The sequence below is a fragment of the Vigna radiata genome, chromosome 2 (genome assembly GCF_000741045.1).
Source record: "Vigna radiata var. radiata cultivar VC1973A chromosome 2, Vradiata_ver6, whole genome shotgun sequence".
NCBI lineage: Eukaryota > Viridiplantae > Streptophyta > Magnoliopsida > Fabales > Fabaceae > Vigna > Vigna radiata.
Window position 1 is genome coordinate 6,105,824 of NC_028352.1, and position 64,145 is coordinate 6,169,968.

Sequence of the window (64,145 nt, forward strand, 5' to 3'; positions counted from 1 at the left end):
AATCTTAAGCACAGTTATTGAAGGGAATGCACTCAGTAATGAAACAGTACGACCAAGTTCCCCTCCACACCTGTGACGAACTCGTAGTTCCAGGTTTTTCACATTACTTAACACAGGAAGATCTTCAAGAATTCCCTGAAAGTGGATCATGTCATGAAACATAAAAGAAAACGACTCATCAAAGGAAAGAAAGTAAAAATGCTATAATCACTGACCCCATAGAGTATAAACAGTTCCAATTTCAGAACATGAACCTGCGAAAGTACTGCATAAAGTTCAGCATCTTGCATGTTCGATAGCAGGTAATTACAATATTTTCCTCCAAAGGAGACTTCCACAAGGTTTGGAACAGTTTCAAAGTTAAAATTTCCATAATCTCCGGTGTAAGTAAATGTCATGAGATTTTCAGCACAGATATGAAGATGCAAAATATGACATTCAACCAACTCCAAATGCTTTAACCTCAGTCCTTGACCCTGAATTTTCAAGCTCACAACGCTTTTTGATCCTCTGACGGATAATGTTTCAAGCACTGGAGAAGATGCTAGAAAACTCTCAATGATCCCAGCACTCACGTCCACAGAAGCCAAACGAAGGACTCTCAGTACCCTCATTTCAAAACTCTTTGACAACACATTTCGAATATTCTCACTTATTTCAAAGAATGGTTCCATGAAATTGTATGAAAAATCCAGGTCCAAAGTTTCAACATTCTTTTCTGCAGCAAACTTCACCCACTCAGTCACCTTCCAAGGGTTGCCCAAATCCATGCAGATTCTGAGTCCATGCATGGAGTGACATTTCAACGATTTCATCACATGTTGCAAAAGGCTCATGAACATCTCCCACTCACGAACAAAAACTTTGCACTTGGTCAAAAGTCCAACATTCTCATGACGCAAGAGAAGAGTCCTGAGAGAATTATCAAAGTTCAAGTCCCCAGAGAAATAGGTCCATTGATATCTCCATGTAGTTGACAACACGCTAGTTCTAGCAGCTTCTTTCAATGTCAACCGAGACAGAACATTTGCAACGATCTCATTTGGCATGGTGCTTATGATGTCCCTCTTCTCAATTCTGTTCCATGTCACCATTTTCTTTGATATTTCTTGTGCAATTATCTTCCCCTGAGCCATTTTCTCCCTGACAAAAGCCAAACTATAAAGAAACTTGCCTAAAACAAGTAGTACGAGAATTCTATGATGAAACTATAGTACGAGAATTCTATAATGAAACTATAGTGATTGTTAATCGTTCAGGACAAACATGTAATTAGTTTTGAAATACAAGAGTGATTTATTTTAAAACATATGTTTATTTTATATATACTTATTAAATACTTATTTTTGTTTTGACTTAATACCATTGTTTGTCTCAATTTTTATCAACTTTGTTTGAAATGGTCCTCAGTTTTTTAGAATGTTCAATGTAGTATTTTATTTCGTAATTTATGTTCAATTTAGTCTTGTTGGCAAACGACGACAGCTAAATGTCCAACTCAACAATCAATCAATGACATGTCATTTATTGGCTCACTAGACACTTTAAGACATAGTGAGATAGATTTATGTTTTTTGAAAGTATTTTTTTGATATTTGATGACTCTCCTTAATATTAGGGTTTTAATTAAATTGACGGTCACCGTGACATCCATAGCCACCTTCATCTGCGCCTCCCTTGCCACCATTCCGCAGGAAAAATAAACCAATAATCAGATATTAACAATAACTCTAAATCCTAGAGACAACCCTAAAACGTAACCATCAACCTCAATCGCAAACGCTAAATGATTAAGAACATAAAATCTTCCAACCAAAAAACCCTAAATCCCCATTTCCAATTTTACAAACAAGATCAGTAAAACCCCAAAAAGAAAACCAAAATTCCTTTGCGCGAAGGAGAACCCTCTACAGATAGGGTTAATGCGCGAGCCTGAAGCAGAGAAGAGAAGAATGGTTCCCCTGCCTTTCACGCGAACTTGAATAAGAAGAAAGAAAACCAGAAGAAAACCCTCCTTAGGCGAGAACTTTGCACGAGAGAAAAATGACACCCAAGACCAATTCATCCGCGAAGGGAAAGAAGCTTGAAGCTTCTAGGAAGAAAAGAAGAGATTATGGAAGAATCTCTCTTGCGTGGCCCTAAGGCTGGACTCCTAGATTCTAAAAGAATAAAGTTTTGACCTTTAGTTTGGTTCCTTAATGCAAGAAGAAGATGATGAACTAGAAGGATGAAGATGACGAGAGGTAGCCATGTAAGATAAAATAGGTTACATCATTTAGTCAAGTAAGATCAAATAAGTTACATCATTTAGTGATTGTTGACTTTAACAATGTTTCATTAACGATTTAAATGTAGTTTGTCAAAAGACTAAATTGAACATATTAAATTAAACATAAATTACAATATAAAGGACTATGTTCACCATTCTAAAAAAAAATAGGACCATTTTGATAAAAATTGAGGTCAACAATGATATTAAACATTTTTGTTTTATATATCTTTTCTATATTCTATAAATCTATAGTTTTTGTTCTCTTTTCTAATCTATTTGACAATATTTAGAAGTGGACTGGATTGATGAACAAAACAAATAAAAAAGAAAATGTTAAAAGAAGATAAATGAACAAATAGATTTTATAGGCATTGTGATGTGATAGGAAAAAAAAAGATAAAAGTTAATTATAATACTAATCCTAATATTATTAGTGAACATTTTTTATCAGAAAAAATAAATGAGTTATATAAATATAAAAGCATTTGGTGTTTTCTAATCCATATATCACATAAAATAAAATAAAAACAAATAATTAAAAGAAAAGAACTATAAGAAATTTACCCTCGATCTTGTTAAAATCACATTGAAAACATAATAAACTTAGAAGGTAATTTCATAAATAAATAAAAATAAATAAATAATAACGTAAATATAATGTTTTAAGGTTATTTTTTGTACATGTAAAATATCTATTAGTTTTACTAATGATTAATCTCTATCACAAAATCTAGTTTAACAACAGTTGTAATAGGGTTTCCTTTTTCATCTAATTCATAAAATTCAAATTCAAGATTTTGTTGGATTTTTCTTGAATTACCGTAGAATAAAATCTCAAGCAATATTTTTAATGTGCTAAATTACTTCACTCAGCCAGATAAATAATTAAACCCTGTTCTTCCAAATTGAAGAAAAAAAAAGATATTTTTAGTAATCTTTGTCCACATGTTTCTTTAGCTGAAAAATGTGGAAAAAAAAAACAGAAAAGAAATAATATTTATGAAAAATGTCAATTCATCTTACAGTAAAAAAACCAGTAAAAGATATTAAGATGGAAGTGAAATCCTAAGAAGTTACAGGTAACTGTTGATATTAGTTTTTACAAAGTGATATATAGGTAGAATATGAATTACAACCTAAGAAAATTGCTTGTTAGAACAAGGTTATTAATTTCAATCAATTGTTTTTCTATAGATTAAAGGAAAAATCTATAATGATGCTTATAAAAGCAAAGAAAAGAGTAAGGAATGCATAAAAGAGGAAACATACCTGTGAAGAGTTCCAAGTACAGAAGAGAAATTGATTATTGACTGAAGTTCTTTGTCTCTCAACAAAAAATTTGGAGAAATTAAAATGAGCAAGATCAAAGAAGCTCTGTCTTTTTTTATTACAGAACAGGTTGATAACAAGACACACACTCAACTATTTATATTTGATCTGTTCTATTAATTATTTTTGCACAATTATTTAATTTAAAAGTTAATTGTTGTTGTGTTGCAAATTTGTAAATTTATCGCTGAAAGGAAATAATTCAATGAATTGAAAACTATAATTAACTGTGAATTTGAAAAAAAAAAAAACTAGCGTTATTTTGTATACAGACCTTCCAAATTTATGTTGAATTTAATGTTTTTGAATATAATATATATACATTTTTTCTGTTTTTTTTCTCAAGTGTTTGTTCTTCAAAGACATTCTTGTTTTAAACACAGTCAAATACTGAATGTGAATTTCTCTTTTAATGAGAAGTTGAACCTTAGTTTTCAACCTTTATTGATGTATTATATAAAATGTTGAAAATTGGAAGGTTAATAGTTTATTTAATTCAACCATTGAAAATGTTAGGATATATTTCTATTTGTAAATTTATTTTTTTAAACTTGACTATTTTTATTATAGCATAATTCTAGATGTTATTATTGAAACATTTAAAAAGAGTTAAATAAATCAAATAATCATGATTGATATGGATAATATATTAAAACAATAATGATATATAAAGAAAGAAATAGAGAAAGAGGACACATAAAGAAAGAGGTTATCCCTTCAAGGTTTAAAATAATATTTATATATAAATTTTTTATGTGTTTTAAACATTAAAGAAAATATTTAATTTTCTTTGGATGTGGGTTAAAGTCAACGGTTCATTTTCCGAGATGTGTTGTCCAACGTTCAAATTTTGTTTGGTAAGAGTTTTTGGTATGTTCAAAAGTGTTTGAATGGTCTGGATGCTAAAGTTAGTAAATGATTGATCAATATATTATTAATGCAGTGATACGTGTGTGTTGCGTGTTTAATGTTTGTGTCTAAAAGTCAACTTTTATAGTAGTTATTATGGACTTTTATCTTTTTTTTTTCAACCTAATCACGATTCGATCATACTTTAATCAACACTAACAAGTTGATTCATGATTACCATTATGTTAAGTTGATCATTTTGTAACCGGTCGATCATGCCATTCAAGTCAGGGTGGTCGATCACGAGTGATATGTCCAAGAGATCGGCCAAAGGATGAACGGCCAAAGGTGGCAGGCTAGAGTGGTCGGCCAAGGGAGGTTGTCCTAGAGAGGTTTGTCTAGAGAGGTTGATCTAGAGTAGTCGGTCAAATGTGATCGGTAAAGAATAGTCGGTCAAAGGAGGTCGGCTTAGAGAGGTCGACTTAAAGTAGTCTGCCAAATGTGGTCGGCCTAAAGTAGTTGTCCCAGGGTGTGATCGGTCTTACAGTTAGACTGTTTGGTTGATGGTTGGTTGTCAGGGCTTGATTGGACGACATATAGTACACAGGCCTCCCAAGCCTGAACATTAAATAATTTGCAAAGGGGTTTGGATTTGACCGTTTGGTAATTGACGCTTACATATGCCAAAAGTTGTAGCCCGATCGACACATGTTTTTTAGTTGGAACTCGTCCTTAACCATTAATCGTGCGCTTTATTGTATGTAGATTAGATGGGCTTCAACCATTTTTAAGGTGAGCGGTTCGACAAGAGTTCTTTTCAAGATTATTCCTTAATCTATTGCTTGTGAGACGACAAAGATTCTTTTCAGAACTCTCCCTTGACTGTTTCGATGTTTGACACAAAAATGATCAATATTAGAAACTTGTTTGTTTGTTTTTTGTGCTTGCTTTTGGATTACGTTTGGATTATAAGGTACTTTTTCATTTTGATTTGTCTTTGAAGTTTAACATCATTTTAGAGTGAAATTTATTTACATTTGAATTACAAAAAGATTGTAATTTTTTTTGGATTTGAAAAAAAAAAACTTATAATTAAGTGAGCCAACCCGTCTAACCCATCAACCTGTAGTGAGCTGAGTCGGGTTCGAATTTTTGGGCTCGCTAATAAGTGAGCCGAGTTAGGTTGGCTCATTAAATGACCAACCCGTGGTGGACCTCACCGGGTTACCTATTTTGATAACACTCGGAAAATATATCACATTTAGCTATAATAAAATAAAGCCAAATCATGTGACTATGCTTATAAAAAAATATCCATTATTCCCTAACGATTGTTGTTCAAATGGTCTACATGCACTCAGATACACAACATGCATCACACCTTTAGCTATAATGTGCATATGTGAATTAAATTCATTCCTAGGTTGTTTACCCAACAAGCATTCCTCACACATCTTGTATGGTACATGAATATCTGGCAACCTGATTACCATATTATTAGCATCCAACTTTCTCAAGCTATGGAAGTTTAAATGGCTAAACCTCCCATGCCACAACCAGTTTAAATGGCTAAACCTCCCATGCCACAACCAGCTCATCTTATATGTGATTATTGTAGTAAAACATTGATTTTCAACATAATACAATCTTGATTGAGAAGTCCTATTCTTTGACAATAGTGACTTCATCACATGATTTTTCCTTGAATCATACACCTTCAACATATCTTCTTTCATTGCAACTGGAAATCCCTTTTCTACTAGTTGTCCAACACTTAGTAGGTTGCACTTCATTCCAAGCACATATAACACACTTTCAATAACTGTAATTTCTTTCCCATCCTTCTTGATTATAATATCTCTAATTCCTACAACCTCAATCACATTATAATCTACAAATCTAGCTTTACTGGTTTCACTTGTATCAAAATTTGACATCCAATCTCTAAGCCAGTCATGTGATTAGAGCATCTTGTGTCAAGAAACCAATTCCTAATTCATCTTCACTAATTGTAATCATCAACACTATAGGCTCTTCTTTTGAATCATCTTAAGCAATATTGGCTTCAACTTCAACATATTCTTTTCTCTGCTTGCCTTTGTCATGCCAAAAATCAGCAACATATTGTCCCTACTTCTTACAATTACAACATTGAATCTTTCTACGATCATGATTCTTCTTTCCTCCTCTACCTCGGCCATAATTGCTTTTGGCTGATCTTTTTTTATGTTCTGTGTGCTCACCAAAACCTTATTCTTGATTCAAAGAACTTCAATGTTTTCTCTGGTGGCCTTTGTCATGCCAACAAACAGTAACATATTGTCCCCACTTCTCACTGTAATATTAAATATTTCTACAATCTTTATTCTTCTTTCCTCATCCACCTCTTCTAAAATTTCTCTTGGTTGATATTGTATATTCTATATGCTCAACAAAACATTATTCTTGGTTCAAAGATTTGCAATCTTTGTTAAATCACCCATCTATCTTGTTCTTGTTTCATTTGTCTCGAGAAACACCTTATTTCCTTATAGCTTGAGCCTTCAAAGCTTGTTCTTCACTGACTTTCTTGGCATTGCGTGACAGAAGCTTCAACTCATGCATTTCTAACGAGCTTTGCAACTTCTCTACTAACATCTTTTCTATATCTTTTGATTCTTCAATGGTTACCACAATGTAGTCAAACATTGGTTAGAGTGTGCATAATATCTTTTCAACCATACTTTGGTTTGTCACAAATTCCCTACATGCTCTTATTGAATTAACCAGTAGCTGCAACTGATTAAAATAATTTGTCATATTCTCTTATTTCAATATAAACAATAGCTCATATTGTCACCTTAGGGATTGTAATTTCTCCTTCTTGATTTTCTTTGCTCCTTCATGCACCTTTTGTAGTTTATTCCATGCTTCCCTTATTGATTTTGCCTTTGAAATTTTCTCAAAATTCACTATGTCCACATTGATGCAAGAGACAACGAGTTTTGCAATCTTTCTTCCTATTTACAGCTTCATCCTTTTCACGGGCATTCTTCATCAAATCTCTAACAATTTTTAGTAGTCAAAAATGACCTACATCTTTATAACTTGGTGGTTATAATTCTTTCCATCAATAATTGGTTGGTTTGTGAAGAAATTTCTACTTTCATTAACCGTCATGATAGATAGCACTATATATTCTTTTTATAACCTCAACATTGTTGTTGATACCACATGTTGATAAAGAGATAATCACACAAAGATATACACCCAATTTATACAATAAAATGCTTCTACATTATTGATTTGGTAACAACATCAATACAAGAGATAAATAACTCTTATACATATCTAAACAACATACAACTATATAACAAAAACAATTGTCATGCTTGAATTATAAAATTACAACAAAAATCACAAAAGTAAGAATGATATTGTGTTTTTGATAAAAAGAAATTCAATTTCTTATGCAAATTCTATCTCCTTCCTTTTTATTTTGTTGAAGTTCTTTTTTCTTTCATCTTTAGTAATTTATCTTCTTACATTTTTCTTTCACAATTACACTTTCGTTAATTTGGCATATATGATGGGACTTTTCGTTTTGAATTGTTTTGAAACTTACGTAAAATTAATCTCGAACGTACCGGACAAGTAGTGTAATATCATTACTCAAATTTACTAGATCTGTGATTGCTGTTGAAAGTTGATGGGCCCAAGGATTTGGGCCAATCTACGAACCGGCTCAATAGATACTCGTTACGAAAACGCAGGTAGTTGCTATCGGAGACAAGCAGTTATCGCAGCGAAGACAGTGTAGTGTGTTAGTGGGCAATGGCGGAACCTGTCGCTAACACCCAACTCTCTCCCTCGAAAACCCTAGACTCAACCAACGGTCATGATTCTACTTTGGAACCGAATCAAATGCTTCCACAAGACGCTCAAATCAATCAAGAAAACGACGGCGTCGTTTCGACGAGGAAACGGAGTAGGGAAGACGACGACGGCGAGGAGCGATCGCTTCATCCCCTGTGGAAGACCAGCCTCTGCTCCTACTACAGGAGCCACAACAACTCATGCAACCACGGCGACACGTGCCGCTACGCGCACGGCGAGGAGGAACTCCGCCCTCGCCCCGATAACACATGGGACCCGACCTCCGAGCGCGCGAAGAAGGCATTAAAGACAGAGACGGGCGAAAAGTGCTCCGTCTCGGAGGACGTGATGATGACGGAAGCTGTTGTCGACGGCGACGATTACGATTCCAATCACGCGCTTAGCAAATGTTTGGTGCATTTGCCGCGTAAGTGGAGTTCCGAGAATTTGAGGAATTTTCTCAGCGAACAGGCAAGCCTGTTTGGTTATTTGGTTTTGTTTTGGAGTTTTTGATTTCCAGTTCACTTAAGTTGACATTCAATTCACTTAAGTTGACATTTTCAATTTAATACTTATTTTTCTCCTTTTTTGCAGGGTATAGCTTTTAAGCATGCTAAGAAAAAGAAAGGTATGATGATCGGTTTTGTTACCTTTGAAGATGAAGAACAATTGAAGAGTTCATCAAAGGTGTTTTCTAATGACTAATGATCCATTTATTTCGTGTTTTCACTGGAAATTGGCAATTGATGGTTTATAATTTCCAATTTAAAAGGATTTAGAAGGAAAAACAATTGGCAACAAAACGGTAAAGGTTGCTGATGTCATTCCTCGGTCATTTCAAAAGAAAAGTAACTCCGGTGTTGCTTCCAATCAAGAATTGGATGAAGGGGACGATCCTTCGAGTGGAGCTTTAGATGCTGAAACAAATAACGACAAGTTGTCTGTTGATGGTTCTGTGTCTAAGACAAGAAATTTGCGTGATGTAGTGACTCCTCTGGCTCACATCACCTACGATGATCAGTTGGAGCAGAAAAAAGCCTCTCTCATGCAGATTCTCAAAAAGCTTGTTAGTCATGATTGTTTCCAATTTATCTTTGTACTTTCGTCTATTTACACGTTCCTTACTTAAATAAAGAAAATTGATTTCTTTTTTCCTGGCAGACAAGAAATGCTCGCAAAGCTTGTCCAAATGGGGTTTCTCTTCCTGAGTGGATTCTCAAGTCGAGGGAAATAGGTAGTGTGTTGTTATATCTGCAAACTCTTTCAAATCTCCAAGAATGGTTTTATTTGTAGTTCTTAGTTTTAGCACTGGATGTTGTCTTGGAAATAACTTATACAGTTCTCTTCATGATTTAGTGCACCCTCGTATGTTCTCTTATCGAGATCTGGAGAGCTGTTTTACGTGGAAACATATAAGATTTTTAATGGCGTATGAAGTTCTTTTACCACTTCTTTCTCACACTTCTGCAGGTGGTCTTCCGTGCAAACTAGAAGGTATTATTGCATCTCCAATTGTAAATGGATACCGGAACAAGTGTGAATTCTCTGTTGGATATTCTCTGGAAGGCAATGTGACTGTAGGTTTCATGCTGGGAAACTTCAGGTAGTCTGCATCTTATCTGTTTGTAGAATGCATTGCTTGTAAGTTTTAGTTGTATACTAAAAATATTATTGCAGGGAAGGTGTAACAGCAGTCGAGGAAGCAACCGAGTGCCCAAATGTTTCAACGATTGCTTGCAAATATGCTACAATGTTTCAGGAATTTCTGCAGCACAGTGATTTACCGGTTTGGAACAGATTTAAAAATACTGGATTTTGGCGTCAATTGACGGTAATTTTGCTGGACTTGGTGTTGAAAATTTAGGGACACATTTCAGTGTTACCTGATTATATTCATTTTATTATATACGACTGACCCTTTTTGAAGCAATTCTTATGTCATATTTCTTTTGTAGGTCCGAGAAGGCAGAACAAACGGGAATACTGATCATGCTGAAACTTTTGGTAGCATTGCAGAGGTCATGCTTATTGTGCAGGTATTTTTTTTTTATAATTTTCATGGCAAATGTACAGCTTAAAAAATGGTGTTGGTAACATCCTTTGGGGTAGTTAGAGGATTTGGTGCTTTCTTTGTCTGTAATCTTTGTGAACACTTAGACTGAATTCACTGACAAGCCAAACTTTCTTAGCACATGTACAGCTTAAAAAATGGTGTTGGTAACATCCTTTGGGGGTAGGTGAAGGATTTGATGGTATTTTTGTCTGTAATCTTTGTGAACACTTAGATTGAATTGACTGACAAGCCAAATTAATCTGTACTGGTATTATCATACAAACATTGTAAACTTGTATGATTTATACAGGGAGAAGGTTCCAGATTACTTGAAGCATATGATTTGTATGTATAACTCCTTTGTTTTTAAATGATGTTCATAAATCCTTGCCTTTGGTCTTGATTATAGGTTTCTACTGCAAACTTTGATGATGCATTAGTAGCTTCTGAATTTAAGAGGCTTGCTCACGCATTTGTTGCTGGAGCTACTTCGCATTGTCCAACATTACCGCTCACAGCTCTGTTTGTTCAGGTATCAGTAGCCCTTATACTTGAGCATATCTTTGTAAATGTAGATTGGAAGGATAATGATGTTTCTGTTCCATTGTTTTCTACCTAGTAGCTATGTTATTATCCATCTCCCTCTCCCAGCATCAGTAGGTTAGGTTCCTTAAAAGAATCTGTAACATTGCCACGTATAGAAAAAGAACTTCATTTTGCTTAACATAACAAGCTATCAAATTTAATAGAGAAATATGATTTCATTAATTTTCTAAAAACAATTTTTGATATGGTAGTTGATTTTACATTCAGGATCACCAAGGAATATCCAATGTGGCACCTGCTGATGCACCACTGCGTTTGCTACCACTTCCTAAAGCAGGTGGGGATCCTGAGATCAATGAAAACAATAATGCCATGGATGTAAGAATCCATGATTATATCAACAATCTCAGGTTCTCTATATCTCCAACCGCATTTTTTCAGGTTCATAATAATTTTTTGGTCTATTTCCAAGGGCGTTCTTTCCCCTTTTATATTTGAGTTTTGAATCTACTTCTGCTGTAGGTTAACACTCTTGCTGCTGAGAAGTTGTACTCACTTGCTGGAGATTGGGCATGCTTAGGTCCTGATACACTACTATTTGATATATGCTGCGGGACAGGAACAATTGGCCTGACATTAGCACATCGAGTTGGTATGGTAATAATCATCATTTATGTTCCTTCTTTTTCTGGTTTTCAATTTTTGTATCTTGGGTGTTGACTCTTTAATGTGTCCGTTTGGGAAATAATAATATATGGTGTCATGATTACTTTTTGCGGAGGTTAACTGAACTTTTAAGACTGTTCTTTATTTCCTCTATGAATGAAGTGTTTCTTTTTTTAAATTCCTGAGTTTTTTAGGAAGTTGGTTCAGCCATGTTTGTTTTGTTTTCTTCAGGTGATTGGAATTGAAATGAATGCTTCTGCAGTGTCTGATGCCCATAGGAACGCTGAGATTAATGGCATAAAAAACATTAGATTTATATGTTCAAAGGTAACGTAATTTTATATTCTGGTTGAATTATTTAATGGCTGCTGACCAGAAAGACTGGATTACCGGAATTTTGGTTGATGTCATATGTTTGTAACTGAATTTTATGTCGTGGAAATATTTTCCTTTCAATTTAGTTGTTGACTTGTAACATTACATTTTTTAATTCTCTTATGTGAGGTAACAGGCAGAGGACGTGATGGGATCTCTGTTAAGGGAATACCTCAATATGACTAAGAAGCAAGATGATTCTAATACCCCTAAAAATGGCAATGACATTCCTGAGGATAGTGCCTGCCCAGAGGCTGAAAAGGGAGAAATGACATCTCATTGTCCAGAAAATAACAATGCAGAAGTTGGAAGTGAAGTTCAGAACGGTGGCACCTCTGAACAAGTTGACGGGATATCTGAACAGACAGAGAACTTGACAGGTTCTCAGTTAAGGGATGATGGAAATGTGCCTAAGGAACATAGCGACGATCCAAATGTCTGTGGAGGTGGCAATGACATTCCTGGGGATAGTACCTGCTCAAGGCCTGAAACCAGTGATATGACATCTCCTTCAGAAGATAACAAGGCAGAAGTTGGAAGTGAAGATCAGAAGGTTAATTCTTCTGAAAATGGGAACACTTCCATGCAACAGTTCAAAAATGTTGTTGCCATTGTTGATCCTCCACGTGCTGGACTTCATCCAACTGTAAGAACTGAGAACCATGTCCTTTGTGCAAGTGTTCCAACTGTAACTAATATGATTTAGGGTCCAAAACATGGCATTAATTCCCAGGAAATTTTCGTTTTGTTCTCTTGTTTAGCTATATATGCCATTTTGAAAAAGTATGTTGAGAAAATGTCATTTGTCTTTGATTGAAGTACTTTCTATGGTGTTGGAGTGATAGAAGATTCCAAGATCAGGTCCCGTTTAAATAGGTTTCTCCATAAGAATTTGTAGAAGAAGAAAATAAAAAACGAAAAGTGAATTAACTTATTTCATAAACAAAATTAGTTTATGCATAAGTTAAGATTAGTTATTAGAGAACCTAAAATTTTATTTTTCTTACTTTTTTTCTAAGTGTTCATAAATAAATTTATCCACATAGGCCAAGTTCAATTTGAGCACAGCTGAAATTAGGGTTATGTGAATGTCCGCGTCATACACATTCCCATTCCACCGATTTGGTGCTAAAAGACCTTCCTCATCAGGACCAAAAAAAAAATAAATAAATCAGGTTCGCGATTCCTTTACACTTGACCATGTATTATTGTGATTCCACCCGTCATTCACTATCTGGTTTTGTGGTCCTGTTCCACAGTTCTGTAGATGATCATTGTATAGGAACTTTCTTTGCATACCACTGGTCCAACATGGCTTTTTATTGCAATATTTTTCTTATTCCATGTGATTGCAAAATACAGTAGAATAACTGTTGTTCTTCTTGCTCTTAAATTTAAATTTCTGATTTATGAATTATGAAATCACAGGTAATCAAAGCTTTGAGAACTCATCCACGCTTGCGGAGGCTTGTGTTAGTTGTTCAGAACTATTATAACTCTTTAAATTTTATTTTCTATGCACTGTATCTAATTTTGCGCGGTTAAATGCAGTTACATATCCTGCAATCCTGAAAGTCTGGTGGCAAATGCTATTGAGCTTTGTACGCCATCCCCCGCAAAAATTGAGAAAGGTAATAAAGACAACAGAGGATGGAGAAACATGAGCAGTGCTGGTCTAGCAAGGCACAGGGCCAAGTCTATGCCCATCTCAGAGGCCTTCCATCCCGTAAAGGCTATGGCTGTTGATCTTTTTCCACATACTCCACACTGTGAGTTGGTTATGCTTCTTGAGAGGTAGACCATATGTGTGGACCAGACACCAAACTCTCGTTTAATTTTTACTTTATATGCTATCCTAACAAATTTCTTTTTCATACTTTTTTTTGGCGGTGGAATTAGTGCTTATTCTGACTTGCAAACAGAATTATGTTCAGGCACGACCTTTGATATTCAGCTGTTACGTTATTTCCTTTTCTTATCATGAAGCATTATGTGTGTCTTGTCTTTTGCTTATGGTCATTCTTTTAATTTTATTGTGGCACACCTGGTGACAAGAAATTATCTGAACGGTGACTCTCCAATTCTCTGGCTTGAGTATTATAGGAAGCAGTTCTTTTCATAAAATGAAAAACGCTGAAAAACTTTGTTTTGTAGCTCTGAAAAGTGTGTTTTGAGCTTTAGAAAATTTATTTTGAAATTCCTGTTTTGAGAACTTTATTCTTGAAATTATGCCCCGAAAATGTTTTGAAAAATTTGTTTTACAATATTTTTATAATAAGTAATTCAAAAAATCACTTTTACAAAGAAATTTTGGGGGATTGAAATCGTTGTTTTGAAAATTAAGGGACTGCGAGAGGAAAAAGCCCTTTGGAATATGCCTTAACTACATCTGACTATCTTTGGTGGCACTTGTTAAGCATGATTTATGATAATTAAAACTGCGTAGACTTGTTGTCTATAATGAAATTGACGCGACCGACAAAACTTTATTATAAAATTTAGGTATTTTGACGTATTATAAAATATATTAGCCTACACGTGACCTAGCTAAGAATAGTTTAATTATTCCATAAAGTTTGTGTGTTGGGCATGGGTAGTTAACCAGAGGAAAGAGTTAGGAATAAACTGATACATAATTACGTGTTCTGATTTAGTTAGAATTGCATTTACTTCACCCTATCATTTTATATTTTCTTCCTACCAGTTATGAGAAACAGGAAGACACGAAACATAAATACATATAAATAATAATTGAGAAAAACATGAATATATATGAATAATAATTGAGAAAAAAATATTGACTTTTAAAAAATATTTTGACATAGAATTCGTGTGTTCTTTTTACTGATTTATAATTTATTAATTATTATATTGATATATTCTAAGCTCAATAAAAATGACATATATATAGTATTAAAATATTATTAAAAAATCTGTATTAATGTATCTTTATCCATAATAATTCGTTTATCCGTAATAATTTCTTAAAAACGAGTGAAAAAAGTGTTAAAATGAATCAAATTTATAAAATAAATGAATTTAATATGTTTTTTTTAACCTGATGACCCATTATAAATTCATAAGTTAGAGAAATAAACTTACTTGAAATATATTTTATTCTCTCAAATTTTATATATTTATAATAATATATATAAAGTAGATTATTATATAAAATCTCATAAAATAATATTTTAGAAGGAGTGGTAATCTAACAATAATGAGACTCGATTATTTTAATATTAGATAGTTTTATTATAAACGAGTTTCATGATTTTAAAACTAATTATCTCTCTAGAAACCACTTTTCTATAATTCTCTATCTTTTCTCTATATTATCTTATTTCTTGATCATCTGTTTGACGATTAGGAAGTTTCTATAAGATAATAGTTGAGTAATCTCTATTTCTAACCAATCAGTTCTTCGTTTAGAGCAAATAAGATTTCATTTTTTTTCCTCTTTGTGATCATGTTTAAGAAACTCCGACGCATGTATCATTGGTGTTCATTTTTTTGGTTATCTATCAATTTGTGGTCCTAAAGACTCTTTCCTATTACAATTTGGTGATTTGTAGGTATTTCTAGAATTCCTTGTGCGGGAAACAAATGGTGTTCATTCTTAGAGCTTTGTAACTTCGGTATAAGGTAAGAGATGTTATAACTTGTTTAGATTATGTTTGTCGTGTTAAAATAGTATATATGGAAATAATATGATGAATTGAATGCATTTGTGATAACAGTATAGTACTCTTTATGTTAAATAATGATATTTGGTATTATGATGTGTGTATAATTGGAATGGTGTGAAATTAATGTTCTATGTTGTCATGATTGTGAGTGATGAAGTGGTATTGTTGTTTAAAATTGAATTCAAAGTGGTTAGGGGTGGAGAGAAACAAAATCGTTGGGTTTTAAGGTCAAAAAGAGAGGTTTTGATAGGTGAGTTGGAGAGATATGTGTCATAGTGAGAAAGTAATTGGTCTAGTACTGTTATGTTGTCATTTTAGACTTGTGAGAAGTGTTCTTTGAGTGAAATCAGATATGGAACAAAGAGGTGATATATTGTTGAAGTTTTGAAGTGTTTTAATGTAAAAATGGGAGTTTTAAGTAGTGAGAATTGGATGTAAGGGGTCGGGACTATTTTGAACAGTTAAGAGGTTGTTATAAGACCTATTATGACTTGGTGTAGAACTGTTACTGTCATCTTAAGGGGAATTCTTAGATACTTTTGGTTCAATTTTGAGGTTTTACATAGTGAGAACTTGAAACATAAGGGTTGTGAGTAAATTGAGGTGTTAAGCGGTGTTATTTAGTGTATTTAGGCTTGGTAGAGTAATATGCAGTTGGTGGACTAATTGAGGTGTTGTATTATTTTCTCTTTTGCAATGATCACCTTAATGGTGTGAACTTAGGGAGATAATCTTTTCAGTTGTTCTAGCGAGAGGTGAAAGTGAAACATATGGGTAAATTAGATGATTCTACAAAGGTTGATCTCTTATCTTTTATAGGTTTGTTTTCATCTGATACTTCTATTATCATATATGTAAAGAGATGTTACATATTCAATTGTATATTTGTAATATTTACTTATTTCAACAAATGTTATTATAAAATAAGTATGTAAAAATTAAAATATTAACTATATAATTAGACAAATAAATTAATTAAATATTTAAATAATTTAAATATTATTAAATAACATTCCAATTTAAAAAAATAAATTATTAACATATATAATTAAAAATAATAAATAATTATAAAAAAACAATAAAAGATCGATGATGATAAATAAATTATGGATCAACTCATCTAAAGTTCACTCGAAGTTAATTAAGTTATATATTATATAAGTTAAACCCATTTTGACCTATATTAAAAAAAAAAGAATATTTTACAGTCCAATCTCAATCAATCTGGTGATGAGACAAGTTAATTGATAAGTTTAAACCCATTTTAACGCGTAGCAGTGAGTCTAAGTGGAATTAGTGGGAAACATTAATTTTATGTAAAGATGGTAAACAAATGCAAAATTAACTATTTCTGGCTCTATCTATTTAGTGCTGTCACTGTCATAAAATCATACCTAATCACTCATTACTTTTACACCACTCCTTTCTAAATAATTTTAACTTTTACTGCCTATTTAGTATTTATAATTATCATAAAAATATTAATGTAAGTTTCTCTATATTTTTTTATTTTCTTTTATTTTATACTATCAAATTAATTTAATTATGATAAAATATTTATTTAAGTTTGGCTATGTCATACCCCATTAAATACCCCACTTTAGTGGAGGACACTTGTCACATCCTTCCAAATTCCCCATACTGGTGGGAGACTGAATCTGTCAACCATTTAATTCTCGCTCTCAATGTACGTGTGGCAGCAGAGGGAATGAGAGTTGATAACGGTAATTTTTACCATTATCTATGGTCCAATTTTATTGCCAAATCAACATTCCTGAAGCTTGAAACACGCTTAATCCTCTTTTTAATCTAACTTTGTGAATAAATTCAACTTAGGTTATACACACTAGTTTTTATCACTAATTCCTCAAATTTTGTAGGAACTTTGTTTGCTTTGGAAGGGCATTTAAGCTATCGAAAGTGGAGAACCAAGGAAAAACTTAGAAGATGAAGTTTTGAAGATGTTTCCCTGCACAAGTGGCGCTCAGGCGCCCCTAAAGGGCGTCTAGCGCCCTTCAGTTCGCTGTTTTCACCAATTGCCCACGCCCAGGAGCCCTTTGTCTCGCTATTTTTGGCAATTCTTCACGCCTGGGCGCCCCCCAGAGGGTGCTGGGCGCCCCTGGATTTGCTGTTGGAGCTTAATTTGTGGCGCCTGGGCACTCCAGAAAAGGGCGTTGGACGCGACTTTTTGCTGAGTTGGCACCCTAGACCTATAAAAGGCACACAGTTTTCGAGGGTTGCAACTTCCTTGGCAGCTGAAGCTCTGAAGCATCATTTTGGACCTCTTGGAGCAAGTTTTGGGCTGTGGGAACTCACCCTTCTTGTTCCTTGGGTCTCCTTCTACCCCCATTTTCTTCCATTGTAAGCTCAAGCTCTCCATGACTATGGAGAGCTAAGTTCTTTTATGTTGGGGAATGATGTAAACTATATAAACCATTTGTAAATGCACTTGTTCTAAATGAAAATATGCTTCTCTNATTACTTGTNANTGTTTATTTCTATGCTTAAAGCTTGTTATGACTTGATCAACCATGGCATGATGTTAGGGTTTGCTTAGTATTGGGAAATATTTTGTGAACCTTGAAATGAACATAAACACCTAAAGGAAATAGTGTCTAGGGATAGAGCTAGGACCTTTGGTTGTCTTAAACTTCTTTTCTTAATGCGGGTGAACTTGTTGGGTTGCCAAGGGATTGGGATTTTACAAGTGAACCTAGGCTTTCTCACCAAGGGATTGGGTTTAAGTAACTTAGCTAGTTGACAAGAACAAGTTAATGAAGAAGAGTGGTTGAGTGCATTTGCATAGGATTGAATAAGTTGAAATCATTCTCCAACATATTCATTCCACATATTCATCAATCATCTCATTTTCACGTGTTTTGGCCCCAAGTAGTTCAAACCTTTACTTGTGCATGACTTTTACTTTCATTGCACAATTTCACACTAAAATGGAATCATTCTCTAGCTTAAATTAGTTAGCAATTATACGATTGTAAAGTAGTGACCGAGTCTCTTGAAAACGATATTCGGTCTTATCGATTTTACTACTTGAGCGATTTGGTGCACTTGCCAAAGTCTCAACAAGTTTTTTTTTTAACAAGTCTTAAATTAGTTTTTTTTTTAACAAGTCTCAGCCATTTTTTTTTTTTTTTTATTTTATACTGTCAAATTAATTTAATTATGATAAAATATTTATTTAAGTTTGACTATATCACACCCCATTAAATACCCCACTTTAGTGGAGGACACTTGTCACACCCTTCCAAATTCCCCATACTAGTGGGAGACAGAATCTGTCAGCCATTTAATTCCCGCCCTCAGTGTACGTGTGACAGCAGAGGGAATGAGAGTTTCCAGATAGTGGAAGCCATGTGGCATGCAGGGAGTGGACCGAGCGTCCTTTTTGGTGGTCATATTTAAAGTGGGATTTTAAATTGACACCACTTTCTGCATTGCAACCTTTCTTCTTCCTTAAACTCATTTTCCAGAATCCACCATTTTCTCCTCCTTCTCTCTAAACCCTCCCAACTTCTCTCTAGAATTCTATCCCTTTCTCCTTCTCCAATCATCAACTTCATTTCAGATTAATTACTCGCGGTGTCAAGCTCTTCAATTTGCACCGATCAAATTTCCGTTCTAAGCTGGTAAGTAATTCTGCTTTTTGAATTTCCTTGACCCTCTTGCATGCAAGAATCGTGTCATGCTTGCATGTGTCTAATAATGCATTCTTTTGAATCCATTTTGTGTATTTAATGCAATGGTGGATGCCTTTCTCCGATTAGAGCTTGGACCTTGAAAATCCTAGAAGTAGTTGTTGTTCAAAGAACCTTAGAAGTCTAGCTGGAAATAGATGTTGGAAGTCCCACATCGACTAGAGATAAGGCCAATTTATAATATATAAGTGGGGTGCAGACCTCACCTTACAAGCCGGTTTTGTGGGGTTGAGTTAGGCCTAAAACCCACTTCTAGCATGGTATCAAAGCTATGGTTAGAGCCTATCCTAGCGATATTTGTTGGGCATATTGTTCCACCTGGTATTGGATCGTTATCGGACCACCCATTAATATCTAGTCTCACGCTCGAGATGTATATACTTCGACATGAGGGGGGTGTGTTGGAAGTCCCACATCGACTAGAGATAAGACCAATTTATAATATATATATATATATATATATATATATATATATATATATATATATAAGTGGGGTGCAGACCTCACCTTACAAGCCGGTTTTGTGGGGTTGAGTTAGGCCTAAAACTCACTTCTAACAATAGAGGTAAGGGGAGCTTACAAGATTTAATTATAAATTCTTTGTATGATTGGATGCATGATTTAATGTATGTTTGATGATTGAATTGGTATGTTAAAATATTGCATGTTGTTACATGAATTGTTTGATATTGATTAGGAACTTAGAGTAAATGAAATTAAACTTAGAGAAATTCTGGAATTTGTGATTGAAGGTCATTAGGACCGTTCGGTCTTGACGGATCGGTCTGATGTGCATGTTATTGTTATCTATTTTACCTAATCTAGTCCTTTTAATAAGTCAAGGGAGTCTTTCCCTTTCGGTCTTAGGGTATGTAGTGTGTTTAAGAACGTTCGGTCATAAACTAAGCGTTCGGTCATACAAGTACTCGGTCTTAGACTGACACTTAACTTATGAAGCATTTGATTTCATATTATTATTATTAATCCAAAGAAAACGTTCGGTCATGTGAAGCACTCGGTCATAAATCTAGTGCTCGGTCTTATGAAATGCTTAGTCATAAACTAGTATTGCTATAAGTTAAAGTACTCGGTCTTACACCAAGTACTCGGTCTTGAAGTGCTCGGTCATAGACTAGCCTTCGGTTATTTTAGTGCTCGGTCTTATACCAGCACCTGATCTATAAAGTACTCGGTTTGTAAAGTTATTTATTTGGAAAAGTGCTCGGTCTTATACTGACACTTGTTTCCCCAAAGAGTGTTCGGTCTTGTACTGACACTCAGTCTATTGAAGAAAACTCTTTTACTCCAAAAACGTTCGGTCTAATTGTATAGTACTCGGTTTCCCAAAAGTTTAAATCAGCTATTGTGCGTTCGGTCATGTTCATAAATCATCTATATTCTATCAGTTTTACTTGGCTTGGTATAGTACTCGTTCCTTCTCAGTATTAGACCATTCAGTCAATTACTAAAGTTTTCCTTGATACTCCATTTTCCCTTCTCAGTGTTAGACCGTTCGGTCATTTCCCTTAGCTTTGTTCTATAATTATGAATGTGATGGTGTGTACTTGGATTGAATTTGGTTAAGTAAGAGAATTTCAGTGGAGGAATGTCTCATGATTGATGATGGTTGGTAAAGTATGAACATGGTTAGACTCTGCTGTCGTTTTGATCCTGATATTTCGTGATGAAGCTTTCTCATGTAGAGAAAGGTTATTCATGCGTAGGAATGGCAGGAGGTCCGCGGTCATAAGACCAGATGATCGTTGTAGGACTAACCTCGGGTGACAGCTGATGAGTTATGCCAGCTACTACACTACACCGGGTGCTAGAAACGTCGAGTTACATGGTTCATACAGTCCGGACAGTGTCTAAGTGGTCGGTTATGATAGTTAAACGTTCGGTTTATATAGTTATGCATGTATGAGGATTATATGAATGTAATGTTGATTGTACTGTTTGGTTTCCATGTATATATGTATGCTGGAAATGATTAATTAAATTTACATAAGCTTACCCTTATCTGTTCTGTCTTTATTTATGTTACCGTTCGGTATTTGGTCGTTCGGTTTCAGTTCTCTTCACTGCGATGATCATCCTTTGGGTGTGAGTAGAAGGCGTGATTGAAGATACGTTGGAGGACGTCCTGCAGACCGATCAGCCTATAGATATTGTACCTGAGAGTAGTGCAGGACCGTCCGGTCCTTAGATTAGATTTTAAATTTTCATCTTGTGGATATAGCCGTTGGCTTAGTGTTTTTTTGTAAAATCGTTCGGCTTAGCCTTTTGTAAAACGTTCGGTCTTAGTGAACTCTTAACCGTTCAGTTTAAGTTTGTACATTCTACTCTTGTAAAGTTTTAATTCTATATGATATTTCATATGTTCTTATCCACCTTAGTGCTTACTCACCACTGTTCTCTATTATTATTTATGTTAAATCCTAAAATAAATTATAACTTTTGTTATATATTTATTGGGATGTTAGAGACTATATATTTGGCAAACTATTGATTTGAAATTGATTTAACTGTGATTAGTTTCTTGGAAATCAATTTCACAAAATCTATTTCTTTCGAAAATTAATTTATATCTGTGAGTATATAACATTTTCTAAAAGCGAAAAAGAGATTCTATACATAAACTCTTGTTCTCTTTAATTCTTTTTTTCTATTAATTTCTCATTCGAGTCAAGGTTAATAATAATTTAAATATTTGAATTACAAAATGAACAATACATCAAATATTAAGAAGAGAACAAATATCGAACTAAAATTATCGAAAACCAATTTTACTACTTAGATATAACACATCTATATGTAAAATATAACTTAAACAGTTTATTTGATAGATTGAATCAATGCATACAAAATAATAATATATAAAAAAAAAAAACCTTATAATTTATGAAAGCTGGAGAAATTGTCTAACACATAACGAGAAAGTTCCAAAAAAGATTTATATTATCATCATTATTTTGTAATCATTTTTTCTTTTAAATTTAGAAATAAAATTAATTAAAATGTTATAAATAGCTTAAACACAACATTTACAATTGTATGGTATAGTGTCTAATCCGATCAGTAAACTAGGTAAAAAGTTAGTGCCGACGACAAACATGATATATTAATCGAACGTATGTGTTCATGGCTGTTCGGTGTATTTCTTAAATTAATAGTTAAGCAGACAAAATGGGTATGTGAATGTTAGACTGTAATTGAACTAGTGCGAACATTAGTGTTATTGGGCCAACATCAATTTAAGGTCTACTAAATATCTATAAATATAAGGGTAAGCTATTGAGGTAAGGTTAGATTAAGTGAATTTTGATATTAAATTGTGAATTAAATGAGTAAAATCTAAGTTGAGAGTCAGAGTGTCTTTAATAAATACTCACCGTTCAGTTTAGACTTGAATAAATTGGAACAAACGATTCATAAACAAGAAAGAAGACTAGACAAGATGATAACATAAATGTGTGTTTCTTGACCTAATTCACTTATATACGAAAACATTTTAACGTCCATGAAACCTACGACCACAAGGTTAAGATATTAGAAATACAATTCTTTGATATAATATTTTATAATTAAACTTAAATTATTTAAAATATTTATTTACATAAAAAAGTTATTATATACATGGGTTTGATACTATAGCATCCTATCTACATTCATTCTCATTAAAATATATTAAGTTGCTGTGATTTAATTATTTTCCTATTTTACTATAAATATTTTGTCTTTAGTGTTTGTTTTTAACTGGTCTGAATTGGAAAGCAATCTGTTAATGGAGATAATGTCTCCTTCCTCCACTATAATTGTTGACTTTACTTCAACTAATTGTTTGAATAGTCTATAATTTATATTTTATAGCAGTGCCCTAAAAGTATTAGTAAATAATGTAATAAAATTTAATTTTATTAAAACCACTCTAATAAAGCAAAGGAAATCATAGCAAGAGTATTACTATTATATATCACTTTCCAATAATTTTTTTTTTACTATTCTGTTTCCATTAATGACTTCATGATTTACTGATAGTTGGTGCCATCATGTCTATCAAAGGATTTACTAATTTTTGTCTGATGTTGAAATTTAAATATCGCAAAAAAGGCTTTGTAAAATGTTAGGTGAAATCATACTTAATTAGGTGTTTGTCACGTAGTTTGGTTTATTTATGAATAAAATTGTAATCAGATTTAGTTTATAGAGGTAAATATGTTTTTAAGTTTATGTAAAATTAGAATTTATTTTTGTTTCAAATTTTTATTTATTTTAATTTATTAAATTTTAAAAATTAATGTATATATTTTTTCTAATTTAATTGTATTAAAAAAATTAATCAATTAGGATGTTTTAGTTGTTTGCAATATTTGAACATATTTCAATTTAAATATCAGGTTTAAACATTATTTAATAAATCCAAAAAAATTAATATCATTAGATTAAAATATTATAAATCTTCATTTTTAAAATTTATAGATTAAAATGTATCAATAAGACAAAAACAAATCTTAAATTTTCATGTAAATTTAAATTCTAAAAAAAATACTTAATCCTGATTTAAATATCATATTAAGAATAAAATTATGATTTAGGTGATGTTTTTTATTAACACAAATTAAAATTTAATAATAATTTTCACTACAAAAGAAACATAAATTTAGCTATAAATATTAGTACGGTGAAATTACGATCTTATTTATGTTCACATATTCTAACATCACATAAAAATTAATTTAAAAAAAAATTAAGTTATTTATTAAATAAATATTTGTATTAAGGTTTTGTTCAATACTTACTAAAATAAATAACTAGTGACAAATCTTCAAAAATATTTTTTGAGGGTATCAAAATTTTATTTATAAGTACATATAAATTTAAGGATAAAGATACTTAGACAACATTTTTTGACAACATTTAAACATCATCACACATGTCATTGTGTGATTGGTCCATAGTGGTGTCATTGTGTCATTTGAACCAATCACACAATAATACATATGATGATGTTCAAATGTTGTCAAAAAATGTTGTCTATGTATTATTACCCTAAATTTAAAGTAGACAAATATGTTAAAACTGATATTCTTATTTATATATTATCTTTTATATATATTAAAAAAAACTGGGGGAGTCAAAGTTTCCTATGCTCCCAATAAACTATGCCACTGCAAATAAGTTAGGCGAGTTTAGGAAAAGCTAATTCTATTTATTTTTTATATTTATATGTATTTAAGTTTTGATTAAACAAACATTAATTATAAAAATAAAACTAAAATAAACATTATTAAGATTGACTCTTAGATGTTAATCTTATTTAGTTATAATATTTTATTTATTTATAAGTTAACGTTAACTAAACAAATGCTAATTAAAAAATTAAAATAAATAAGATAAATAAGAGTTCAATGAACATTAATTTAATTTATTTTAATATATATATGTGTGAGTTCTTCATGTTGAATATGTATTTTGCATTACTTTTAATCTATGGTTTTAATATCAGTGTAAAAAATAATTTTTATAACGACTATTTATACTTATTGTACTGTAAGGAGGGGGACGGACGGTCATAGAGATAGTTCGAACGACCGGCATGTCACAACCCGAGGAAATACAATGGTGAAGCCCGGTATTGGCGGCCGGAAGTAACCTCTGTTTATCAGAAAAACTTTGAAGAATACACATGAAGTCATGTCAGCACAAGATATAGCACCGCATTCTCCATGCTCAGTGTTCTTTGAAATGCTGAGAGACGAAACGTCTGGTATGACCAAGGCGTTGAGACTTCGAGTCGCCGAACGGAAGGACCGGTAACCAAGCAGACCTTGTCAGCATTTGGGGACGCCGCGCACGGTACGACGCTGTCGTGTCCGCATGATTGTCAATAATTATAACTGGTCACAAACTCGTCCATAAGAAAAACCTTGAAGAATTCATCACAGCAAGACGACCGAACATTCTCCATGCCCTGACGATCTGACGACATCCGGAACAGCTGCCTCGCCAAGCCGGACGGCCATTGCGTCTCCGTCATTACGTCAAAAATATGCCGATCAGAACTCGGGGGGCCAACATACTTTAGGATCGGGAGAAGGTCACGACCGGTGTCAAATCTTTCCTTGTTCTATACAATAGGGACGACCGACAGGGGTCGCATATTAAGGTATGGTAAACATTCAAGATTAAGGTAAGACCAAATTAACCGTGGTGGGCCTATGATTGGGCCGTAATTAAAAATCTACTAATCACTGGCCCACGAAGAAAACTATAAATATGAGTCAAAGGTAAGGGGTAGGAACACATTGAATGCACATTTATTTCTCTTTCTCTCTCTATCTCTACCTTTTATATTAAAAAAGACTGACCACTGACTTGAGCGTCGGAGTGTCATTGGCAGGTACCCGACTGGCCTCGACGATAGAGAGTAATTGGATTGGAGTTAGATCAGCGGAAGACCGGACGGTTCGAAGCGAGAAATTGTACAGGAGCTTGGAGAAAATCCCAACCGGAACACTTATTATAATTTATCATATATAAAAGTGGCACAGTAAGATAATTCGATACTATTTTTTATACTCGTTGTAATTATAGCATGTATAAGAAATGAGCACATGGTAATACTTTTATAATAAAGATTAATTTTTTTTTATTATTATTCTAATTATAACTAATATAGAAAGTAGATATTTTTGTAATAAATAAGAAGAATTTTTATACTAATTTTAATTATAATTGGTATAGAAAATAGATGTCATAACATACTTTTAATAAATAAAAAAAAATTATACTAGTTTTAATTATAATCTGTATAGAACCTGTGCTGAACCGAGTTAATTTGTACCGTGATTATTTTGATAACTCTACTGAATCAGACTTAAAAAGATGTCATTTTTTTATTCTTAATTCATTTCCTTACTTTGACGATTTAAAGATAGTTTGATTCGATTTAGAAGACGTTGAATGACTTGATAAGACAATGCCCTTTGAAACTAAACAAATAATCGGTGATGGAAGACTTTGGTCAAAGCAAGTAAAATATGCACAAAACATTAATCAAAATGAATTTGTAGTTTTTGTTGTTTTGTTATTATGTTTTCAAAATAGATTAATGTATAATGATTTTAATATTTAATATATATACGAAAATTCATGACATGCATGATGCACACCCTAATATTGGCATATATGTCAATTTCAAGCAACTAATTTCGTGGTCTTATCTCATTTAGCCGTCAGTCTTTATCCAGTTTCTATTTCACACTCAATCATTTTTCCATGTGTTCTTTTTTCTACTTTAATGATTTTCTCTCTTTTTTCTCCAAATTTGACTACAACCAATCTCAAGAGGACACCAAACAAAGTTAAAAACAGTAAAATCAAAAATAATAAACAAAACATATCTTACTATAATTTTACGAATTTTGTTCTCTTAAAAGAATCATCATCAAAACATATTAAAAAGCCTCCAAGTTTTGTAATAGGAAAATGATATTTTAACACCAATTTTTTGACATCATTTTGACAGTGTATACGTGTCAAAAATGTGGTTGGACGATTTCAAATTAAAAAAAACTTTAGTTTTTTTCTTCTAAATAGGTCTTTGCCTCAGTTTTTTAATTTAAAATTGTCTAACCATATTTTAACACATGTACAATATTAAAATGGTGTCAAAGGTTAAAATATCATTTTTCGTTGTGATAAATGACTAACAACTCGCGTCCCTTTTACGTCACGCAGAAGAATCAACACATGAACAAAAATAATGGTAATAAAAAAAGAGCATTAATGGAGCTATGATATGTCAACAATTATGGCTTTCCATTTCACTGTCATGAAGATGAATTGATTGGGTGGCTAATCTTCTGGCCCATCTTTCATGCCATCCATAAGTTTAACCGACACGTCACATTCCAAGGAAGCTAAAACCAGCTACGCTAATTATTATATATACTAAACAAGAACAAACAAAGTGAATATTATTAGCATCTCAGGTTTTTGAAAGTGGCTGGAGTTATTCGTGAACCTCAAATGTAGCACATAAAATGTTATTCGTGTGTCTCTAAAATAATGATTATGTTTGCTATAATTTTGAAAAGGTCTCTTGACTTCACGTTTGAATTCTTTAAGCATCATAAAGCAAAATTGGAAGGTTTTGATCATTAAACTTAAATAAGCTTTTTACATTTCTGCTCAAATGCTTCTGTCAAACCACTTTGTTTCATACTTTAATTCAAACTATCTGGAAGCAAGGAAAGGAGAGAAAGGTGAAAAGGGCAATGCATCTTTATAGTAATGCATGGAGATAACAATAAAGAACAAATCCATCTCATTTTTACCCTACAGTACACACATATTTATGCAGAAACACAGATTAGTTATAATATATATATAAGGTTAAAATAATTTAGGCTTCCTTATTTTCGTAAAGTATTTCCAATTTGGTCCTCTTCTTTTAAATATATCCAATTGAGTCTTTATAAGTGTTAATTTGAAACAAATTAGCCACTGCCGTTAAAAATTGTTAACGGTGTTAAAAATGTGCAGAGGTGAGTAGATGACGTGGTTAAAATTCTCTTTTTAAAATGTTAAAATTGTGCGAGGTGTTAAAATTTTAATCACGTTATCTATCCACCTCTGCACAATTTTAACACCCTTAACGATTTTTAACGACAGAGGCTAATTTGTTTGAAATTAACACTTATAAAGACTCAATTGGGAAAGTTTAAAAGAAGGGGACCAAATTAGGAATACGTTACGAAAATAGGGACACCTAAATGGTTTTAACCTATATATTAGTATCAGAAATCTAGTTCAAGTTGATGCAATGATTTGTTTAGAATTAAAAGGTAAATGGGTGCAAAGGACAAGAACCTATTGATCTGTACTGGATAAGTATGCTAGAGTTAAAGCATGCTTAATGATACAGTTCTGATAAAAATATGTTAACATAATTTGAAAAAAATAAGTGGTGGGGTTCAACACAGGACACTGCTTTTACTTTCTTTTGCTAAAGATCTCAACTTGATTTTGTTTTCTTTTTTCTCCTGCTTCTTCGTATGACACAGTGCTGTTAACTTGATTCTTTTGATACGCAAGCCAAACAAGGACAAACTCAAAGCAAAAACGCGCCTTCTCTTGAATGAATGACTCAATAATGAAGAAGCTTATTGATATGATATCAACATGCAAATGCCCTGCCTTAACCTTTATATACACATTCTTTCGTCATCATAATCATATGTCCCATGAAAGTAGCTGTACACAAATTTCTTTCTTCCGAGATCAATGATATTATAATACACTTTTATATTTATTTAACACGTAGTATAAAGATAAAATAGTCATAAAAATATAAAATTTTGTATTTTTTCAAGAAAAAAACGATAAAATATAAAGAAAGATAATCACAGAAATAATTTCACAATGACTAATGGTACGTGTGCGAAGCTTCATAGAGGGAATTCATTGTGCATCCAGGAAAGAAAGAAAACAGCAAGAAGGAGAAGAAAAGAATTCTGATATATATAAAAGTATTGTTCTTTATACAGTGAATGTGTTATAAAGCAGAGAAGGTTATATATATATATATATATATATATATATATATATATATATATATATATATATATATATATATATATATATATATATTATTTATGACATAATATTAAATAAATGTAAAAAAAGTTAGTGTGTGAAATTATATTTTTCTTCTTCCTAACATTATGATATTTTCCAAAACATTCTTATATCTACCGTATAATAATATGATGTTGTGAACTCATTGTAGTTTAACTTGGTTCTTTGATATTAAAGTCTATTTTCTTTTTAGCATTTTAAACATAAATTTAATTTTTATATTGAAAAATTTATATCATACAAAGAATTTTAAGATGCAAATCTCATCTTAAGATTTTCTAAAATTAAATTAAACTTAGAATTTACTTTTTAACCTAATATCAAATTTATAAATTAGATTTTAAAAAAAGTTTGATATTTGTTGAATCTACTATTTTAATTAAATTTAAAGTTTTTTTTTACTCTTCAATGTTTTTTAAGGATTATAGTAAAAAAAAAACTTAAATCTTAATTAAGGATTTCCGTATTTTTAGAAGCTTTTTATTGGTATTTATTTTAATTGTTGGTTCAGTTTTGGAATATTAAAAAGAAAATCTAAACACTTTATAAGTAAATTTTGTTAAATTACAATTTCGCATCTTAAAACCGTTTTGACTTATTCAAACACGTTAGTTTTTTTTTTTATTAGTACTATATTAATTTTAAAATAAGAAAAAATTTATTATGAAACAAAAACACAATATTTTCATTACCTAGTAATGAGAAGAAACTAAATCTCACAATATATGCGTGAATAGAGAGTGAATTGGTTAATGATCCTGAAAACAGGAATAAATATTATAGCGTCAGTTAGCTGCAATCCCATCCATAAAAGTTCCTCTTTTAAAAGTAAGTGTATCTTTTATAAAGGGTACGGAGGAGATATAGTTAATTGCTATAAATATCTTTATTTTCACTAATCCTAAATTAGCACGTTTAATTCAAATAAAATAAAATATTTATTACTACGCTATTTCGTAATGGAAAATGACGTGTTAATTTGTAATTAATGTATAATTTAAGTACTAATACAATCTTAAAAAAACAGTAATTTTTTATGAACAGTTAAATATAAGATATCTAACTACTAATAAACAGGTTATAGAAAACATATACTCTATGCCAAACTTAAACAAAAATTTCAAACAACTAAAAATATATTTATTTCAAGAAATGGGTTTATTTGAATTATTTTGAATCTTCATATATTTAAAATTTATTTTTTTACCAATAAAAAAATGTTTATTAAAAATTTGACAAATTGTAAAAATATCTCTCAAATTAAATTGATACTTCATCTATTCTTAATATTTGCTACTTCTATAACCCATGGTTATATATTTAAGCAAATATAAAATACTGATGAAAAATCTTGGAAATGATAAAATATTAATAATTTTGGAACAAAAATGAGAACCTAAGTAATAAATGCATCCTTTATTTTTTTGTTTTGAAGTTAAAGACATTGAATGTCATTGATCATGGAAGTTGGGAATGAGAGCAAGGTGTAGTGAATGTGATTGGGTGTATTTGTTTTCTTCTCCTAACTTTTTCACCAATCCTTTATTATTTAAAGTTCCTATCTTGTGGGGGAACTGAGATTAGTTTTTGCAATTAAGTGGACTTATAATATATTAAACTTCTTTGATTATGTAAATTAATCTCATCTTAGTATGTAATTTTGTTTTTGTTAATATAAACATTCTGTATATTTTAACAGTGAAGTGTTAGTGGCAGTAGATCATAGGGAAGGGTACCCCACTAAGTGTCATAAATGTCAAGCTTGGTCTATGTGCTTAATCACACTCATTTCCTTTTATTTTTGTAACCCATAAATCTTAGTTGTCTCTGTCATACTCATCTCTTCCATGTACCCAGCAATAAGTGCTATGGGAATAATTGGTGTCTCCAAGAACTGAATTTTATCTGCAATTTGGGTTGGTCTTCTATTTCCAATTTCTGGGTTTGAATTCTTTTGCTACAGAAAAATGAGTACAGAGGAAAAGCCTGTGAATGAGGAAAATGAAGCAGGTTCTTGCAGACGAACAGTTTCTCTTCCAGTTCAAAAGGTACCACTTTCGGTTATTCGTTTTGCATCTTCTTTAGCTTCAATCTGGGGCATAGGGTCTGGTTTATTTCAAGGATTGGTCACTAATTTAAACTCTTGAGTATGATCTTTCTTTTTTTTTTTTTTCTTCTCTTTCTTAATAAATAATATCGTTTGTCGCTCCTTCTGTCAGTTTTGGTTTTGTTTGGTTGTTGATTCTTCAGACCGAAATTTCCAAATTTATTCTTTTGTTATAGTAGACATGCTATGAACACTGGAAATAATCATTACGAATGACAAAGTTTGTTCTTTTATGTATTTTATTCTTTTATTTCAATAATTGAGTCGGTTTTTGGACTAATATATATCATACGCATATATTTTATAATACTCAGCTTGATTTGTCTGAATTTTTTATATAAACTGTATCCATGGGATTTATTCCTGTAGTATGTTATTTCTTGGTGTGAATTTTATTCCTTTTAATTGTTAGCGTGTTTGTTCTGATCTCTTATGTGTGTGTATGAGAACTGACTGCAACCAGCTTCCAGCTACTTTTGTTTTTTTCCCCAAGTGCTTTGAATTATGTAGTTGAATATCTCATATGTAGTTTGCGTCCACACACCCAAAGGACCCAGTTGGTTAGAAGCTTGAATATGTTCAGCCAAACATCTATTATTTAATTCACTCCATAAATATGTATCACTAAATAATTTGCTCAGAATTTTATTTCAAATAGGATTTGAATTGGAGTTTAATTTCAATGTAGGGAGACTTCATATTCAGCATTGGGGCACATGAATTGCTGATTCTGTGATATCTTTCTGTTTAAAATCTTGGCTACTCTTTTGTTGATTTAGAGTCTTTGAACGAACTTCTCCATAAGGATTTCTAGGAGAGAACAAAAGGAAATAGACTCTTCATAAGTTAAAATTAGCTCATGCACAGTCAAAAGATAAAGATATAGTGAAGTGATACCAGAGAATTTCTATAAATTAACTTGCGCATGAGATAGTTTTATCTTATAGAGAAATTGATTTCATGTTTTTCTCTCCTGAGACATTATAGAGAAGTTTTACAGGAGGATTTCGACATTCAATCACTGCATAACTGTTTATTATTTGAGTACACATCCAATTACACTTTCCTACTTCTTGTTGCTTAACAGAAGCAGTTTGAGTGCTAGTTTATATTTTCATGACAATTATAATAAAAGATTTAAGAGATGAATTCATTTAAATATTCTAGTTTTTGTTATATGCATACTGCTATTAATCTCAATTCTGAAGATCTCTATTTGATTCGGTCATTAATATATCAGAACATGTTTTATGCACTGCCTTTTTGTTTACATCAAAATTCCATGTTTCAAAACTACGACATTGTACTTACGGAGGCGAGTTAATGGATTGGCTGGAAGGAGAAAAGAAGAAAAACTCAGTATCCCTGTTTCATATAGTCTAATTCTGTAGTAGTGTGATGGCTTTCAAGCTATGACTATGAAAGGGATTCATTCACCACTGAAATAGTTTTATTATGTTTAATGTAGTTTACATGTATATCAAAACCGCAACACTTATTTTATCAGTTCCATATTTATTTGTAGGTTGATGATCCAATGGGGATAACTGAAGAAGCCTCGCATGTTCCTCCTCGGAAGCGACAGAATCTTCTCCTAGAAATACCATCAAGAACAGAAGAGAGTTCTCAAGATTTTGTTGCAATCAAAATGCCACCAACACCAAGTTCCAATCCCACTCCTACTCCAAAGAGAGTGAATTTTCTTGTCAGTTCTCGCTCTGTTGATCCTCCTACACATAACTCTCCTGGGCCTTCCACATCAAGAGGAAAATCAGCCATAAGAAGCCTGCTCCCAAAACTGAGCTTCAGGTATCGAACACCAGCAGCAGATGTTGGAAAGTCAAATACTGCAGCTCCAGAAGTTTCCTCTTCAGGCATTGGAGAAAAGCCTTCAATTGCAAGATCGTTGTCTCTTACTAAGATATTTACTCCTAGGATTAAGAGAACGTCATCATTACCACTAGATGAAATTAGACAATCAAACAATGAATCTTCTCATGGTGGAAGTGTTGGTGGTCCTCTAAATGTGAGATTTAACAAAGCTTTTAAGTTCCATTTTTTTGCAGTTATATGTGGTATACATTGTTGATAAATCTTAAGTCATTTTAATAACCTTTGTTATTAACCTATTAGTTCATTTTCACAGAAAAAAGAAGCCCAGAGGAAGATAGCTCGCTCTCTTTCAGTACCTGCCAACAACAAAGACAAAAGCTTAAGGAGGATGGATTCATTTTTTCGCATTGTTCCTTCCACTCCTCGAGTAAAGGAAGGAGATGTATTGGTAGACACATCAACAAACGATACTGGTATCTCATTATAAATATTTGATTTTGCACTCATGGAAAACCGACTTTGAATTATTTGGTGGAATAGAATCCACTCTCCCAGTCTCAGATTTTGTTTTTTTAAAAAAAACTACTTTCTCTGGAGACATTTTAGTTTAATTTATAATTTTAGAACACCTACATCTTCTTAACTTCCATGACGTTAGTAACTTGTCTTAAATACTTTCATGGTGCAGAAAATGAAGATGCTAATGGTGAAGATATAGCCGAAGAAGAGGCTGTGTGTAGAATCTGTCTGGTTGATCTGTGTGAAGGAGGTGAGACCTTCAAGTTGGAATGCAGCTGCAAAGGTGAACTTGCACTGGCTCACCAAGAATGCGCTATTAAATGGTTTAGTATAAAGGGTAACAAGACCTGTGATGTGTGCAAAGAGGAAGTTCGGAACCTACCTGTCACTCTATTAAGGATCCAAAGTGTTCGAAATCGGAATAATGGTGCAAATAGGTCTCAGCTGGAAGATGCAAACGGATACAGGCATGTCTATTTACTTTTGTTTCTTAAGAATCTTACCGATGAATGAGTTACAACAAAATGCTTCAATGAGGAACTAAATGAATATCATATAATCTTAATATATGAATTGAATTTAGTTCATATATAATCTCAAATACAGGCATATTAAATAAAGTCATGCCTATTTACTGTTTGAACTGAATTCAGACTTTAATAATCTTGAATCACTTTCCTGCCCCTTGCTTGTTATTTAACTAATATTTCTCATGTTTCCTCTGCTTCATGCATGTAATAATGGTTATCAACTTATCACTCCATCTAAGATACAGACCAGCTAATTTACTGTCATGCCTTAGAAATTGAACTAATGGACTCACATGCTATGTCATGATTCAAACATTGTTTCCTATACAGACCATTTATGATGCTTATAAATCAATAGTTTTTCTTGACGTTGTGCAGTTACTACTAGTGGAATAGTGTGTTTTTCTTATATCTTTATTTATAAATTCTTTCACTGTGGATTATTTATTATTATAGTCACGCCTTTAATTTGGCTGCTAATTTTAATAGGGTATGGCAGGAAGTCCCAGTTCTTGTCATTGTCAGCATGCTGGCGTATTTCTGCTTTCTTGAGCAGCTATTGGTAAGAACATCAGCCCTCTCAGAATTATGAAATTTGCAATTTTCTGTAGGCTCAGTTATTCGGCTCTCTGCAGGTTGGAAAAATGAGTACTGGTGCAATTGCCATATCTCTTCCATTTTCCTGTGTACTGGGTCTACTTTCCTCCATGACATCGTCAACCATGGGTAGGTTTGAACATTGGTAAATATTGTAAATATACTTTTCTCAATAACTCATCAGATATGATATAGGGAGTGTCCGTTGCATCTTTCATCTATCTGTTGCCACTCATTTAAATGCCTTTTAGTCAATATATTCTTCTTCTGGGCTAATGAAACAGTTAACTGGGGGAATTTTATAAAACTTAAATGAATAAGAGTGGTACCGACACATTAGAGTCAGAGTACTAGTCAAAGCCATCTGTTTGTTGTAATAGGCTGATAGCACTCTTTGTTGAGGTCTGGATAGTATAAAACGTGATTTGGCAATTTCTATTATTATGACACTGAATGATTCTTTTATTCTCAACAAGTAATTGCTGTTCCTGTTTTTATTCATGAGGGTTTTGTTCTTTTCTGCTAGGTTGGTTAGCTGATCTATGTGTCCTAACAATTTTGTTTTAAACTATGGTGTCCAGTGAAGAGCAGGTTCATCTGGATTTATGCTTCTGTCCAGTTTGCTATGGTGGTTCTCTTTGCGCATATTTTTTACTCCGTGGTAAGGAATTTTGTCTGAACCAAATTCTTGTTAAGTGTATTTATCATTTGAAACAAAGTTAGGCAATATTTTATGAGAAATAAATGATCTAATGAATAGAATAATAGGCTTTTATCTCTAAAAGAAAAACAACTGTATCAGATTGGGTAGGGATGAAATTATGCCGCTCCAAATTTTCATAGAACATGCAGATTCTTGGGGGATGTGATTGTACAATGGATATTCAATCTGATTCCATCTAATTTGGTTTAAGCATATCCTGATTCCAAAGTCCAGTCACCACATTTTTCTTGTTAGCATAGCATAATTGGTTGGTTATATGGATGCATGAAAGTGTGTACTAGACTTCTAAATGCAGAAGGCCAAGCATTCTGACTCTCTTAGTGTCTTGTTGTCTCCTACAGGTTCGTGTGCAAGCTGTTTTGTCTATCCTTCTGGCCACATTTGCTGGTTTTGGTGTGGTGATGAGTGGCAGTTCTATTCTCGTGGAGTTTTATAGATGGAGAAGAAGATTGCAGGCATCAGAACAGCGACAAGGCCCTCAATTGATGCCACAAACAGGACAAAATCCACAATCTTCAAACACTCCTAATTCAGATTCAGGTTCAGGTCCTTCAAATCACAGTCAACCTGTGGTGCAAAATGAACAGAACTCAAATCAGAGTTGAATTGATTTGTTTGTTTGGCTTCTCTTAACACTAGAGGATGCAACTCATTGTTTTTCATTATTGATTTGGAAGTACTTATCGTGTATAGGGAATTAGACTTTATTACATTTTTACATCTTCACCAGACTTCATTGTACAGCTTATGGCAGCAAGCAATAGTGACTTAGAATATAGCTTCTCATGCTATGGAATTTCTGTTTTTTAATTTGTGATGGGAATTACAATTTTCAGCACACTAAAACCAGAAGGCGTCTGGTCTTCTTTTTTGTAGTCTTGGGTGAGAGAATGCTTTTGTTTTTGTTCAGAGTGGAGAACAAGTCTTTTTAGTTCATCTTGGTGGTTTGATCATTGATGTAGCAAACTAAATGAAGCTTTATTACCTTCTACTGTAGGACTAGAATACATTCTAGAAAATGGCATGTTATGTTACAAGAATAATCAACATATTTTGAGGGAGGAAATTTGTGAATGATATATTGTCTTTCTTAGAAAGATGGAAATCTCTTATCTTTATTCAATTAGGTATTGATTGACTTGTCATTACTAATATTTGTGTATGAAAAGATCATTGCAAAAGTTGTTGTGACAGGTAGTGTTTACCATGTTCTTTTTGACCAAGTATGTTTGCCACAATCTATCACCAAGATAAAGAAGCTTGCTTTCTTCTTTTATTGAATTTTTGTTACAAAGCTAGCTTTATTCTATTCAAGCTGACACTGAATTGTATTATCTACTTTATCTGCTAACTAACTTGCTTAAGGAAAATAAGAAATCGTGTCAGCTGTTTCACAGTGAAAATGACATCTTTTAATCAAATGTGGAGCAGAAAAGCAGAATCTGATAACATTAATATGGTTGCTTAATTGCCTTTATACGACTAGTTTGAGAATTTCATCTTATTATTTTTTCTGCTCAAGTTTATTGGTTAAGTTTTATAAAATTATTGACTGAAAATAATGGTTATTCTTTTGTTTAAAGTTAAATGAAATTTTTTTATTTGAATATTTGAAGTGATGTTACTTTAAGTTTTGAAATAACTAGTAATTTTATTTATTCTTTGAATGTGTTACAAATAGTAAAATAATTCCAAAATGTTATAGTTTGATAGAAAAACGAATTCTAATTCAAGTCAAATCAATCTTTAAAATTGAATATATATATATATATATATATATATATATATATATATATATATATATATATATATATATATATTTTGAAGGATTTGATTGCACGAGGCAAAGCAATTTATGGACTTCATTTAAGAGAGAAAATTTGAGTAAAAAGATTATTGAAAATTGAATAGAATTGACTATTCAAATAAATGATGTACTAAATCTAAGATTTGAATGATCTGATATTGTCCAAATCTGATTTTTGGTGAAAATAATTTTTGACCAAACTTTATTTATTTCTTTGAGTGAGATTAGTCTAAGATGAAACTTTATTTATTTTCGAAGTACATATTATAAAATGTTTCAAAAAAATATTTTTAAAAATGATAATTTTTTATATATTTTAGATTATCTTATTGGTTTTACCGAACACAATCCAATGGTGAGAGTCAAATAATTATTCAACGTGTTAGTGATTATTCATGATGTTTAAATAATGCTTAAAAACAAAAATAGTTAAGATTTATAAAATATATGCTATTATCGTTATGATCAAAGTTAGTGAATTAAATTTTTAAAGGATGAAAAGTAATGTTTTATATATATTTTAAAAGAATTAAAGAGAATGATTTCTAATTTTAGAAGAACGTAAAATATATTTAATTTTAAAATAAAATAGAAAAACAATTTGTAGAAAATGAGAACTGAAGAACATAGTGTGTATAAGGTCTACGTGTAGTAGTGACTATGGTGCAGTGCGTAGGTGAATACAGATTTTGCATACCATGAATGGTTCTGCGCAAGGACTGCTTCTTCTCAACACCAGTTTCTTTTCCAATTTCTCCTTCCGAGGTGACCTTTAGTCACGACCCTTGTCAGTCCCTTCTCTCTCTTACGTTTTTTTTTTTGGAAACTTCAATCAAACAGTTGGTGGGTCAATCAATAAACCAAATTTGTCATACTTCAACGTTATGTTTAACTTCTTGTATGCCCACTTGAGTTTCATGTCAATAATGCTTTCTTTGGTGGCATTTTGGATAAAAAAAAATGCCAATTTTATGCGGTACTTTACCTTTTCTGGTCAACTCTAAAATTGAGTTCTACATGTGACACTTGTGCTTCAGGGTTTTGCAGGTTGTCAGTTGTTCGACGTTCGCAGCAGTGTCACGGGCTGAGAAGAGGTTTCTCGAAAAGCATGGCTTGCAGTGTGGAAAATTGTGATATGGGTAGTGGGGTGGTTCATCCAGCCACGGATGCTTATGCTGGAGAGGCAGTTGAAGCTTTGAAAGCTGGGAAAGTTATAGCAGTACCCACCGATACACTCTATGGGTTTGCTTGTGATGCTTGGTATGCTGCTATTTCAATCTCTACTTCAAAACTTATATTGCCTTTGTAGATGCTTAAAATCCTTCAAGCTTCACTTGCGTTTCTGGCCCTCTAGTTTTTATCATCTGTGTTGCATTTTATACTTTTCTAGGTACATGTAAGAAACATTGGTTGTGGCGGCTGTACTATCTTGGATTTTAGTTCTAACTATGTTTGAAAATTAACTTCAAGCTTGGTATAATCAACACAGAGAAAAAACGTAGACGGAAATACCTTCTGCTGGAAAATTATGAAAACCCTATTGTAACAAAGAATGAAGTTATAACTGCACCCTTAAACTGGTGAAAATTCAATGAATTTCTGTATTTGAATATAAATCTAGAGTTTTTTTTTTCTCAAACCAAAAATGAGTATAAAAGTTTTGTATGTCTATAACATTTCTGTTGTTTTAATCTACGAACCTAATATTAAGCTATTCACATTCCTGACAATATATCCAATGAAATGTTGGGTCAGTAAAATTCGATCTTCCTAAAAGGAAGCAGATGAATAATTGCTTTATATCCATTTCATACAGGTTTCGATAAGATATAAAAAATGTTTCATAAACATCATATGGGAGAAAAGTTAGCTCCACATTATTCTCATCGTTGTAAATGTAGACAACAAACTTGTGAAAAAACTTGATTCACCTCTTGTTCCATTCATGCAATCAATAAATACAATCCGTTGTACTCAAAAAAGACAAACTTATTAACTACCTCCTGTAAGTCTCCAACAGCTAATACATTAATTACTCTACTAAACTGTCTAGTTGAATTCTCCACTCACTTGTGCTCAGCCCCGAGCTACATGCCACCATCAACAACACTGCTTTTTGTTCAACTTCTGTGATGTTGGTCGTCTCTTCTTTTCCACATATCGACAATTTTTAGTAAAACGTATGACCTTACCACAACTGAAGCACTTATATGTATAACACTCCTTTGCATAATGGTCATACTTGCCACACTTAAAGCACTCAACATATGAGTTTATTGACTGACCTCCTCTCCATGGACTTTGTCCTCTTTTGTACCAATTTTGTTGATTGACTGTTCTTTCTCCTTTTCCTATCTTTGGCTTCTACCACTAAGATTGCATCCTCTATCTCTTCGGTATCGTCCTCTACCCTGAGTGTTCTGAGCCTCTCCCTTCACTTGGAGTGTTGATTAAGTGGTTCTTGATACCACTTTGTAGACCACAAACTTGTTGTGAAAAAACTTGATTTACCTCTTGTTCTTGTTCCATTCATGCAATCAACAAATACGATTAATAGACTCACATATTATAACTGTTAGTACTCAAAACAGACAAAAACGGCTATAAACGACTAACCCATTAACTATCAATAAGTCTCCAATGACTAATATCTTAACTACTCTTAAGAGTCCAACGGCCAATTCATTAACTACTTGTAAGTCTTCAATGGCTAATTCATTTAAGTTTATTCTAAACCCAACATTGAATGCCTACGTGTTTTCTTGTTTTATTCCAATGTGTTCAAATTTTTGTTTACATTCTTGTGTCCACACCTTCTTATGTCTCTGTTAAATTGCATTCTAAATTATTAATGGCTACCTCTTACTTCCTATTGGGGCATGTTGGCAGCTCATTGGAAGCGATTAACAGGATTTATGAGATCAAAGGCCGTAGACATACAAGCCCTCTGGCTATTTGTGTTGGCGACGTATCAGACATAACCCGTTTTGCTGTCACTGACCATTTACCTCATGGTCTGCTTGATTCCCTCCTACCCGGGCCTGTTACAGTTGTACTAAAACGAGGTTTGTCAGTCATATTGTGAGTGTGTGTAAGTAATTGAAAGTAAAATTAATGAAAGTTAAAAATGCAGAGTAGTCTATAACATATGCCTAAAGCAATCAACTAACAAAGTTTAGGATGCAGCAATTTATTCCTATTTCTTCGATCCCGTTGTCAAAGTATCTTCTGTGTACCTCAGGTTCTGTTATAAAGATCCTATTTGTTGTCTTGTCTGATAGTATGCATACCATGATATTTTGCAGGAGAGTCAAGTGTTCTTGAACAATCTTTGAACCCAGGATTGGATAGTATAGGAGTTAGAGTGCCTGATTGCAATTTCATCAGGACCATTGCCCGTGCTTCAGAAACTGCTCTAGCCCTCACTAGTGCAAACTTAAGTGGACAGCCAAGTAGTCTTTCCACCAAAGATTTTGAGAACCTCTGGGAACACTGTGCTTTTGTTTATGATGGTGGTTTGATTCCATCAAGTCGTGCTGGTTCTACAGTTGTGGACCTCACTACACCCCAAAGATACAGAATACTTAGACCTGGAAGGTAGCTGGTCTAAACTTTACTATACTACAATGTTTAAAACATGTACTTTGTGCTAAGAAGCAGATGTCAAAACTATTTCTGTTATATCATTTTTCCCCTCCAATATACGATGGAAATGCTTGGATTTTGCTGTTCTAATATTTCACCATTTAAAATGATGACACCAAATTCATCCAGTTGGGAGAACTCTCATTAGCTCTCCTCCAGTTAATAATGTGTGGACCTCTGCAAAATGCATATGAAACACGGCCATCATTCCTGTCTGAAGCCTTTTCTTAAGTAATAATAGTGCCTCAAAACTGACGTTTTACTAGCAGAATGATGCAATATCTGAGTTTACATGTTTTGAACAAACATGTTCATAATATTTAGTTGACACGTATATTTGATATTTTGTAAGTATAAGTTTTATGTTGCCTTAAATCAAGTGTTCTTGTTCACCTATCATTTGCAGTGCAAAGGAAGAGACAGTTGCCATCTTGGAGAAGCATTCTTTCGTTGAGACAGTGACCTCTTAAATAAGTTGTGATTCATTTTCAGTGTGACATTGTAGACCTAATGTCCCACTTGCAAAATCAAACAATTCTTTCGCTTGGACAAGTGAGAAGCTATCACCCAGGCTAATTATTTCCATTGTCTGCTTTATGTTTTGTAGTATCTCCAGGATGCATTAAAAACTACGTTAAAAAATCTATGTTGTGCCTCAAATTGGTTATATTATTTTTTTTTCCATCAATACATTTGCATAAAACTTCTTTATATCTTGAGCAGGTGCTATGGAAATGTAAACAGTCTAGTGAAATCTAATTCACATAATATTTTCTGTGGATAGCATTATTATTGTGTTAAAGGCTATACCCTAAATACCAAGTAATCATTAGTGCAGAACATATTTGACATGACTGGTAAGACAGCAAACTTGTATTTTTGAGCTTATAGTATCATTCAATAATGATGTCAGGTTATAAGAAACTAAATTGTTGAAAGGTACCATGGACTATTAACATGACTAATTAAATTGGTAGAAGAGGAAATGGAACAACCCCAGCCCCTTCCCAGCCCCAGCCCAGCCCCAACCCAGCCCCAGCCCAGCCCCAACCCAGCCCCAGTCCAGCCACAGCCACAGCCCAGCCCAGCCCCAGCCCCAGCCCAAGCCCTTGCACAGCCCCAGCCCCAGTCCAGCCACAGCCCCAGCACAGCCTCAGCCCAGCCCGGCCACAGACCCAGCCCAGCCCAAACCCAGTCACAGACCCAGCACAGCCCCAGGCCCAGCCCAGTCTGTTCACTCTGCAGTCTTCATTTGATTGATTTTTTTGGCTCACAGTAGCTATGAATAAAATGCCCTGGTTTGTTCTTTCTGATTGTTAGGTTGTGAGTAGTTCTATCCTTTAGTTTGTTATACTTCCTGTGAAGAAAAAGATTTTGGTTATCGAATTAGATAGTAAACCAGTCAATAATTTTGGAATACTTGAAGTACTTAAATTATGTCATTCGAAGAAGCTGTACTTGATTTATGACATTGGACTTGATTTGCATCTTAAATGAGCCAAAACTAATTCTCGTGAAATAATGTACAGCCCCTTCCCAGCCACAGCCCAGCCCCAGCCCCAGCCCCAGCCCAGCCCGAGCCACAGCCACAGCCCAGCCCCAGTCCTAACCCAGCCACTGCCTCAGCCCAGCTCCAGTCCAACCCCAGTCCAGTCCCAGCCACAGCTACAGCCACAGCCCAGCCACAGCCCAGCCACAGCCACAGCCACAGCCCAAACCCAGCCCAGACCCAGCCACATCCCCAGCCCAGCCATAGCCACATCCCCAGCCCAGCCATAGCCACAGCCTCAACCCAGCCACAGTCCCAGCCCAGTCTGTTCACTCTGGGGACTTCATTTGATTGATTTTTTTGCTCACACTAGTTATGAATAATACGCCCTGGTATGTTCTTTCTGATTGTTAGGTTGTGAGTGTTTTATCCTTTAGTTTGTTATTCTTCCTGTGAATTAGATAGTACAGAAATTCTGTCATTCGAAGAAGCTATACTTGATTTATGACATTGTACTTGATTTGCATCTTAAATGAGCCAAAACTAATTCTCGTGAAACAATGTGCATTGTATATGCGACCATCGCTGCTTTCTAATTTGAACACTACTTTTAAACTAGGCATATTGTTTCATTATGTTATCAAGTGTATTTTGTTTACACATTTTAGGCTTCTCGTGCTGTTGGTACCACAAATTCTAATATCGGATTTTTACTTTTAGGGGCATTTTTTTATACCATTCTTCAACTTGCTCTTTTATTCCTCAAATGTCATCTTAGCATTGTTCGCCAATTTATTTATTTTACTTGTTTGCAATCGATTCCATAGCTTCACGATTGCTCATGCTGAGTACATTTTTTTCATTTGCCTTGTTGGTAGAGTACTTTATGTAAAACTGAAATACTGTTTAGGTCACTAATTGTCTTATTTAAAAGTTTTATTGAATTGTGTAAGCATGGTGTTTAGACATGTTTCATAGCCGCAATGTTTTAAAAGATTCAAGCAAACCCAAATTTGAGGGCAAAACCTTATTTGGGAGCTACGAAACCATTACAAGAGTTGTCGACCTTCATCAAAAAAGATATACGGTAAAAACCTGTATTTTGCTAATTCACTCATGTTATTGTTATTGCAGTTGATACATTATGACCGTAGTGCGTTGTAAATTGTGGGATTCCTTGAATATTCCAACATCTTTGAAACATAAAGCAACCACTGGATATGGATGTTGAACTGAGTTGCGTCTTGCGTCACAAAATTATTTTATATCACAAATATTGAGCTTATACTTCTAATCATTATAAAAAAAGAAACACACTTTAAAGAGACTCTTGGAGTTTGGAGTTGTTTTCTTTTCATATTATCTAATGGAGATATTTTTATCTGAATTAGGTAGGATTGCACTAAACAATGAAGTTCTCTCATTTAATATACTTGCATAGCTCGAATTTGAATTTGAGACTACTTAATGAGATAAAGTAATCAAGGACAGTTATAACCTTTCATGTTTAATGTGTTAACAAAGACTTATTTTGTTGCATGTCCTTTGTCAAAAATAAACGATGCCCAAGATTAGTTATTTGTCAACTCTGATACTTTTTGTTATTGGTTTGGAACTACTCAAGATTAGTTAGTTGTTCACACGATATCAATTCAGTTAACCATGCAATAAATAGCTTAATTCATGTATCTTCAACTTTTTTGGATAAAAATATATATCAAAGCATTTTACTGGCTGGTTTGACCAAGAATTGGTCTACCGACGGATTTGCTAATTCTAAAAATTTATATAATCAAACCAACGTAGAAATATCAATATTTATCCAAGTTTTCCATTCCTATAATCTGAATACATACATAATGTAATTTGACAAAAAAAAAAGTATTTCTTTTATTGTATAAAAAAATTATAAATAAACTTAGTAACTATTATTAGTTAGTGTAAAAGTATTTAATTTAGTTTAGAAATATAGTGTTAAATGGAATCTTAAAAATGAATGGTGAAAAACATAAAAGAAAAGTAAGCGCTTGATATTTTAAGTATGAAGAGGGTTTCCAAAAGGGTATTTCAATACATTTAAGAGGATTGATTTAGGTTGATTTATGAAGATTATGCGTATTTGACGTGGATTATCTGTGAGAAATATATTCAGTGGGGAATGACATGAGAAGTGGGTGATTTATAGTGATTGTTGTGTGAATTACCAATTTACCCCACTATTTTTCTTTTTTAATTTTTTATAATTATTATCACGAAACATAAAAAGATATTTCCAAAAACAATAAAATACTACTAACAATGAATGATATAAAGTGTTATAAGAGTGGAAGCGCAATTAAAGGGATAGGTACCAACCAGAATGCATTTACTCTGCCTCCGTCAAACCATGAACACTTCTTTCTACATACCTGTATTGATAGGGATTGAAGAAGATGTGTGTCTATATATATTAACTAATGCAATTATCATTTAAATTACCTAAAGCACTCTAAGTAAATTAACTAATGCAATTACCACTCAATAAAAGAATCCAAGCAATTGAAAACAAATACACTGAAATTCAATATATAAATAAAAACTACAACATCTTTATCAGATTGGATCCAGCTTCGTATTTGATTTTGAAAAATTATATAACCCAGTTCAAACTAAATTTATATATGTGAATATATTTTTAATTATAAACTTATTATATAAGTCATGCCTATATATTTTAAATATATTCATAAAAAAATGACATGATTTCAACTTATTTATGAAACGGTATGAAGAAACTGACTTCTTTTTTTTTCCAATAAAGTCGTGAATATAAAAATCGAAATCCTAATCACACACATTAGACTTATTTGCTAACCATCATAATCACGATCAGGATTTCATACTGGTTTCAAATATCCAGCATACGTCAACAGAATAGAAGTGCGTCAACTTAGACAAAAATATTCCAGAATTATCATCAGAGCACAGAACAGTATAACGGGAATCCCTCAGTATTAGGGGTCTAGAAAGGTATTTGGTGAAGTGAATTAAAAATATAGGTATTATTAAATGACATGTAATAAGTTGGGGCCAGGAAGTGAGAAAGAAAAAATTGATACAATAAATTTGAATCCGTCCAATAAAAATAAAATATGCACTCTAGAAATATATTTTAACCGAAATTGAAGTAATATGAGTAATTTACAGTATAATCAAATAATCACGTCATTGGAATCAAAACACACGAAAAAAAAAAAACAATGGTAAAGATTCCTGTGGAATTGACTAATACAGAGTCCTCAAAATTCAATACACGGATCTACATTTGGCTACTTGCTAGCAACAAAACAAATTTGTGATTTGTAAATGAAATTTAAATTCAAATCATTCGAATGTTATGAATACTCTGCAATAGAATCGGAATTATAAAAAAAGCTAGAACAGTATGGTGAATAATACTGAATGGCCAACCTAAAGAAGTTCTCTCCTCGCAGCATATCCATACTGCGACCGTTGCATGTTCTGGCGGCGCTTCTTGTAAACGACCGCTCCCAACACAACCACGCCAGCACCGACAATCACTCCCAGCGCTATTCCCGCTTTCTTCCCGGAACTCATTCCTTCTGAGGACGATTTACCACTGTGGCCAGCCAAATCGGCATGGTTGACTCCGCTGCCATCTGCAGCGTCCGGAGACGGAGATGAAGCCGGTGAAGGAGGTAGAGTTTCAGGCGGAGGAACGGGCGGCGAATCGCTATGAGAAGGCGCGGGAGACGGAGATTGAGGCGGCTCGAAAGGGGAATTGTGGGAAGGAGGAGAAACATGAGGAGAAGGAGAATGTCGAGGAGGAGAAGAGGGAGAAAAATCCGGAGGCGGAGCCGGTGCCGGCGATTCGCCGGCGGAAGCGATGTTGACTAAGAAAGAAAGAAGGAGAAGAAGAGCGGAGAATGCTGCGGGTGAAGGATTAGCCATTGAAGGAATTGAGTTTGGATTGAAGAATGTTGGATCTGATAACGAAAGTGTGTAAGAGAAGGATGAACTGTTTTGAACGGAACGGAGAAATGGAGTGCTAGATCTGGAAAAGTGTGCGGACAGAAAATGATGAGTTGGGGTTTATAAGGGGTAATGCCTCGCGATTCGAGCAGATCGAACGGTGTATATTTGGAAGAAATCTCATAGGCGCGGCGATGAAAGACACGTGGAGTGAAGAAAGAAGAGTGGAAAGTGCACTATTTTACTGTTTTTTGTGGAAACTTGAGAAGGAAGTGACGTGAATGTGATACATGGGAAGAAGCACTTGGACATTATTATTATTATTATTATTATTATTATTATTTGATTTTAGTATAAGGTAGCTTCAAAGTAGAAATTACGTTGTAGATGAAATATGGGGAAGCGTGAAATTGTAATTCCCGAAAGTTTTCTAATGTCAACCCAAAGATGCAGATATTTTTTTGGTTATAAAAGTAATACTTAACTAAAGTTTTGTTCGTGCTAGTTTTACTTTTTATGTCAGTAAAAATAATGAAATTATCTCTGTAAGTTTATATCTTATTTTTATTTTCGTGACCTAATCTTTCTGTTAATAAAATATTAATGTGTATCATATATCACGCACTTGTAAATTATGTATATACATCTAACTTAAAATTTGTATGTACATATATATTTAGGTTTTGTGGCAATAGTCAACTTTTAGGCCGTGTTCAGATTAGGGTAATGTCCTGTTCACGAGCAATGAAGAGCGAGTGATTAGAAAATAAACATGTTCACTTCGGAGTGATTGCAGGCGATCAATTGAAGGTAACAGAGGGATTCTTGCACTGTAACATCACTCCCTATTATGCGAAGATCTGGAGGGATGAAGAAGGAATTGTCCGTAATGTCCCTTTTCATTTTGTAAAATTAAGCCATGCCATTAATTAATGATATAAAATATAAGAAGCATGCAGTGCATAGTTTCAGTTTCACACTGTGCAATTCACTAAAGTATAATTTAATAAAATTATTTAAATTATTTTTAATTATTATTCCATTTTTTTTAACTCTTAATAATCATTTTTACAATTACATCTAACATTAACAAATATCATTTTATATTATTTTAATACCTAGGGACATTTTGGTAATCTTTAATTTTTACCAATTAAACAATTTTTTTTAAACTGTCAAATCAATCAAATCTTACACTAATTTTCACAAACTTTACCCACAAATTCACTCTCAATTACTTCCAAATCCACTCAAATAAACATACAAAAAAATCACCCTCAAATCCTCTCAAATTCACTCAATCACTCTTTCCCAATCACTCTCCACCAATTACCTCCAACTAAACACACCCTTAGAAATGATAAAAAAAAAATCAAATAAAAGTTACGTTTAAACTTCAAAGCTTAGACTTCTTTATTTATCGTACATATAATTAATGGTTTACTTTGACTAAGCTGGAATTCACACTTTTTTTTCTTATTATGTTTTTGTCTATTTGTTTGCGTTGTGTGTAACAGAAGATGCACCATTTTCCATATGTATACCTTAAAAGTGTTACTGCTCTTCCTTACTTTAATTTGAAAAAAAAAAGAAGTGATTATTAATTGAATCGTTTTAGCACTGTTGTTATGTGCCGTCGGAGACGGACATTGAACTCACTATGATGACTTGTAAAATTATATTAAAAGGACAGTATGCTTAACATCTCAACTCAATATATGACTCGTTATGTGATGGATACTTTACACCATAATCAAACATTTTTTTTTGTACTTTATTTCCTTAAATATAGTTTATTAAAAAAAAATATAATAGAATTACCTCCTTATATTATACCTTTTTAATTTAATTAAAATAATATTCAAAACTATTACTTTTTCGTTTTGTTATCATGAAAAAATTATCAAGTTAAAGTTAAATATGTAAAAATTTAAATAATTATAAAATGATACGAATATCTTTCTCCAATACAATACACCACCACTACCACTAGGTTTCCACCACCGCATCACTACTGCAAAGGAAGAAGAAATGGAGGATGTTGAAGAGGAAGAAAAAGAAAGAAAATGCTCATTTTGAAAAGTTCTTTCCAAAATATATCTCATATATTTCAAAAAGTTATTTCCAAATATAAAAACCCATTTCAAAAGATACTTTATGAATTCTAGAAAGGTTTTTTTTCTTCGAAAATTCCATTTCGAAATACATTTCATTAATTTTAAAAACTGTTTCGGAAATCACATTTTGGAAACTTCTTTCCAAAAATTTTATTTCAAAAATTCAGTTGTGAAAACATTTTTTCGGGAATTCTGAAAATTTTATTCTGTAAAGCTTTCAAAATTTATTCTGGAAAGCCTTTGATTTTTAAGTATTTCGAATTTCTTTGCATTCTTTCCATTTTTGCCCATGTACCCACGATCCATATTTGCACTAGGACAAACCAACTGCAATTTCAGGACAGTTTCTACCTGCACCACCAGCACACCTTTTTTTTTCCTTTTGTTTCTTTTTGAATTGTTCAATCATAAACAAAAAATATTTCTAAATTATGTAATTTAGAAATCATTTATTTTTAGGAAAAGACTTTCAAATTTCACAAACTTTCAAATTATGTAATAAAAAAACCAAATTACTTCCAAATTGTGTATTCAAATAAGTTTCAAATTATTCCGAGAGTTATTTTAATTTCTAAATTGTACGATCCAACTGTCATTTAATTTTTATTTTACGTCATTCACTTTATCATATTAATAAAAGATGTTACAATCCTAAATATTGGATTGACATGTTATTTCCAACAAGTAAAACGAGTATAGCTTTTAGCTGAGACAACTCCTTATGGAAACAACATTAATCAGACAGTACCACCCTTCATTTTGGAAAGGTTGCTATTTGGTGATGGACTAATAGTTGAGTTTATAGATGTCCTTTTGTCGGTAGTTTTGGGAATGTCTAACAACTTTATTTGGAATGGTTGGTCATTAGACTAAATAGTTGCATGGCAAACTCATTTTTCAATGAAAGCTCTTTTTTTATTTTACTTATTATTCAATAGTTTTTATCAAAACAAAACTCAACCTAAGGACAACACAACCAATATTCTAATACCGAAATAAAATTGACAGCAGATAAAATAAAATTTCCGAAGAATTCTTTTAGATTAAAGTCTCGCCCAAAATTCTAATACTCAGACATTAAAGTTGAAGAATCTAATACATATGTTACCTCGTTTCACCACTACCCTTTCCTTGGCTATTTGTCTTGGTCAGAGTGAGGGAAACTGGACGGTTTTTCGCATCCAATCATTCCTTTGCTAAGCACCTTTTCACTCCGTTATCATCTGTCTCAACCGTGCCTCTCATAAATAGAAGTGCCTTTCAACTCTTACAATTCATCCTTCACATCAGTGCTGCTGCTCTGGCTCTCCTTCACATCAGAACTATCGCTACTGGGTTCAGAAGTTGTGGCTGGTTTCTGGAGCTGGAATGGGATTGATGCATGTTTCCTGAGGAACTTGTAAAAGGCTACCACTGTACGATCCACATCAACTGGAATCTGAATACATCATGAAACAGATACATATTAAATCGTCTTATGATATAGTATAAGAAGATACTAGAAGCTAAATACTGTGCACTGTTGTTTCATACGTACAGGATCAGAACTCTTGTTTGCTGCTGGGTAGAAGAGAAGAGTGGGAAATCCATCAGCCTGCAAAGTGGAGAAAAATACCTAGTCAGTACTTTTAAAATTCAAAACTCATCAGGAGTTAGAGCAATGCCAATTATTGAGAACAGCAATAGCACAAACTGTATACTAAATTTTGTCAACATCTAGTTTAGATTTGTGTTTACCTTGGCCCTGGGATGCTCATTTGTTGTTCCGTCCATCTTGGCTATAACAATAGACTCAATGCTGCGAAGATGCTTAGCAAGCTTGTTGTATGTAGGTTCCAGAGCTTGGCAGTGGCCACACCAGGGAGCATAAATCTAATAATACGACAACCAAGCATGAACAATTTCCACAGCAAATAAATGACTTGGAAACTAATGGGTTAGCATTGTACCTCAAGCAGAACATCCTTTGACTCGTCCAAGACGATTTCATCAAAGTTATTTCCAACAACTATTTTCACATCACCATCATTCTGTCATCAAGTAAGCCAACATGTCAGGAATGAAATTTTGGCCAATAAAACATGGATGAACAACAAAATAACTTACGCTTTCAGGAACTGGGTCTGATTTGAGGAAAGATTTTAGCTTGTCTTCAAGAAAATCATTTCCAAACGCCTGAGAAGAAATAAAGAATACAACTTTTTAGCCACAATCTATTCTGAGCCCTACTAAAACATAGAAGAAAACATTTGTGCTTGTTCCATAATGAGTAACAGAAATGAACCATGGCAAAAAGGGGAAGAAGAGTACCGTTATTTTGTCAAGAGACACATCTCCATCAAGCAAAAATTTTCTTCCATCATCATTGCCTGTGTATGCAAGTACCTATGTTGGAAATTCATCAGTTACTTAATATACTACATTGAGTCTAAACAACATAACAAGTGCAGAATCTCATGACTAAACCACAGGATGAAATTAAGAAATGAAGGGAAATTATTACTTTGGGGTCATTCCCAGTGATACCAAAATAATCTGCAACCGGCTTTCCAACATCTTCATTATCCATTTCCACAAGAACAAATATCAGCTGCAACAGAACATTGTACAGTAGAAAATACATTAGAGTCTTTACCAGAAACTAAGTTTTGTGGGGGAAAGGTAGGTGAATGAGTTATAATTAAAATTAAGGAAAAGAAATTTATTATTTCTCAATTTTTAAATGATAACTGGGACTATTTCATGAACAGTAAGAGATGTCAAATTTGAGATATCTGAAGATTCAGTACTCAGCAATAGCAATACAAAATTTGTCTATAGACTACATGAAAGAACGAAATAACAGAATTATTCAAGTAATATCACGTGAGGAAATACCTTGCCCTTAAAAAGTTTTGCAGATTCTTTAAATACTGGAAGAAACTTCTCTGTATCATTTGAAGTCGCAAACAGCAACAACTAAAAATGAAAAGTTTAACACACAAGATTAGAAGTCAGTAATGATTCCCTTTTCAAGGTATAATTGTTGCTACATTGAAAATAAAAAAATAAAAAAAATAACGCAAGCAATTACCTGTTTCTTAATTTCACTTTCAAATATTGTTGGGGCACTTTCTCTTGTAAAAGTTGTAACCAAAGGAAGCTTGTTGGAGGATACAAATTCAGCTATTTCAGATTTCACAAATTTTCCATCTGCAGAGACAGTGAAATATATATATATATATATATATATATATATATATATATATATATATATATGCATCTAAGTTTCTTACAAAAAAAAAATATCACTTTTTTTTTAAAGGGGAGGAAGGGAGAAGAACAAGGAACAAACCAAAATGGTTGAGTTTCTCCTCCTCTTTTTTGAGCAAGATCAAAGCAGGGCGTTTAACACTAGCATCAATATGGAAAAGCTTTGCCACCTCAGGTACCACAGTTTGATAAAAATTGACACCATCCTCGAGCTTTGATGCTGCGGCTAGCTCATCACTCTCAGCACCCTGCACATTATAAACGGATAAGCATTAACCAAAGGTCAAGCCTAACAATCAACAGTATGATGGATTGAATTAGCAAAGATCAGATCAATCAAATCTAATCCAGAAAACCAACAATGACAAATGGCCTTTTATTTACAATGATTGGTTTGGAAATAAAGCAGTCTATCACTGTTTCTTACTTTTACACAAAACTTACCTTAGTATGAGCATGATGAACGTAAGAGAACACAATCTGAGCACTTGATTTTACATTATCATCTAGTTACAAAATACTATGTATGATAAGTTTGTTAACTTTTACACAAATTACCTTAAAAGTCGTCTAAATTACCAAATACATTCAACAAACAAATTGCGTTTGAAAACTTACAACTAAAGAGTTCAGGAAGCCCAAAACAACTTTACTTTCGGCGGTCAATATGCGTTCAGCTTCATCCAAGGTGGTTATGTTGGACACACCAGGTCCTATCTTCTTCTTGATCCATGTCACTATACCATCTCTACATTGCAGTGCAACAAAGAAGTCAAACAGTCAATTCGAATTGAAAATTCAAAAACAATGCCACGCCAATTGAAAGAAGAATTCCAAGATCGAAAACATGCAGCGATTTTACTTGGTTCTTTGGCCAGTATAAGGCTTGTGAACGCCATCGACGAAGAAGAACACGGTGGGAAAGCCCTGGACATCGTACTCGTGCGCCAATTCGTTCTCGATGGTGGCGTCGACCTTGGCCAAAACAACGCCGTCGGGTTTGAGCTCGGTAGCGGCAGCGGCGTACTCAGGCGCAAGGGCCTGGCAGTGGCCACACCAGGGGGCGTAGAACTCGACCATGACGAAGCGGTTGTTCTCGATGACGGTGGTGAAGTTGCGCTCCTTCAAAACGACGACATCCTTGTCGTCCACCGCGGGCTCCTTGAACGCCTCCTCGGTGGAGGAGTCGAAGCCAGAGAAGTCGCCAAAGTCGTCGTCGTCGTCTTCATCTTCGTTGAAGTGGTCGGGATCTGGGAAGTGGGCGCGGTGCGAAGTGGCGGCGACGTCGTCAGGTTCCTCGAGGAAACTGAGATCTTCATCGTCATCGTTGTCGTTTTCCTTGTTTTTGTTGTCGTTTGGAGAGGGCTTGTCGGAGACAGAGAGGGAGAGGGAGGAGAAGAGGAGAAGAGTGGCGAGGGAGAGCGAAAGGAGGAATCTTTCACGAGTTAGCATTGTGGATGTGATGAAGATCGAACGGAACGCCGGTGAATATGGGAGAAATTGGAGTTAGTGAAGTAAATGAATTCAGTATGAGTCATCAACCTTTGACCGACATCACTCTCTCCTCGTTTCATAATAAATTCTTTATTTCAATACATTATTTTGTTCATTAAGTTTTGCATTATTTTTTGTTACTTTTATGCATATATATTATTGTTTATTTTGCAAAATAATATCATGACTTTTGTAAAATAATTATTTTAAATCAAATAAATGTAAAAGTTTCTTATGCAAACATTATTTTTCTATTTTTTATTTTAATTTAAAAATAGTTGAAGGACTTACCGGATTGTGTGATTAATATTTGATTTTAATTGTTCAATTTAAAAATAGTAATAGAAAATAGAATAAAGGTTTTAAATAGAACTATTTGAAAATTGTTTATGAATTACTAATATGATAAATTGTTTTGAATTGGTTGTTTGTTAAATATATCGAATCTTAATGTTTTGGAAATTTAGATGGAACACAGTGTTATGATAAAAGGTGATGACTCATAATTTAATGAGTCATATGGATTTGATATAGTGTCTCGATCTTACAATATAAAGAAGATAAACATGTGGACGTTGGTTGTGTAGATGATTAAAACGTGCATGTAGAATATATACAATGGAGAATTTATTAAGGTCCCGAATATACTTTAAAATTTATAATATGTCCAAATTATTTTGTTGGATGGTATGGAGTGATAAAAATATAATAATTATTCACTTCTATACAAGGTTTTTTTTTTAATGTGAAGTAATGTAATTTTAATATCACGAAGATGGTGTAACTTTTTAAAAAAAATCAAAATTAAATAAACAATAATTTTTTTTGGAATTATAGATGAAATTTTGTTTACAGAAAAAAGATCGTTGATAATTTTGAATTATTAATAAGTTTTACTAACGAATTTTGAAATGTTAGTTATGAATGAACTTATTATTGAAAAAATAACAAGTCAATGATAAATATTTTGCATTATACATGTTTTGCATTATTATGTGTCAAATCAATCAATTATGGTCTGAATCATCTTGATACTTAAATATTTTTATTTGGGTCATATCAAATATGAATAGCTAATGTACTAAATTAATTCGGTTTATATTGGTCTAGTATGTCTTAGTTCATATTAGTCTGATACATCTCAGTCTATGTTGGCTTGATATATTTTGGTTTATGTTAGCCTGGTATATCACAATCTATTTTGGTATGGTACATCACAACCTATATGTTGTCCTCATACATCTCAGCCTTTGATGACCTAAAACATTTAAGCCTATAATGACCTAGAACATCATGGCGTAAGATGACTTGGAACATTTTGATCTATAATGGTCAGGTACATCTCGGTCTATGATAACCTATAACATTTTAGCCTATAATGGTTTAGACGTTCTCAACTTAAGATGGCTAAGATAACTTTGGTTAACTAAAAATATAACTTAGAATTAAGAAATATTTCACATGTCACTAATCAAGATTAATTAAGGCAACTGTTTGCAAGTTCAAGTCCAACCATGTAAAACTCATAAGTTTATTATAAATAACATTATTCTCAAAATAATTAGTTATGTACGCATTCATTACATCGTTCAATCATATATGATGGACTCAAGTGACTTAAGCATTAGAATGTTTTTACAAACACAACCTTGCTCGATTGAGAATAAGATCTTAATAAAAAAAACCCTAATAAAAAATTTGAAAAGTAAACAGCCTTTTTTAAAACAAAATTAAAATGTCATTCCATAATTATTTTTGACTTTGTGATAATAATAAAAATAATAATGTAAAATGTGTATAAATATAACTTATTTCAACATAGAAACTTGTCTATTCGTATTTCTTAAAGCAAATATCTACACGAAAATATAAAAAGTATAACCGTAATACTCTTTAACAATTTATTCTCAAGATGATCCAATTTTATATTATAATCAATTTCATCCATAACTCTCAATATGTCACTTTTTTATATATTTTACTCTAAAATTGAACTTGCATGTAGTTTTACGAGACAAACTCATTATATATTAAATCAAATATCTTTAAAAGAAATTACATTTTAAAATAAGTAAATTCCAAATCTAAAAATAAACACTGTATATTATACTATCTATCATAGTTATTGCCTATACGTCCATTGAAATTGACGCATTAGTTTTTGAATTGGCTTACATGAAAGTCATAAATCACCTTTCAAATTACAAATTAAGCTATTTAAAAGTCGATAAAAGAAATATCTTCCAAATTATATAATTATAAATAATAGGGTTAAATATATTTTTAGTCCCTATATTTTGGGACGATTTTGGTTTTAGTCCCTCTTTCAAACTAAGATACAATTTAGTCCTTCAACTTTAGAAAACTCTAGTTTTAGTCATTTTTACCAATTTTTTTTAACTTTATTTATCGTTTCAAACGCGTTTCTTAGTTAACATTGAAGCAAAAATGTGTCAAACAGTGTAAATAATCCAAATGTTATAATGAAACGTGCTTGAAACAACAAATAGAGTTAAAAAAAATTTGGTAAAAAGGACTAAAACCAGAGTTTTCTAAGGTTGAAGGACTAAATTGTACCTTAGTTTGAAAGAGGGACTAAAACCAAAATCGTCCCAAAGTATAGGGACTAAAAACATATTTAACCCTAAATAATAAGACAACATCAGTGTAATATTTATCTTTCCCAAATATTCTCGACAAAATAAAAAATCTTAAATCGTATTATGGAATTACCGAATTCATAAGAGTTTTAGATAAATAAACATGATAATTATAAGGTTTAATCATTTAGATGGTCCCTATTTATGTTGGGTTTTCTCAATTAGGTCTCAGTATTTTAAAACGTCTCAATTTAGTCCCTATTTTTGCAAAATTGAATCAATTAAGGACTTGCCGTTAATTTATGTAAACGGCGTTAAAAAATGTTGTACGTGACATGGTGATATTACTAAGTTTTACTGACGTGGCAGGGTGATATTAGTAATTTTGAATTCTTTTATTTACATATTTAAAAAATCAAAACGCATCGTTGCAAATTTCAAATATATCCGTGGATTTTATTGCCCAACTAATCCAACGCAACACCTCTGGCATCAATGCCACTCGCACAGCCATCATCAACCACCGCGGGAACCCAGAACAACCATCCTCAACCACCACGGGAACCAGAACAGCGAGAAAGGATCCTCAACGCAAAAACAAAAACAATGCAGAAAGGAAGAATCCAAAACGAAACATCAAGAACACAAGAACCCATAACTCAAACTCAGATTCCAATTTGAAACCCCCAAAATCATAGAACAGACAAAATCCTAACTCACAGGATCCAAAACCCCAAATTCACAATTTCAAAAACCCTAACCCCAATGTTGCAAAAGAAGAACTCCAATTCGCGTTCCAGTCTACAGAAAAGAAAGCAAAAAGAACCCCCAAATCGCAAGCCCAAAACGTTNTCTCTTTGCCGCGAAGACGCTAGAGGGCGAGATTCTCGCGTTGCGAAACTTCATGCTTGAGCCCCTTGAAACTCGTCTCTCCTTCCCTGTGAGAAAACCCCAATCAGAACNCAGGTTTTTGTGTTGCGCGAAGGAGACGCGCTTGGTAGCGGTGTCGATGGCTGCGATGCAAGGGTTTTCGTTTTCTTCGAAGGAGACTCTCAGTCTCAGGAAATGTGAGAAATGAGGGGATTTTGGTAGAAATGAAGGGAAATGGCGCGACAACCTTCTCCTTCCTGAAATTTTGATGGCAGAGAAGACAAATTTTGTTTTTCTCTGTTGCGGTAAAGGGGAGAAAGAAGAGCGAGAACATAGAGATGAGAGAAAAGAGAAAAAGTGGTGTTAGAGGAGAGAGAGGAAATTTTTTTTTGTATGATTTAATTTCAATAAAATTTAATTCCAAAATGATACAAAACCAACTCAGATTGTCACCTCAACCAAGTCATATCGTTACGCACACCCAATTTTAACACCGTCTATCAAAGTTAACGATAAGTCCTTAATTGATTCAATTTTGCAAAAATAGGGACTAAATTAAGACATTTTAAAATACTGGGACCTAATTATACTGGGACTTAATTGAGAAAACCCAAAGGGACCATATAAATGACTAAACCTAATTATAACAAAAATTGTGTTGGGATCCACCATGTTCACTTTAAATGGTTTGTGAACTACATTGTAAACACTTGTCCACTACAACTACTAGGATACATACCACCATTGATTAGAGACAGTTTCCTCCAAAAAAATTGTGGGGGTGAAGAAATAAATAAAAATAAAGGAACTTCAAAAGATGGTGTTGGAGTGCATTTCTTGGGCCTGGTGGTTTGGGCAGTGCAACAAACAGGCCCAAGCAGGGAGAAGTAAACGGCGAATACGACGTCGTGAGGAGCGGAGGCTTTTCCCGAAGCAAGATTGGGACGGGGCATTTGAAAGAGAAGTATTGTTCCGATAAATCTGTTGCAGCGAACAAACAAAAAGGAAAGGATGATCAGCATTCTCACCCAGGTACGAGTTCCTCTATCAGAATATTATCAGCTTAGGTTTTTTGTTTTCTTTCAATTTAAAGGTGAGAACTTTAATGGTGGATTTGGGTTTGAAATAGGAACGGCTTCTGGGAGCTTCACTGGGAGTGGTATTGACGGGGGTGGTTGTGTTTGAGCAACGCAGATACATCTACGCCTCTATTTCCCAAAACCAATCTCAGGTACTACTCGCTTTTTCCCTCCTTCTTTACCTTATTCCTGTCAATTCAGTTTATCCAATTGCGTAGATGGAATCACAAATACTAGATACACCAAATTAATTCACATTGTTATTGATTCTTGCGCTAGTTTTACTTTTAAATTATAACTGCCCTTCAAGTTTGGGATGTCATTTTTCTTATATAAAAGACAATCCACAATTTATTGTGTTTGCGAAGGGCTATTTGTTCCTTGTGTTTTAATCTGTGAAATGCTGAGAGGTTGCACATTTAATTTTGGTTAAAACTGGGTTTGAACTTTGAAGTCTTGTGATTTGTGTTTGGAAACTTTTACCTCAAAATTGCTTTTTGAAAACTTTATTTTATTTTTTCTGCAAGTCTACAGACCCCTTTTTGAGACACAAGGTGCAGATAAGTTTGTTTTTTGATTTGGTACTTTTAAACTATAACCTTTCAGCTTTCACTCTCCAGGTCCGAGAACCTATATTTGGAAAAAAATCACGTTCTGAATTTGCTCATAAGTGGAACAAAACAGTGGATCAGACATTTGGACCTTTGATAAAGTCCCTCAGCTCACGCGGATGGTAGAAATGTTATGAGCAAATTTATTTTAATATTATCTCTTGTAATTGTGATATGAAAACATACCATACAAGGCCTTATTTTTACCTTGACATTTTAGATTTTTAAAATGGGTGTGCACATGGACACAGCTGATGATGTTTGAACACCAATGTAATGTATTGTGCAATACTTGGGTGTTGCTTCAATATTTGAATCAAGATACATGATTTTTCTCCCAGCAGCACTCTAATATCTGAGTATGAGATATCACTCACGTTGTCCTTATGAATTAGCATTCCCTAGTTATCTGTTGCCAATAAAATTGTAAATGCACTTAATGATTTGCATACTGATAAGCAACGTTTTGCTGTGATTATACGGCTTTGGAGTGTGGACAGTTTTCATGTTCAAGCTCTAGGAGGAAAGCTATTTAAATGAATAAAACAACAGTTTAGAATTTGAATGGAAATTGACCACCTTTGTTGGGAAATTGATAAGAATATCAAATACATCCCAGGAATAAGTCATTTCAACATTATTTTAATTTTTATTCAGGTACTTTATGGAAATGTCTTAGTTTATGAAGTCTAAAAGTGAAACATGAAGATCTATTTTATCGTATGTTTCTTTTATTAAAGTAATTTTTATATTTAACGTTGTCAATATAAAATCTTAGGTTTATTATCACAGACGAGAAGCCTCTCAACTCTTAATGGGTTTATCAATTGTCTGCTTGTAGTGAGTTCAGGATTCATGTTCGTGTAACTTATGCTGAGAGATGATAGGGACACATTTTTAAACACTCCTTTGCAATACAAATTCTTCTTGGGGTCACGGGAGTTTCAACCAATTAGAATGTGTTCAAAGGAAGTTTAAGAATGTGAGTTTTAGCACTCTTTCTGTGTGTTTGATTCTGTCCAGGTTCTGCAGTAGACCTGCTACTCTGTGTCTGATATTGCCTCTCATCGAAACTATCTTATTATTTTAAGTAGTTGGTAGGAAGCTGGAAACATGTAACTATAATAACTGTTAAAACATCCAAATTTGATATTAATCACTATGACAGCCGTAGTTACATTGTTAATCATGAACACTGGAAATGGACTAGTGGTAAGAAATAAGAAAATGAGATACACACATGGTCAAGGAAACGATTTTTTGGGAATTTAGGCAGTGGAAGAGTATTTATGCCTTGTTCTAAGCTTGGTTGTGAAGTGATTAAACAAAAGCACATCAAGCAGTAGATTGAACACTACTACATGCTCGATTCATGTTGGCTTGGCGAGTGACCTTTACATAGTAGATTCCCATAACTAAAAGCACAACAAAAGCAGAAACAGTGATAATGGCAGCTACACCTCCAGCTCCGATATCTTTCCCACCTTTCTGCATTGCTGAAGCTTTGTTTTGATAAATTTGAGTGCCATCCACTTGAGCTGCCAGAGGTAGTGGTGAACATTTGGATGCTGCACACGAGTCTCTAGTCTGGGGCTTTTGAGCATTGGGATGAAAAAAGTCATATGCTGCTGGTGGAAAAGCTATGGGACTCTCATAAGCAAGGCCGTGAGGGGCCCTTTCTTGCCCTCTAGCAATAGAGAAAATTGCTAGAGAAAGGAGGAAGAGGAAGGAGAAACCAATAGAACTCATGTTTCTCTTTTGTTTTGTGAGTAGCTTTTGGATAAAAACTTGTAGGTGGTTGCTCTGGCTTTTATAAATGTGTTGAGGTTCTGAAGAAGTGGTTGTTCCTTGGACTAATTATAGGAGAGGGAACAAAATTGTGGATTTTGCTTTCAACAGACCCCAACCCCAACATTGAAAGCATTTGCTATTCCCAAACTGCCCATGGCTATATGTTACACACGTATATATAAATGGTTCACAATGACACCCATTTAAAGATTGCATTGATTGAAGCAGCAGTGGCATTACTGTCATAGTTGTTCTGATAACAACACCATCTTATTGCTTTATTTATTAGCTAGAGGTGGCTCTAAGAAAAATTATGCTTGTACTTGAGGAATAATGATGCTGATATCTTTATTGGAGGAGGAAGGAGTAGATGGTAAAAGTATTAACCAAGTGACACCATATGAAAAATTATCAATTTCAGAAACAAAATTGTTGGAAAATTATGTCAACCATGAAGGGATTGTTCTGTAATCAAAGTGAATTCCTCAGTGAAGAAAAAGGTCCACTCACTCAGGCACTTGGAGAAATAATCCTTATACTTGAGTAAGAACAAGAGTACTTATTTTTTCATGATTGTGCTCAAGTGTCTTACTCTAATGCATACAGATACAATACAGAGTAAGCAAAAAGAAGATTAGAACATTAATTGGCATCCTTGCATAATTAGAGCAATAACCACCCATCTCAAAAGAGTGGGAAAAATCTGCATATGTGCATAGTATTCAATGCAGCTGGGTATTTCAGCTTGACACTATTAGGCTTCTCATACTTTATCAGAAAAAAAGTTTTGTAGTTTGCTTTGTCTGAAAGTGGAAAACGATAATTAATTATAGCATAAGGTTGGCTTAGCTTAGAGGGCCAGCAAAGGGTATTGCTGGCCTGCTCCGTCACATTATTGCGAGGGCACAAAACGCATGCAATAATTGAATACCAAATGCATTCTGTTCTTCCTTAGCCTCACACACTATATGTGAAAATCATCTCAGCTTTCACGCCTTCTCCCCTTTTTTCTGTGCCTCCTATTGTGACTCTCTTTAATCCTTCCTTCTCCATTGCTGCACTAAGAGATTCTCTATCAGAAGTGTCACAATCTGCTAAATAAAATCACGTATAAATGTCTCACCTCCAATGGAAATTTTTTAATTCATGTTGAGTTTTGGTAAAATGGCAGTAAAACATTTCAATTCATATTTTGTTATGAAATATATTAAAATCAATGAAATGATGGAATACTCATTGAGATTGTTGTATACTATTAAATCACAAACAATTCTTTTTAATTGTATATTCTCACAAAATATTTAAACATTAGCTGATTTTTTTTAGTAAACGAACCATTAAGAATTCAAAATAGTTAAAATAGAATAAGGCAACAAAAAAATTACATGAAAAACATATTATAAGAAACAACAAAAAATGAAAAGGAAACACTTACAAGGAAGTTAAAAAAAAAACATACAAAATACATCCTTGCACATATGCTTACTTATCTACAATTTTGGAGTCCAAATTTTTTTGTTGAATTTTTTGAAACTATTCTTCGTGGAAACACCCTAACTCGTTAGAAATTAAGAAGCCAGAAAAGTAGCTTAATTATTAAATTTTTATGATAAATTAAAATTTCAAAATTTTAAAACTTTTCCATTGAATTTATGTAAACAGATGTTCCTCTTAACTACCTGACTTGAAAATTATTTTGCATTGTCACTCTACTTAAATATCTCTCAAAGAATTGATTATATTTAACTAAAATTATATTTAAATTTAATTAAAACTATATTATTATAAATTAATAAATATAAAAATAAAAAAATATATAACTATAAAACTATGCTAGTAATAAACTATAAAATTAAAAAAATTAAAAAATTCTAAAAAAATAAAATTACAAAATTATAAGATATAAGGTGTAAGAACCTGGAAAATAGAATATTTGAGTTGATAGGTGTTTTAAAATAATGAGACGAGTATTTTAATGTTAAAATAATTCAATGATATAAGTAAAATTTCATAAACACATCTCAATATCTAAACTACTCGCTATCTCTCTATAAATCATTTTTTGGGTTCTCTCTCTTCTTTCTAAGATTTTTTACACTAGATACATTTATTTGATGATCAGGAGGTGTCTAGAAGATCAAAATTGTGGGTCTTCCATTCTCTACCGGTCGATTTTCCTTAGAGAGTATGTAAATTTATGTTCCTTTTCCTTAATTCTTAGTTTAACACACATGCATATAGAATTCCTCAGATGTGTGACCTGATATCTTTTTCTAGTTTATCGTCGATCAATGGTCCTAAGGACTTACTCCGATCACGATTTTGTAGTTTGTAGGTACTTTTAGAGTTTCTTGAACTGAGACAGTAGTAGTACACTGTATGGAACCATGATAGCCTTCCTAATCAAGTAAGGGAAGCTAGTGGTTGTCTTTAATTTGAATTATGAAGCACGAATAGGTGGTTGTTACTATTTAAAGTTAATGTATGTTGATTTGGTTATACTTGAAATGATCGTTTTAGTGTTAATCGTGTTTTGATGAGTGTACTTAGTTAATTGATGCATAATGACATTGATGATTCTAATTTGGAATTGAATGAGCTTGTGAATGCTGCTGTTATGAAGTATAAATGGTAGAAAATTGATGTTGTATTGGGAAGTAGAAAGTAGGATGAGTTATAGGTAGTTTTTAGGCTAAAAAAGAGGTTTTGACAGGTGAGAAGTTGAGGTAATGGTCATTTAGGGAAAACTGTGTTTTTTGATCTATTTAAGGGTCATTTGAAACTTGTTTAAGCTATGAGTTAATAGAAATTTGGTGTAGAACTGATTGGTAGTTAATAGGGTGTGTTTTGTATGGTTTTTGGTTCATTTTAGAGGTTTTGACTATTGAGATTCTAAAGTAGAAGGTCTGCGAGGGTTTCAAGTCTGTTGTTGGGTCATTTCTGACTTGTTTAGATCCCTAAGTGGTCAAGTTCTGTGTAGAAAAGGTGGAATTGAGTTTATGGGCTATAGAATAGTGTTTTAGTTGGAGTAAGTTTAGAAATTCATAGAAAAACAAGTTTAATGGGGTTTGAGTTGAGCCATAAACATTTTGATAGCTTTAATTGAGATGTAGAATGTCAAATGGAAGTGGTAGATACACGTCAAGTTATGGGAGTTTGAATATGTGAGGTTGAAGGGTGCAAATTCTGCAGAATTGATGTTTTGCAAAATTTTGCGGTCTAGCTAGGTGAGTGGATAACTCGTTGGGCAAGTAAAATGGAATTTTGGCAGTGGGTTTTAGAGGCTAGGTGAGATTTCTCACTGGGCCATGGAAGCTATCTATTTGTGTTTTCGCTAGACGATAAAGAGTAGCTCATTAGAGCAAGTTAGCCTTGAACGTCAGGTTTTTGGCGCTGAGCGAAGTGTGAATGGTCCTTGTTTTCTATGTTTCATTTCTCTCTTTTATATATATATATATATATATATATATATATATATATATATATATATATATATATATATATGTATATATATATATATGTAAATGTAAATGGTGTAATATTTAAAGTATGCTTAGTAAAATAACTTGAAATATATGGTGGTAGTGAATGATTTTATGTAAGTATGGAAATGTGGCTTTATAAGAGTTTCTAAGGAAAAATTCTTAGTGGTTGCTTCAAGTTTTTTGCATGAATGTAGGAAACCCGGTCTTAGGGGTTATCCTGACAGACTGATGGTCATTCATTCTCAATTATAAAGGACTTATGCATGTAGTAAGGGTAGCAAGAGGTCTTAGTATATGTGCTCCATTATGGCCTAAGACGAGAAACAAAAGAACCTTATTAATGTGATATGTGACACCCGGGCACTGACGAGGGCGGGGAGTGATCGCCGATGCAAGAAGCATGGTGCAGGGGGCACGGACAAGGAGCGGCTCCTGGCAGACTTCGAGTGGAAGGGGCACATGGACGAATTGAACATACACCGGAATGAGAGGGATCTGGAGACTGTATAGGTATGAGACTATACAGTTGAAGGATATCTTAAAGGAATTGATTTGGCTACCCATATCACCAAAATGCATTTACTTTTCGGAAGCCTAACCCATAAGAACTCCATGGTTAAGCGTGCTTAGCCTGGAG

At 33.2% G+C, this 64,145-nt stretch overlaps 8 protein-coding genes across 13 annotated transcripts in view; 4 read left to right on the forward strand and 4 right to left on the reverse strand.

Annotated features, from left to right (window-relative positions):
* The window catches only part of LOC106778790 (F-box/FBD/LRR-repeat protein At1g13570-like), a 5,836-nt gene extending 2,216 nt beyond the window's left edge, over positions 1 to 3,620 (reverse strand). The window contains exons 1-3 of the mRNA XM_014666787.2: positions 3,542 to 3,620; positions 216 to 1,143; positions 1 to 135 (exon numbers count right to left, since the gene is read on the reverse strand). The exon at positions 1 to 135 is cut by the window's left edge and continues 3 nt beyond it. Coding sequence (XP_014522273.1) covers positions 1 to 135; positions 216 to 1,136 — 1,056 coding nt within the window. The 5' untranslated portion in view covers positions 1,137 to 1,143; positions 3,542 to 3,620. The remainder of the gene's footprint in view (positions 136 to 215; positions 1,144 to 3,541) is intronic.
* A 4,490-nt stretch (positions 3,621 to 8,110) lies between these two features.
* On the forward strand, positions 8,111 to 13,958 carry LOC106756375 (zinc finger CCCH domain-containing protein 24). Its single transcript, XM_014638772.2, has 14 exons — positions 8,111 to 8,776; positions 8,900 to 8,992; positions 9,078 to 9,371; positions 9,467 to 9,539; positions 9,776 to 9,908; positions 9,983 to 10,136; positions 10,261 to 10,341; positions 10,768 to 10,890; positions 11,172 to 11,345; positions 11,427 to 11,561; positions 11,802 to 11,897; positions 12,082 to 12,591; positions 13,374 to 13,417; positions 13,497 to 13,958. Exons 1-14 carry the CDS (start codon positions 8,264 to 8,266, stop codon positions 13,741 to 13,743), a joined length of 2,670 nt encoding a protein of 889 aa, XP_014494258.1. The 5' UTR covers positions 8,111 to 8,263; the 3' UTR covers positions 13,744 to 13,958.
* A 16,798-nt stretch (positions 13,959 to 30,756) lies between these two features.
* LOC106756267 (probable E3 ubiquitin-protein ligase MARCH10) lies at positions 30,757 to 36,232 on the forward strand. 3 transcript variants are annotated; one of them, XM_014638614.2, is made up of 8 exons: positions 30,762 to 31,034; positions 32,619 to 33,119; positions 33,240 to 33,399; positions 33,615 to 33,912; positions 34,465 to 34,537; positions 34,611 to 34,701; positions 35,154 to 35,233; positions 35,638 to 36,232. In XM_014638614.2, the coding sequence occupies exons 1-8, from the start codon at positions 30,954 to 30,956 to the stop codon at positions 35,899 to 35,901; spliced, it is 1,548 nt and encodes a 515-aa protein (XP_014494100.1). In that variant the 5' UTR covers positions 30,762 to 30,953; the 3' UTR covers positions 35,902 to 36,232. The 3 variants fall into 3 exon arrangements, with proteins under 3 accessions (XP_022634205.1, XP_014494100.1, XP_022634204.1); XM_022778483.1 differs by lacking the exon at positions 30,762 to 31,034 and adding an exon at positions 32,023 to 32,137; XM_022778484.1 differs by lacking the exon at positions 35,638 to 36,232 and having other exon boundaries at positions 30,757 to 31,034; positions 35,099 to 35,208.
* A 1,494-nt stretch (positions 36,233 to 37,726) lies between these two features.
* On the forward strand, positions 37,727 to 41,550 carry LOC106755661 (yrdC domain-containing protein, mitochondrial). 3 transcript variants are annotated; one of them, XM_014637850.2, is made up of 5 exons: positions 37,727 to 37,868; positions 38,141 to 38,363; positions 39,993 to 40,168; positions 40,409 to 40,700; positions 41,155 to 41,550. In XM_014637850.2, the coding sequence occupies exons 1-5, from the start codon at positions 37,802 to 37,804 to the stop codon at positions 41,216 to 41,218; spliced, it is 822 nt and encodes a 273-aa protein (XP_014493336.1). In that variant the 5' UTR covers positions 37,727 to 37,801; the 3' UTR covers positions 41,219 to 41,550. The 3 variants fall into 3 exon arrangements, with proteins under 3 accessions (XP_014493336.1, XP_014493335.1, XP_022634206.1); XM_014637849.2 differs by having other exon boundaries at positions 37,738 to 37,890; XM_022778485.1 differs by having other exon boundaries at positions 37,774 to 37,890; positions 38,151 to 38,363.
* Positions 41,551 to 45,369: 3,819 nt separating this feature from the next.
* On the reverse strand, positions 45,370 to 46,319 carry LOC106755732 (classical arabinogalactan protein 5-like). Its single transcript, XM_014637942.2, has one exon. It carries the CDS (start codon positions 46,186 to 46,188, stop codon positions 45,688 to 45,690), a length of 501 nt encoding a protein of 166 aa, XP_014493428.1. The 5' UTR covers positions 46,189 to 46,319; the 3' UTR covers positions 45,370 to 45,687.
* Positions 46,320 to 49,338: 3,019 nt separating this feature from the next.
* LOC106756640 (protein disulfide isomerase-like 1-4) lies at positions 49,339 to 53,136 on the reverse strand. Its single transcript, XM_014639142.2, has 12 exons — positions 52,441 to 53,136; positions 52,197 to 52,326; positions 51,661 to 51,826; positions 51,400 to 51,518; positions 51,204 to 51,284; positions 50,830 to 50,916; positions 50,637 to 50,711; positions 50,433 to 50,501; positions 50,276 to 50,356; positions 50,064 to 50,198; positions 49,864 to 49,920; positions 49,339 to 49,764 (listed from the first exon to the last, which is right to left on the reverse strand). The coding sequence occupies exons 1-12, from the start codon at positions 53,028 to 53,030 to the stop codon at positions 49,594 to 49,596; spliced, it is 1,761 nt and encodes a 586-aa protein (XP_014494628.1). The 5' UTR covers positions 53,031 to 53,136; the 3' UTR covers positions 49,339 to 49,593.
* A 4,288-nt stretch (positions 53,137 to 57,424) lies between these two features.
* LOC106755843 lies at positions 57,425 to 58,572 on the forward strand. Of its 2 annotated transcripts, none has more exons than XM_014638059.2 (3): positions 57,425 to 57,574; positions 57,672 to 57,773; positions 58,228 to 58,572. In XM_014638059.2, the coding sequence occupies exons 1-3, from the start codon at positions 57,554 to 57,556 to the stop codon at positions 58,327 to 58,329; spliced, it is 225 nt and encodes a 74-aa protein (XP_014493545.1). In that variant the 5' UTR covers positions 57,425 to 57,553; the 3' UTR covers positions 58,330 to 58,572. The 2 variants fall into 2 exon arrangements, with proteins under 2 accessions (XP_014493545.1, XP_014493544.1); XM_014638058.2 differs by having other exon boundaries at positions 58,242 to 58,572.
* Positions 58,573 to 59,330: 758 nt separating this feature from the next.
* On the reverse strand, positions 59,331 to 60,499 carry LOC106755808. The gene has a single exon (XM_014638022.2). The coding sequence runs from the start codon at positions 59,979 to 59,981 to the stop codon at positions 59,568 to 59,570; it is 414 nt and encodes a 137-aa protein (XP_014493508.1). The 5' UTR covers positions 59,982 to 60,499; the 3' UTR covers positions 59,331 to 59,567.
* Positions 60,500 to 64,145: the final 3,646 nt, after the last annotated feature.

Bases quoted from the DNA above. Each gene is read 5' to 3' on its own strand.
- LOC106755843 (XM_014638058.2), top strand. From the start codon at position 57,554: ATGATCAGCATTCTCACCCAG. The intron at 57,575-57,671 runs GTACGAGTTCCT...GGTTTGAAATAG, and splicing joins TGATCAGCATTCTCACCCAG to GAACGGCTTCTGGGAGCTTC. The intron at 57,774-58,241 runs GTACTACTCGCT...TTCACTCTCCAG, and splicing joins TTTCCCAAAACCAATCTCAG to GTCCGAGAACCTATATTTGG.
- LOC106755808 (XM_014638022.2), bottom strand. From the start codon at position 59,981: ATGAGTTCTATTGGTTTCTCCTTCCTCTTCCTCCTTTCTCTAGCAATT.
- LOC106755732 (XM_014637942.2), bottom strand. From the start codon at position 46,188: ATGGCTAATCCTTCACCCGCAGCATTCTCCGCTCTTCTTCTCCTTCTT.
- LOC106756267 (XM_014638614.2), top strand. From the start codon at position 30,954: ATGAGTACAGAGGAAAAGCCTGTGAATGAGGAAAATGAAGCAGGTTCT. The intron at 33,400-33,614 runs GTATCTCATTAT...TTCATGGTGCAG, and splicing joins CACATCAACAAACGATACTG to AAAATGAAGATGCTAATGGT. The intron at 33,913-34,464 runs GCATGTCTATTT...TAATTTTAATAG, and splicing joins GAAGATGCAAACGGATACAG to GGTATGGCAGGAAGTCCCAG.
- LOC106756375 (XM_014638772.2), top strand. From the start codon at position 8,264: ATGGCGGAACCTGTCGCTAACACCCAACTCTCTCCCTCGAAAACCCTA. The intron at 9,540-9,775 runs GTAGTGTGTTGT...ACACTTCTGCAG, and splicing joins TCTCAAGTCGAGGGAAATAG to GTGGTCTTCCGTGCAAACTA. The intron at 10,342-10,767 runs GTATTTTTTTTT...TCTTGATTATAG, and splicing joins AGGTCATGCTTATTGTGCAG to GTTTCTACTGCAAACTTTGA.
- LOC106755661 (XM_014637849.2), top strand. From the start codon at position 37,806: ATGGTTCTGCGCAAGGACTGCTTCTTCTCAACACCAGTTTCTTTTCCA. The intron at 37,891-38,140 runs GTCAGTCCCTTC...CTTGTGCTTCAG, and splicing joins GACCTTTAGTCACGACCCTT to GGTTTTGCAGGTTGTCAGTT. The intron at 40,701-41,154 runs GTAGCTGGTCTA...TATCATTTGCAG, and splicing joins AGAATACTTAGACCTGGAAG to TGCAAAGGAAGAGACAGTTG.
- LOC106756640 (XM_014639142.2), bottom strand. From the start codon at position 53,030: ATGCTAACTCGTGAAAGATTCCTCCTTTCGCTCTCCCTCGCCACTCTT. The intron at 52,327-52,440 runs GTAAAATCGCTG...ACTGCAATGTAG, and splicing joins TATACTGGCCAAAGAACCAA to AGATGGTATAGTGACATGGA. The intron at 50,502-50,636 runs GTACTCTTCTTC...ATTTCTTCTCAG, and splicing joins TGTCTCTTGACAAAATAACG to GCGTTTGGAAATGATTTTCT.